Source organism: Ochotona curzoniae, unplaced genomic scaffold (assembly GCF_017591425.1).
Source record: "Ochotona curzoniae isolate NIBS_2020 unplaced genomic scaffold, NIBS_Ocur_1.0 contig_883, whole genome shotgun sequence".
Lineage (NCBI taxonomy): Eukaryota > Metazoa > Chordata > Mammalia > Lagomorpha > Ochotonidae > Ochotona > Ochotona curzoniae.
In genome coordinates this window covers 11,800,755-11,872,843 of record NW_024466599.1, presented here as the reverse complement: position 1 = coordinate 11,872,843, position 72,089 = coordinate 11,800,755, and positions in this window count along the sequence as shown.

The following is a 72,089-nucleotide window of genomic DNA, read 5'->3' as shown; positions in this document are numbered from 1 at the left end:
AAAAGAAACTGAATCACCACTTAATCAATTATCAAAATTAGAATCTATAAACCTTGTGGACCTATGAATTTGATATTCTAAGAACACAGTATCCTTTTTATAGGATTCCTATTGATGATACACAACAACAACAGAATGAGGTAACATCAGACAAACCTTGACTAAAGAATACATTATATAAATCAGTTATTCGGCAGTCTTCAGTCAATCACAATGGGAGACTTAGCAAAGCTGAGAAACTATCACAGACCAAAGAGAACAAAAGGGACATGGCAATAACACTTAAATGTAATATGTGACCCTATAAAAGGAACTAAGAATATAAAAAGCACAATTGGGACAAATGGCAAAATGAAACACGCAGTACTGAGTAAATAAAATTTTGAATCAGTGGTACATTTTGTTAATTTCTGAAACATATGGCGATTACAAAAGACAATATAAATTTTTTTCTGAGAAAGCGCATCTGGAAGTCTTAAAGGGGGAAAGCAGCATGATTTATGACAAGGCTTCAAAAAGGTTCATGGAGAATGGTATTAGAGGAGAGTGGACACTTTCCATGAACTTTCTAGAGTTAATATATAAACCATCCTCATATGAATAAAAAATGACATAATACACATGCATGTGTGGACACACAAACCATGCATATAAAAAACAGCTGCTGGCCTGGGTATTTTCTGTGTAGTGGTCAGAACATTGACTGGAAGGCCTGTGTCTCCTATCAGACGGCCTAGAGACCGCTGTCATGGGGGATGGCAGGATGGAGTGCCTGGTCCCCAGCTCTGACCTGGTCCAATCCTGTCAGTGATAGGCATTTGGGCGAATGAACCAGATATGTGAGAACTCTCTGTTTATCTATCTGTTTATATATAATCTTCTAGAACTCAAACCGCAAAAGGAATTCTATGCCTGAAAAATCACTAGGGCTTATCTTAATGGATATATTGTTATGCAGAATTTTTGTTAATGAAGAAAAAGAAGGGAATGTTGCTATTACTTTTCAGGCCCTATTTAGAGAAGAACCACAAAAAAAAATTGTGAGATTAAAAAGTACAACCAGTGATCAAAATTAGCATCAGCAAATCTAATAAAATATCTCCAATATCATAAACATCAAATCCTAATTTTACGGATTTCTACATGGTTCAATTCCATATATTAATTCACAAAACAGAGCTCTTCCATCTATACTATCTCTGCATTAATAATGCTATCAAAAATAACAGTTATGACACCATGTCTCCTGAAGGGACCACTCAGCGTTTACACATCCCTCAGGAAGGGATGCTACTATGCTAGCACTAAGATAGCCCTGTGATGGAGTTATTATTATCCTTATTTTGCAAATAAGCTCCACTAAAGCATCAGTAAGCTAGTTTAAGAGCTAGGATTCAAGTCCAACACTGACACTTGAAATCCAATCTCTTAATTATTATATTCCCTTTAATGGCTTTACAAGTAACACTGAAATGATTCCATTAAAAAGTTGAGACTCCCGTCCCAAAGTTTAAGGAGTATACACTATACCACGCAGGTCATTTCATCCTAATTTTGGCATCATTCCAAACACGATGTTACCAAAAATCACATAAAATACTGAAGGAGTTTGGCAAGTCCATATATGTGAATATTTGAGATTTAGATGTCATTACCTTTCAAAACGTCCTTAATCCATCAAGTAGCAAGCAGCAGTTGGAATTTAAAAAGAAGTTGTTCCACTTTGGAATTAAATTGAACAATTTTGAAAAAAACATCCACTTACCATTTGACCTGACATCACCACTCCCATGTATTTACCCAGCAGAAGTGAAAATTTATTTTCACACAAAAATCTGGATAGGAAAGCTTATTGTAATCTTACTTATATTTGTCCCAAACTGGAGAAAACCCAATTATCCTTCATCTGGTGATTGGATAAGGAAACTGGAACATCTATCCAGTGAAATGGTATTCAGCAATAAGTAAAATGAAGCACTGATGCATGATAAATGCATCTCTAATTTACTCATGCACAGTATGTTAAAGAGACCACATTTAAAAATCCTCATGCAGTTATTCTATACACATAATGTTCCAGGAGAGGTCAAAAACATGCATATAGAACAGCGATGGCCAGGGGCTGAAGACAGACCATGCACCGTGACAGGAAGCAAGGATGAGGAAGCTTTTAGCTGACATAGGTGCTCATAATCTTCAGTGTTGTGGTTACATGTCTGCATGTTCTGATTAAAAGTCTCTGGAGAGGAGATAGCATTGTGGCATAGTGGGTTAAGGTGCGTGGCATTTACCTCCCTGTTGGGCACTGGTTTGAGTTTTCACTGCTCAGCTTTCAATCCAGTTCCCCCTTAATGTCCCTGGGAAAGCAGCAGCAGATGACTCAGCACTTGAATCCTGCTCTCTCAGGAGAAGCGCTGATGAAGCTCTTGGCTTTCCCCTGGCTCAGCCACGGCTATTACAGCCATTTGGAGGTTGACTCAGAAGGATTGAAGATCTCTCTCTCTCTCTCTCTCCCTCTTTCTCTCTAACTCTGTCTTTAAAATAAATAATACACCCTTTAAAAATCTCAAGGCTTCACTCAGAAAATGTGGATATCTTACATTTTACACTCTAAATTATACTCCACTCCAATGAATCTGATATAAAATTCCAAACACATTTGTGCCTTGTAGGGTTTTTGTTATCCCATAGCCTGGTATTATTTCTCATAATCCAGAATGGATAAAAATGCACTAAATGGTAAGGTACACACTTGCATCATGTCTTACAACAGCTGGCCTGCTCTGCTCTCTTCTCTCAGAATCACTTCTGCATCTCCACCTATCTGGAGCTCCCCTTCTTTTCTCCAACTCCTCTCCATATTTCAAGGCCCCGCTGAGCTCTGCTTCCCTGGCCACTTCCACAAAGTATTGAAGCTCCAGCTGTTTCCTGTTCTTACTACATGCCAGTGTTTTTGTGTTTTTTTTTTCTTGTTGTTGTTTTTTTTTAGCTCTTGCTCTGCACTGTAGCTATAATATGGTAGACTCTGACAGTAACCACCCATGTCATCTTGTCCTGGACAGAGGGTAGTGTTTATTTCTTAGACACTATTGCAATTAAGTAGATCCATGCTGTGATTTCCAAGGGGACTGCAAAAATGGATTTGCTTCTTCTAGATCAAAACTAAAATAAGTCAGCATAAAATATCAATAGCAGTAAGTATGAAATCCCGGTCAAGATTGGAGATAGTTCTATAGAGTCTTATGGCTCTTTTTCTTTGAACTTTGTGTGGAAACAAATGAAATTGTATTTTAAGAAACTGTTGAGACTTGGAGGTTGCTAACTCAGCATCACCTGGTTTTCTTGATGAATATCCAGGTATAGCATGGAAACAAAGACGGTAGGTTAAATCACATGGAAACTAATTAGAGAAAAGGTCGAGTCACTATGCCTGCAAATCCAGAATCAGTGATGCTTGCAAGATGCTGAGAAATTCTCCACAAAGGCCCACTGGGATAAAGTTACAGCACAGTATGTACTTCCTTGATTGGCAGATCAAGAGAGATTCATGGTAATAGCTCTGAGGTCATCTTTCCCAACTCTCATTTTGAATATGGGACAACCAGGACTTTGAGAGAAGCCATTGGTCAATTTGTGTTGATTACAAAGATGAGGAGAGAGGGAAGCTCCTGTTATTTCCATTGTGACCCCAAAGCATATGCCTATTGACAATGACAACTGAGATAATTCTCACTTTAGCTTTCTCTTTTCCTGGAATTATGGAATCATTCATCAAAACAATAGTGCTCAAAATAAGATTCTATGATTGTTTTCACTTCCCTTCAAGTACATTAGATGTGTTTGAGCCCATTCCTTGGTCCCTGAGTTGATGGGACCATCCCTTCCATCGACTGCTTGACTAAAAACCGAGTCATGCTAGACTTGCCCTCAAGAAGGAAAACAGAATCACAGTGAGTGTCTCAATGACTGCTTTTGCTGTTTTATTTTACATTGGGTTGTGGTTTAGGTATGTATGTAAGGAAGCATAAATATGAGTTCAAATGAGCCAACTCCATCAGGTGAAGTTCAAAAACGAGGCTTAGAACCCACTGATGTTGATTCCACAGAACATTCCAACGCTCTCCTCTTTTGCACCATGGACTTAATGTAATCTGACTTGATTAATTCACAGAATTGTTGAGAAGTGCAAAAGACATTTAATCAGAATCAACATCATTTAGAATTAGTCCATCCAAAGGAAAAATAAACACAGGTTTGTTTATTTTGTACTAATAAGCCCATTTATGCCAACAAAGACATTTTCCTTTTAAGATTTTTTAATTAGAAAGACAGATATACAGAGTGGAGAAGAGATAGAGAAAGATCTTCCGTCCCGTCTGCTGATTCACTACCCAAGTAGCCACGATGGCCAGAGCTGAGCCAATTGGAAGCCAGGAGTTTGGAGCTTCTTCTGGGTCTCCCACATGGGAGTAGGGTCCCAGGCTTTGGCCTGTCCTTGACTGTTTTTACAGGTCACAAGCAGGGAGCTGGATGGGAATTGGGGCCACCGGGATAGGAAGCGGGGACATGATCAGCACCCATATGGGATCCCCAAAATGCAAGGCTGGGACTTTAGCCACTATGCTACTGTACCGCATCTGTAGACATTCTCGTTAGAGCAAAGTATACATTCTGTCAGACCTTTGCATTATCAATTGCTCCTGTTAAAGAAAACAAACAAATAAAAAAATGTTTCCAATGCATCTGTCCATCCATGCAGGAGAACTGCTCTGAAGTCAGGTCACTTTCTGCTTTCCACTCTTGCTGCAGGCTCTGGGGTTGTCACTTCTCCTTCAGGTATGGCTGTACTAACTCTTCTTCTTGTCTCCCCGCCTGGTGGGTTTTCTTCAAGCAATACTGGAAGCCAGACAGGATTGGTATGGTTGTGGGTAGAACAGTGGAGCTCTGCTGGGCCGCATGGAGGTGAGGAGAGACATGAAAGAAACGACCGAGTGGTGGGCCGAAGGATGTTGATAGCACGGTGGGGAGAAGACTGGCCTGGACAGGGTTCGCAGTGTCTCCACCCTCCCAACACTGCTGGACTAACTCCTGTGCCACTTGGTCGAAGCTTTCGTTAGGCTCACCCTTCACTCAGCACATCCCTTTCTTGAAGCTTTTCAACTTGCAGTGGCTTGCTTGCTCCAGGATTCTGCCAGCACTGCGTACCTCAGTAGCTACTTTTCCAGCATTCCGGAGCCCCCAATTAAGTTGCCGTTAAGGCTCTCATGGCATAAATTAGGAACAGAAAGAAACAGTTTTTACTTATGTCTCTGAAAAGCAATCAGCAGAGGCTGCTCTGGCGAAGGCTCTTGGACTGCCCAGTCCATCAGTCAGCTGCATGTTTTCTAGCCCGTGAATTTGTAGCCACTGGTGGGCACTCTGTTGCTTGTTTGAAGTGGCTCTGTTCCCACCCTGATGGCAGCATCCTTGCCGTATTTCAGGCGAACTCAGAGTACTAGTGGAAGATGGCTGATACTAGCTTGCTAACAAGGAGGCTCACTGCTTTCTCTCCAGATTTACTGTTCTCAAGGTCTGAGGGGCATCCAGCTTTGTTCCTGGTGACTCATGGATTGGATTGGTGTTACTCTTTGAAACTTATTATGGTCTGATGTAAAGCAAATAGAGAAGTCACTCCCTGGGACAACCCATCTGTTTGTTTTGAGGGAAACACTAACCTTATCTATCCCCTTCTATGCATGAAAAGAAACCCAACATGCCCCATTCTGACACTGCCCATAAGTCACAGAGATGTGACATCAGAAAGCGCAGTGGGGGTGGGGCCGGGGCAGCACAGCAGCAGTTCCTCCTCCTGCTGCTGCTGCTGCGCATGAACTCTGAGCTCTGGGCTGCACAGGATTCCACAGCTCCATTTTCCTTCCTTGGCCCTGGGCCCCTTCTTTCCGGCACTATGTTTCAAAAACATCACAAGCCACGCAGGTGGTTTTTGTTGCACCACAGCTCGTATTCTTGACAGATCCTACATCTGCACATTAATACTCCTTGATGCCTCCAGCCTGAAACTTTCCCAGACACACTGGCCTAAGAGCTTCAGAAGCAACATGTGAGGGGGACCGACTACACAGGAATTCCTTACCGGGGCTGAGGGTGAGGGTCATGAAGTTTTAAACAAGAGAAACTTCATGGTCGCTTGGCTCTGAACTTGAAGGCATTTGACTACATTTGGAGAAAAGGACTCTCCCTGAAGAGCAATGAGACCTTTAGGCAGGCCCTGGGGCAATTCCAAGTTAGTATGAGCATGAGCTATCACCATTGCTACAGTTGCAATTGCACAATTACTGTTTATTGAACGAATAAATGAGTAAGAGCAATAGTTAATATTTATTAGGTCTTTCCTGTTTGCAAGGTCTTGGTTCAGATCCAACAATAGCTTTAATGCTCAAAGTCACCACACAAGGTATACACTAATTTACCCTACAGATAAGAAAACCAACTAACCAAATAAAAATTATCTGACCAAGGCTATACAGTTGGCTTCAAGACAAAGTTGGGAACTTAACTTAGATAATGGGCTCCCAAGTCCAGACTAGTTAATTCTAATTTAATCATGCTGCTATTAAGAAAGAGGGAGGGCCGTTAGTTGAAATGAGACTAAGGGCCTTGAAAATAAATTATTCAGCAACTGATTTCTGCATTGAAGTCTGTATTCCAAGGAGCCATTGGTATACTTGACTTGTTAGTAGAAACACTGTTTTTATGTTACCAGCATGCAAAGAAAATGAATGTTGTGGCATTGTCTGGGCTAAGTGAAAAAGGAACTTTCCAGATTTAACAAGAAATAAAAGGTAGAGGTAACAGAATCATCTCCCAAGAAGCCTGGACAAAAAGAGAACGGCATCATCCCTAAGGATACCAAAACAGATGAGCAGAGTGACTCGTGATAAATCAGGAGATAGCGGCCAATAAAAAGAAACCTTGCTGAGGAAGTCTGGAAGTGTCTATTTCCTCCCCTTTTCTGAAATTATATGCATCATGAATAACATAGATACATCTACAGTGACTTCAATATGCTGTTTCTTTAAATCTGGAATTCTTATTTTGGGGGTTTCTCCAAAAAGAACCATTGGTTATAAAAGTTGTCCCAACAGAGACAAGGGGAAAAGTTCAGAAAATATAGGAGGTCAGTACATTGAGCTGTCCCCTGGGCCTGACACCAAGCCAGAGAGAAATTAGCACAAGCAAGAGGAGCCCATTCAACTTCCTGCTGGAGAAAAAGTGACAAGGCATCTTATCTTAAGGACTCCAGCACATGAGGGCCTGGAGGGTTGCATGAATAACCGTGATTCACAGAGGACCCAGGAGGTTCCATGCAAACCCATGATGTGCACATGACCTAGAGATGGTAGAGAACCACACTGTAACTGACCACAGCCCTCCCCTAAGATCCATCTCTAGCCCGGAGGAAGGCCTCTTCTACTCTCCCCATGTGATTAAATTATGAGCAAAATCTGATTCTCAAACAAGGAAAAAGGGTGGTTTAAGAAACATTCTCAGGCCCGGCGCGGTGGCGCAAGTGGTTAAGGTCCTCGCCTTGCACGCCCGGGATCCCACATGAGCGCTGGGTTCTAATCCCAGCAGCCTCGCTTCCCATCCAGCTCCCTGCCTGTGGCCCGGGAAAGCAGTCAAGAAGGGCCCAAAGCTTTGGGACCCTGCACCCGCGTGGGAGACCCAGAAGAGGCTCCTGGCTTTGGATCGGCATAGCATCGGCCGTTGCACTCACTTGGGGAGTGAGTCATCGGACAGAAGATCTTCCTCTCTGTCTCTCCTCTCTGTATATCTGCCTTTCCATAAAAATAAAAATAAATCTTAAAAAAAAAAAAGAAACATTCTCAAAACACACCCAGTCAATCCATTTCACTTGATGGTGCAATTTTGACTGTCTTCTGTATTGTTAGAAGGTTGAAAATAGAAAACCAAAAGGTGGCTAGGTTCTTGGGTGTATCACACTGAGACATCAGTGAAACTAAACTTGGTTTCTTTAGAAGTAATTTGTAGGTTTCCTAGTATAAAAATCATTCACTTATCACAAGCTGCTTAGCAGCTAAATCCAAGATCTCTGTTGATTTCACAGTTTAACAGACCAATTAGTTCTAATTACAGTATGAGTATTAACTGACTACCTTGCCATTCAAAAAGAAGTTACATACAAGGAAGGAGGTATGAATCTTTCAAGGAAGCTGTGGCAAAGCAAATTTAAGTTTCACAGTTACACTCGAGATGAGAGCAGAGTGAAAAGAACATTACTGACTTAAACTGGTCCCGTGATGGTCTTGGACCAGCAGCATAAAGTACCACAGGGTGATAAGGAATGGGTAGAAGGCATCAAAGTGTTCTTAGTAGAAGCTGAGTTTTTCACCAGCTCTGTTTCTTCCACCATGGTCTCAGTTCAGATGGACTGCTATAACGTCATACCTTCTACTAGATAAACTGTAAACAACAGAAGTGACTTCTCCTAGTCCTCAAGCAAGGCCAGGCCAAGGTCAAGACTACTCGGTTTGAGAGCTGACTAGGACCAGCTTCTCTGCCATATTTGGGATAAAGGGTGGGGTGAATACCTTTTTATTATATACAGGAAGCAATCCCAGAAGTTCCACCTAATTTCTTCCCAAAGGCCCCACACCCTGATCATTTCCTTGGGGATTGGAGTTTCAACCCATGGTGTGAGTGTGTGTGTGTGTGTGTGTGTGTGTGAGAGAGAGAGAGAGAGAGAGAGAGAGAGAGAGAGAGAGAGAGAGAGAGCGCATGTGCCTGTGTTGGGTTTAGGTTAAGACATTCACACCACACCTAAGATACACTTGAAAGAAAAGAAGGAAAATAAATATTTATAATTTCCACAACAGAAAGAGTATCCTTGGCTTCAGCTAACTGAAGAATCTAGTATGAAAACTGTACAGGGTCAGGGGACAGAACAAAATGGACAGGGCCTGTGTCCCCGATGAGTGGTCCAAAAAGTGATTTCTGCACAAAGTTGGAATCGTCTTTGAAGAAGGTTGAGTGAAATAAACTCACTGCCAAGAACAGAGGAGCAAAGACACTTTCCAGTTGCTACATTGGCACTAACAGAGGGGGAAAGCTCTCCCCAGAGACAGTGCAAGCAGCACCGACCCTTCACAGGTTTCTCATCCAAATTTATGCCACCTGTGAGGTCTGAAAAATCTCAAACGGACAATTTAATTTAAAGTGGTCCCAGGTCAGTGGTGCCCCCAGGAAACTGGCAGAAGCAAACACAAATCACTTCTTGAGGAATACTAATTCAACCCAGACCGCAAGGATTTCCCACAGATAAAGTTCTAAGGAAAATGAGCAGCTCACTGGAAAAAAAAAAAAAAAGAAATATAGAAACAGGGCACCTTGAACGAAATACAGGACAATCTGTTTCCTAAACATATCAAATATCATCACTATGCAAGAATATACAACAACTTCATTTACTTTCATTAAAGAAATACAGGAGAAATGTGAAAATACGGGCAAAGAATTCACGGTATTTTAATATGTAAGGATATTCTAAAAAATATTACATATTCTGTTTGAAGGTAGTGTGACAGAGAAGGAGAGAGAGAGTGAAAGAAAGAGTGAGAAAGACATTGACATCTGGCTTTCTCTCCAAGTGCTGGAAACAGACAGGGATGGTCCAGAAACTCCATCCTAATCTCCAACGAGGACAGCTGCGGTCTGAGTGTTCAGGCCATCGTGTGCTGCCTCACAGGTACATTAGCAGAAAGCTGAATAAGAAGGACAGTTGCCAAGAATCCAACTGGCACTCTGATAATGGATGCTGAGTGTTCCATGCAGTGGCTCAAGTTGATGTGGCACAGAGCGCACGTCAAAATGTAAGAATATTTTTAAACCAGGAAATTAAAAAAGAAAGGAATTTTGATTAAGTTTAAAAAAAGATCTGAATACATCAGATTAAAAGAGTCCCAGAATACAGAGTAAAGAAACTATTAAGAAACGCAGCCCATTTTGTTGGTTGCCTCTTCCCTTTGCAGACTATCTCCTTTGTCCCACAGAAGCTTCTTAGTGTGATGTAGTCCTATTCATTTATTTCGGCTTTGACTGTGCTTTTTGTGAATTTTCTAAGAAGTCTTTAAAAAATGATTTATTTTTTCATTGGAAAGGCAGATACACAGAAAGAAGGAGTAACACAGAGAATGATCCTCTATCTGCTGGTTCGCTACCCACATGGCCACAACAACTGGAGCTAAGCTGATCCGAAGCCAGACTGGGAGCTTCTTCTGGGTCTCCCACATGGATGCAGGGTCCCAAGACCTTTGGTCATACCCTACTGCCTTCCCAGGCCACAAGCAAGGACCTGGAAGAGAAGTGGAGCAGCTGGGACTTGAATCAGCTCCTATATAGGATCTCAGAAGTGCAAAGCAAGGATTTAGCTACTAGGCTACCACGCCGGGCCTCTAAGAAGTCTTTGCCAATGCCTATACCTTGCAGAGTGCTTTCTGCTTTCCTCTAATACTTTGATGGTTTCTGGTTGCAGATTTAGGCCCTAGATCATTACAAAACTGGGGCACGTCTACTCTATAATACAGCTCAGCCATTTAACAAAATGGTCCCAACTAGAGACCATTATGCTCAGTGAAATAAGCCAATGCCAAATCAGAAACATCATACGTTCTCCCTGATATAAGGCAACCTTCATGTAAAACATAAGATCAATAGATATACATGTGAACATATATGTATCTATAGATTTGTATCTATCTAGGGGAACTCTATACAATTAATAATTATGTATAATCATTAATATATGTATAATTCTCAATAATTACAAGTAGTTATTGTAGATAATGTGTAATTAATATTAATTGGGTGTGATTTATGCATGATTAATATTAATTATGATTGTATATTTATATATTAAGTGCTAGATATAATCATATGTAATTAATATGCTCATAATATCATTTATAACTACACATAGCATAATGAGGTGTGAAGATACATTGTATTATGCATCTCTACTCCTAAAAAAGATGAAAATGCTAACTATGTCTTCACAATACAATACTGGACTCTATCCTTGTCTATAGCTATAATGTCAGGATACGCTTAAATGGCAGAATGATGACTTGTGACTTTTATTGAGGGATTATACTACGGTAATAATAGAGGGGAAATCAGTGAGAGTAGGGAATGGGGAGGGTGGAAGGAAATCCCTGAACATCTGAAACTGTATCATGGAAAAAAAAAAACAGCCCAAAAGATAAGCACCGTGGTGTAGGGAGTAAAGCTACTGCCTGCAAGGCCAGTGACCCCTACGGGTGACAATTCCAGTCTGCTTCTCCACTTCTGATTCAGCTCTGCTATGGTGCCTGGGTTTGTGGTGGAGACCTTCACAAACCGTATGAGACACAGAAGATGCTTCTGCTGCTTAGCTTTGGACCGGCCCATATCTGGTCATTGCAGTCATTTGGAGATCAAGCCAGCAGATGGAAGATTTTGTGTGTGTGTGTGTGTGTGTGTGTGTGTGTGTGTGTGTGTGTGTGTGTGTGTGTGTGTAAACTCTTGCAAAGAAATCCTTTTACAAATGCAACCAAAAAGATAGAAATCTGGAAGAAAAACAAAGAACCACAACATAATGTAGGGAAGCCATCACTTATTAATTGCAGTCACACAAGGAGATAACACGATGAAGAGCCCACACCAGGATTTCATGACAGTATATTTGAGAAATTTCCAGTCTCCCTAAAAGACATCGGTCCTGTGATCCAAGAAACTCAGTTTGTTCCAACAAGAAAAAAAATGAGAAATAATTTTATAGAAAGACACATATTTGATAACAAAAGGACACCAAAGGAAAACAGTTTGGAAAGCAAGTAGACAGAAAGAACAGATTCTCTGCATAACACTTGGATGACTCATTTCACTCCAGCACCTGCGGGGACCTAGCGACTGCAATGCCCTGAAATGTTGTGCCTAATAAACTTAATTCTCAATTTTAATTTGAGAATAAAGTGAACACATCCTTTCTGCATAATTAAACATGGAATTGACAACTGATATGACAACACAGAAGGGAATTCTAAAGATAAATAGATACAAGAAGTAATGCGGAGTCCTTCTCTACAAGAGATGGCATAAACTTCGACTGCATGGTTAATTTGTCTTCTTTAAGGCAGCAAATTTTACTAAAAAGAATTTCATTTGTTTTTTCCACACATATAATCTTACAATTTAAATTTCTTGCTACAATATTGAAATAATCAAAATAAAGTCTAGCTTTTAGAATCAGCTACTAAACAAAATCATGTTCCTGCAGAATCCTTATCGTATTCCCTGACTGTTCATCCATGGTCCCAAGCACTACATATGGATTGTCTGATTCAGTTCTCACAGCACTCCAGCAGAGGTACCATTATAACACCTGACTATAGAGGAGGAATTAAAAGGTTAGAAGGAGAAAGCATCTTTCACAAGGTTACACAACTAAAAAGCAGACATAAGATGATGTGGAGTTTCAGCCCTAGGAGCCTACTGTTGATTGGGCTCCCTCTCACCAATGGAGAAAAATGATCAATAAGACTCAGAAAGTGTCAGGGGGAAGAGGGTTGGAAGTGCATTAAATGTGCTAAACTTCTCATCTTTTAGGAATGAAAATAAATAGGTATTTTCACAATTGGTCATTTTATAAGTGGAAAGATGTCATTTAGCATTATTCTGATGGCAACCAGAGATAGGGAAAACAAACTTTTAAATAAGCTCTGACCTCTAGGGCAGTGCTGGGGAAGTGACAGAAAAAAATGGAGAATGACTTTTTTTTTTAGATTCTTCTCATTTGTTCCTATAATTTATGTGCATTATAAATAGACAGCTATATATGAAAAACCAAGTTACAGAATATTAGGTTGGGGGTTTCCTATACTGAGAGCACATGTTCCTGACTGTTTCTGGCAGCATGGCATGAAATAATAGGCTTCCTCTGGGAAAAGCAGTGGTATGGGCTAGTGCCACCTGACAGTGTAGGACGTTCCACACATCTTCCTAATTTTAGTTCAGTGTTTAAAAAGCCACATGCCTTGAGAAATAACCCATATTGAACCACACCTAATTTCTCCATTACAAGGGTCTTATTTTGGCCCTGAAACGATCACTGCTTTTGTCCTTATTTCTGATTTTTCCTGAATTCGGATAGAAAAGGGTAAGATTTTCACAAGGTTCCCCCAGGCATACCATAATGGATTTTACAAGAAAAATAATTAAGCATAAAGTTGAAGCAGAGGAACAATTACTTAACCTGTGAAAAACATTGTAGGGTACTCAGAGCCACTTGATACCTTTCTGGGATCCAAACACAGCATGTTTTAGGTAGGATAGATACAAATTTTGAATCTGAAACCTGGACGAGCTTATATTTCTCTTTGAGTCATCCAGGATGACTTGACTCAAACGGGATTGGGTAGAATGCTGATTTTTCATCTGCTATCAAGCAAAGTTGAACTTGCACGGTGAAGGTCACAGGATTACGGAGCCCAATCCTGTTCCAGGGAGAGCACTTACAGACATGACAGTGCCCCTGAGCTGTCTGCTGGCTTTGCAGGACTCTGTGACAGCTTCAACCTTTCTGTTAGGGAAGCAAATCTTTTTCATTCGCATTGACTATGTCCCAGGAGAAAACATAAAAGAAACTACCTTAGAATCCCTTCAGTCCCAAAGCCAAAAGAATTTGGAGCTCCTGCTGTTTTTCTTGAACATGTGTGCCTATTTCCACATTTCTCATTCTTGAGCCAAGGTGCTGAGAAATGGGAAAGCTGGGGAAGCCAGCTCCGTGCAATCTGGCATAACCACTAAGAGCCTCCTCGAAGGATGTACTTTTTTTCAGCAGCTGTTTCTGCTTCGCTCTAATTTGTTCAGGATTTGGTTGGGACCCTGGAGTTCACCTGGTGCAAAATATTTGTTAATTTTTGTTTTAGCTGAGAAAATACCTTTTTCCCCTCCCCAAATGAGAACAATTTGCTCTGGGATTGAAGATGGATTTGCATTATAGCTGCAGTGGAGATCTGTTCAATTGCTTCATAGCCACATACCCAATACCCACTAATTCCTTTTAACAAGAAAATGGTAAACAGGTGGAGCTGAAATCATAGATAAATAAAGAGTCCTCTCCAATCCATTCAGCTGAGTCTTTGTAAAAGGAATTCTACCCAGCTAGCAGTGCAAATGCTTAAACATTGGAATGATATACTTTTTTTTTTTAATCCAGCTATAGGAATGGCAGACATGATAACATGCTTATGCAATCCATTCATTTTGCTAATTGGCAAAATGTATATTTTCATCTGCATTTAAAAATAATTGTTCATTTTATGCAAAACTTTTCCAGCTTTCTTGAATCATATTGACAAATCAATTTAAAATGTACAAGGTCAGGTTTTGATATAAGTATACATTGTGAAATGATCCCTTTTACAAAGTGTAAAGTGTAAAATACACTATAAACGTTTATCACTGTTTTACATTAGATTTCTAAAACATGTCTCTCATAACTAAAATTATACCCCCTCAGCACCTAGTAACCGGCATTATATTTCCATTGTTTCTATGAATTCAACTTTTATTTTTCAAATTCCACACATGCCTTTGTAGAATATTCACAAATACAGTTACCTTTCACATAAGGTAATGGTCTACGGGTTTATCTATATTGATGAAGATGACAGAATTTCCTTCTTTTATGAAGGCTGACTTACATTCCTCAGATATGTACTGACACACTTCTTTACCAATTCATATGTCATAAGACACATCTGTTGATTTCATATCTTGGTTACCATGACTATTGCGGCAACGATATTACAGTGCAAATATCTCTTTGAAGCAGTTATTTTGTTTTCATTGTGGAAATGAGATTTCTAGCAGTTTTAGATATTTAAGGAACTTCCAAAATGTTTCTCAGAATGTATTCCAACTTAGATTTCCACCTGCCGTGCCCTCTATAGACATACCAATAAGTGTTACTTTTTTTTAACCCTTTCCTTTGATAAACCAAACAATTTATTAGCTTTCATCTTACAAAAAATCTTCTAAAATTGTTAACAGCACTTTCAGGCTTGTATATTTTAAGTAACATTTTTTTTTCCCAGTGAGACAGGTGCCTTTTGTAAGTCAGCAATTAGTCATGGATATGAGGCCCACTTCTCCAAAGCACACGGGTTTTCCACCATGGAAAGCATGTCATTTTCTACCCAGAGAAGTAGGCCGTTAGTAGGCCATTTTTTGAGAAGCTGTTTGCCAATCCTTAAAATTATGCAGTGATGTTTCCTCGTGTAAACACAAGGCTAAACTTCCCACATAGTCTGCCTGTCACTGCAATCAGTGTCAGGTGTGTCTCTGTAAATATCTTATGTTTTCAGATTGGGTCATATCCATGGATAAACTCAAATATGTGCAAGCACACACAAAGTCATGATAGCTTCTTTCTTTCATATGAAGTTCTCAGCCATAGGATTTATATTTTGCTATTTTCACTTGTTTGCAATCTTTGTACTATGGTTTTTGAATGATTTTTGAACAAAATTCATCTCAAAAATTAATTTATTTTGATTCCATTTGAAAGGCAGGCAGAAAAAAGAGCAAGGGAGAGAGAGAGAGATTTTCCACCCACTGCTTCACTCTCCACTTCTGCATCATAATGAAGCTGGAGCTTGGAACTCAATCCCAGTCTCATATGTGGGTGGTTAAGATCCAATTCTTGTACTCTTTGCCTGCCAGTGCATGTAAAAGTGGGGAAACTGAAACTGGAAGTTGACTGGTACTCCAGCCCAGCCATCCCAACGTAAGACAAAGGAGTCCCAGGTGACATTTTCACACAGTATCAAGTAACTACATGTGAGTAAAATCAAAACAACTGTAATTAAAGTTTAGTTATGAAATGAATATGCCCTTCTGACACAGGTCACTGCCCAAGTAAGATGAAGCACTTCGTTGCCTTCCTTGTTTGCTTCCAGTATTTTACTTCCTGCAGATCTCGAGAACGCTACTTCCAAATGCTTCCCCATAGTACTTACAATAAGAAAGAGACTTTGTGATAATGGCATGCAGTTAGACTTTCAAAATATGATAAAATGATGCAATTTCTGGGGTCTGATTCAAAAATCACCTTGGGAGAAGGAGACTTGAATAGTGTTAGAGTAAAATAATATTGCTTACTGATCAGCAAATACCAAAATTGGGGGTTAAATACAGATTCTGCATACTTTTATACAATCACATATATTTGAAGTTTCCTATTATTTAAAATATCTTATCAAAGTTATACAGGTGACTGATAGGTGTTTGACACAGCAATTAAGATGCTGTTGGGTGGAATGCCTGAGTTAGAGTGCTACACATTTCTGAATCCAAATCCCTGCTAATTAAACCCTGGGAGGTAGCAGGCGATGGCTGAAGTACCTAGGTCCCTAGGGGACTGTATTAGGACCCTGCCCTCAAATCTCAACCCAAAGTTGTACGATATTGAACTTCTCTTTATTCTCCATGGCAAAACTTGGATCTTTCTTATCCAATGACATTTCAGTCTAATATTCTCTGTTTTTAGAGAACATTGGTAACAATTTGCCACTTGAACGATCCTGTCCTGTTGCACCTTTTATCTTTGGCTTTAAACCTCCTAGATTGACCACTTACATCCCCAATTCTATCCTGTGATCTCATTCTGACATAGAAGGGCTCGTTGGCAAGTACCGAGACTCACAGGAAACACTTTAGAGTATAAAATGCTTTTCTTGGGTGTTAACAGTTCTAAATGGCTGCCATGGTGTTGGTTGTGTTTACCTTCAATCTCACAAAAGATGTCCACCACAGTTGATCTTATCCCTAATGTGTCCTAACCGTGCAATGCCATCATCCTTGCTGAACTTCATCACAGCAATTATGACTATCTCAACCTTAATTTTCCTATTCTGCCCTCTTTTCTTTCTTCAAACACAGGTATTAGTCACAAACAATGTGTGACGTTAAAATTAAAAAAAGAAAAGAAAAATAGGAGTTGATGTTGAAGCCAAAGCAGGTATTTCTTCTGCCTTGTCCCTACAGAGAGTGCGGGGCAGCCTGCATCTCTCAAACTGCCCCCAGCTGGTCCCATGCTTTCCATTTCCTTCTGTTGTTTCCATGCTGGCATCCACCTCACTGTACGAAACTTATGAGAACTGGTTCCTTCATGCGCTTCCTTTACGTGTGACTGCCTCCACATACATACTCACACTTAACTCAATTTAGCTAAGTATTTTTTTTTAAAGTTCCTTTCCCATCTCACTCCTTTTCTATACAACCAGTCAATATTCACACAATCACACAATCCCCCTCAACCTATGTACTCACATAGCTCTAAGATTTCATCAGGACAAAGTATCTATGAAATTATTACTTCTGTATTTTTCAGAACCAACTTTGTAAAAGTTGTGCTATTCATGTAAAACGATCTAAGTATACAGTTTACTGGTATTTAGTTTATGTATATGTGCAAACAGAACCATGATCCTTCTTCTCAACGTGCTCTTGATTTTGATAAACTGAAACTCCCCACCCATTACAGCACAGCTCCCTGTGTCTCCCCCTCCAATCTCTGATTACTACTATTCTGGTTTCTGTCTGAGTATTTCATCATTCTAGACATCTCACGTAAGTTGAAGCATAATGTGTGTTTGCCTCTTTGTGACTGGCTTTTTTCATTTAGTATAATGTCTTCAAGGTTCATCCACCTTGTGACATTTGTCAGAATTTCCTTCTGTGTTATGTCTAAGAAATATTCCATTGCGTGTATACCCTACATTTGTTTCCCTCGTATACTTTGAGGGACACGCGGGAGGCTTTTAATCTTTTTCTATTACAAATAATGCTGCTATAAACAAAAGCAAAAAAAAAAACATATCTAACTCCACACTTTCAATATTTTTGGATATATATCAGGAAGTTGCATTTCTAATTTGTGTAATTCTATTTTTATGATTTTTTAAAAGTAACTGCCCTGCCATTTTTCAAAGTGGTTGCACTATTCTTTCCCCCAGAATATCCAATTGTGCCTAGCCCTGATTGGGACTTGGTCAACATTCTTTAAATATTTAATAAATCAGACCATGAGTCATTTAAATTAAGCTTGAAATGTAGTTATATGTTCTCTTAATTATCCAGTTAGACTTCAAGGTTAAAAACCTTCACGGGTAGGTCACAACTTGGCGTAAGGTGTAAGAGCCAGGTTAAAATATCTGTGTCTCCTCTCAGAGTATCTGTGTTCGATTAGTATGTGCATCAGGTGTCAGATATCTGAAATAGACATTTGGAGGTAGCAAGTGATTTTCCAAGTAGTTGAGTGTCTGCCACCTGGATAGAGGTCCTGGCTCCAAGGGATCCTGGGAGTGAACAGCAAATGAGAGATATCTCTTCCAAAATTCCATGTTTAGAATATTTTTAAGTGCTACAGTACTCTAGTTTTAATCTGTAATGACTTTAAAAACTGTATATGAAGTAAATAATCATTTTTTCATTCAGTTATTGATTATAGATATTGCCTATATGCCCAGGAAAATAGAGGGTTTTTTCCTTTACTTTTCACTTATTAAATGCTCTATTTGGTAAAACACTTTCCTATGCAAATTTAAAATGCATTATTCCAAGAAGAAATAAAGACAGAGAGGGAGGAAGAGAATATAATTATGTTCTTAGAATTGTATCTAAAGGGTTTGGTGCAGTGGTGTAGAGACTAACCTACCTGCAGTGCCAGCAAGCCATTTGGGCACCTTTGTGTCACAGCTACTTTATTTCTGATCTAGCTCATGGCTAATGGCCTGGAAATGTAGTTGAGAATGGCCCAAGGTCTTGGGCTTCTGCACCCACATGGGATTTCTAACAGAAGCTCCTGACTTCTGGCTCCAGGCCTGTCCAGCTCTTAGTTGAGGCAATTTATTTCAGGAGTGAAACAGCAAATGGAAGATATTTAAAGAATTGTATCTATAAACTATGTTGAATCTGATTAAAAAATATATTTTTAAGGAAAGAAACATTGGTCTTAGTGACTTGTTTACATGTTATAATCCATCAGTTCACATATTATTTCTACCAATTATAAGATTATAATAGATTAGAAGGTAAAATAGAGATGTCTCATTTCCCTAAATTCATCAGACCTATCAATACTCAGTGAAGCATCTATTTTAACCAAATGCCCAGTTAATGAACGCTGGCTCTAGAAGACATGAAACAGCTACCTCATCTTGGCAAGAAACTGAGCCTGGCTTACACAGCCCAGAATATGACCTAACACTGCAATTCACACCTGCAGAGATCGTCAACTTGTTATTTGTCAATTATTGTAAAACGCTGGAGCAAAGTCCAAATAAATTAAGTGATATTTGCTTAGTTCAGGAGTTTTATTATTAAAAATAACATTCACATTACCAAGTAATCACATGAGGAAATTCTTAAACTCATTACATTAGTTTAAAAAAATCAGGAAGCACTATTTCCCATACAATATGATGTCACCTGTATAAGATAAATAAAAAATTAAATTAAACATTAAATATGCAAAATAAACTACAAGATATCAATTGGCAATTTATTTTGGTTAAATTTCTTTTGCTGAGAATATATTGCTTTTATAATCATGGAAAATGAATATTTGAGATAAATGGTATAAGCAAGAGTCATAAAAACTATGACATAGAAACTGAGTCCATGTAAACTACTCATCACAAACTTTCATTGGCTAATCAGAAGGAGTAGCAGCACATTCCTAAAGAAATTACAGAAAGTCACTGAATTTCCTGTGCAACCTGGGTCTACAGACAGCCACTGGGAGGGAGCCATAAGGTTGGGGCAGGTTCACTGATAATTAGAGAACAGACTAGTCTTATCTGCTCCAACTGGCGCTATGACATTAGTGTTTTTACAACTCTGCTCACTAGCCAGGCTCCCACCATGATCTGACATGCTCCCCATTTCAGACTTCTAATTCATACCCAAACAGCAGACAAAAAGAACTAACTTGTGAGTCTGGGGGAACAGTTGCTTTTATTGTGTCAAAGAATGAACCTAGAATAACGGAGATCAGGGGATAGAATCAAAGGGGTCAGGATTCATCCAAGCAACTACTCATAGAAAAGTTTGTTTTTCCAATGCCAGGCAGTCACATCGGAGATGGGAAGAACAAGGGAACTCATCTCTGGGGAGAGCGAGAGACACTCTCCTTAGGAGCTACAAACTAACAGAGAATACCACAGGCAAAGCACTTGCTCTCAGCAGACTTGCATACATATACGTCGGCCCTGTATAAACTGTAAATATACTGGTATATATACTTTAAGGTAGGTTTTGGGAAAAGAAATTAAGAATTTTATGACTACAATTTAATTGTATTCAGACAGTGGTTATGCTTAAATAAGATTAGATGATTTGATAGAGGAGGGAAACCACATTTTTTTTTTTATGGAATGATTGCAGAAGTTTTTAAACTAGTCTAATATTCCTTTGGTTATGGCTGGAGAAGCCAAAGTTCAGGACTGAACTATTCAGGACTGAACATTTGAAATGTTTTTCTGGGCAGGCAATCTGTTTGAGACTTCACACAGTCATTAGAGCAAACATCAGACTCTCCATACCACACCCTCAGAGCTGGCAAAGACTGCAAGTCAGACCCAGCAGGATCTGACCTCTGAGGATGCGGCTGCTCAGAACTTCTGTTATCAAAAACGCCTGTCAAGCCAGATTCATTTGCTAAATCATTCAACATGGTCATATTGAATTTATGGTCCTATTTAGAAGAAATTATTTCATCCAAGAAGCAAGGACAAATGAAAATAGTTGTGTGTGTGTGTGTGTGTGTGTGTGTGTGTGTGTGTGTGTGTGTGTGTTTCACCATCAGGTCCTGAATTCATAGTTCATGCACATACGCTGATAGACCCATGGCTATTTCCATAACTAACAGAAGAACAGCCAGTGCCCTGAGATACCCAGTAAGAAAAGAACTTCTCAACATGCTAAGGCAAATAGCCTAGGGAGAGGAGAACAGAAGGAATTTAAGAAAAATTATGGGTACAGGCGTGAGTAAAGAGAAAGAAGAGAATGGTGAGTCCCAAAATATTAAGTAAGCCAATTCCTTTGTGGTAGGCATTTTTCCTGAACGATTGGATATCATCTTGGCAAGCACTGTCAGAAGCCAAGGAAGGCAGGTGATCAGCCAAGAGTATGCTTGACTCCACCATGACAAGAAAGGTGCAGGGTGTCTCAGATTTCCTGCCTACTTACCCTAATGAAACACCCTCAGCCTCTCTTTTTCGGTGTCCTCAATGAGTAAAAGCATGCAGAAAGGTGGTTCTAGGGCCTTATTTATCATTTCAGTGATTATGTGCCATTATTTTGAAGATGAGTAGGTTAAAAGATAAATTTAATTGCTTAAAGTTAAGAGGCTGGAATTCAAATGTTTAATACGTTGTGACTGTAAACGCATATAGTAGGTAATACATGATGCCAGCTAGAAATGTAAGATGGTGAGCACAGTTCTGCTCATACTGTGCACTGAGAGCAGGTAGGAGCGCATTTGGAACTCAGCAGAGCAGAGGCCCTAGGACTCACGGCAAGGATATCTCAGAGCAACCAGTTGGAACGAGAGCTGAAACAAGATGACAGCTGGTTCTCCATGAGCTTGGCAACAATGAATTTTTCTCCCAGGATCTTAGTTTCCTCATCTAAAAACTGAATGAACTTGCACTTCATCTCTAAGGAGGATCACACAGGACACTAGAAGTATCCTCCACATGACAGGCAGTGTCCATGATGAATGGATCTTGACATTCTACATCTGGTTCTATATCCTCCTAATCTAGTGGCCGTGGTAGCTCCTTCCTTGCCATTTGCTACTGAGAAATTCAAACAGTACCACTTTCACTCTAAGTGAAGTGCAGTAAATGCATGGAATGTGCAGGAAGGAGAAGCAGGAAAAACTGGCAGGTCAAAAGCAAAGTAAAGCTGACTCACCCGCCCCCTCAAGAGAACATCCAACTGCTCCCGTGGCATCCCAGGCCTCCCCAAGCTCTCCTGTGGACTTCATGACCCAGTAATAACAAGTGACTTGCCATCCCTCCAGCACCATACCTTCTCTCAGCTCTCTGATCTCCTTCACTTGTAAGTGGATTACTGAGGTCACATCTTCATTGTTTCAAAAATCAAGGCATAAATGTTACTATTAGAAAAATTCTCTGCTCCCTCCTCAGGACACATCTGTAACTTACACCATTACACAATTCTTTAGCATGTTCCTCTGAACAGTTGCTAAGTATTTTAAAAGGCAAGAACCATGTTTTTTCAGTCATGCTATCTCAGTGTCTGGTATAGAGTCTATGCTGAGTTTAACTCCTATTAAGCTGAAACAGTAAGAAGTCACAGTGCCTTACACTCAGAAGGTGAAGGCCATCTAGGTTGATGCTAAGAAAATATCATTTTGTATATAACTTTATTATTGGCAAAATAGCTCCATAGAATCTAACATATCTTACATTCACTTTATAATTAAAACCAAAGGCTCTCAATGATTTTATTAGCTATATTTTCTGCAGCTACAGCATGCTTACCATGTAAAAAGCAGGCCTCAAGGACCAGGTACAAAAAGATGATTTTACTCATTATGACACTATCCTGACCAAAGAAACGAGCTTGCTTTTCCAGAACACTCACTACTGGGTGTTGTTTCCACATTTTCCTCACCAAAGAATCAACCTTGCTTTCTCTTCCAGGAAACTCATGATTGGGTGTTGTTTGGGGAAAGACAGGTTTCTCTGACTGACCCTACTTGGCTGAACGATGCTTCACCCTCCCAGTGGGTATTATGGGCTGAAATGAGTAGCAAATCGCGTTTTCGAGGAACCTAGGATCAAAGACGAAGACAAGGCAGGGCTTTATGTTAGTTTCTGTTAGTTAGCTCCCCAGACTTGAATCTCATGCCATCTAAAATAAAATTATCCCATCTCAAAACCCAAAGGCACATGACCCAACTTCTGTAAGTGTTCAAGTAGAGAAAACAAGCTAAGGTGAAAATTCACCACCCCATAATCTTTATTAATTGAAATAGAAAAAAAAATAACAAAATTTTGAAAAGCTCCCTCTTTCCTCAATCACGTTAACACCAATTCTGATTTATTTCAATCTTAACTAAAACTTATAAAATAAAATGCAGAACTCAGTACTAACAAAAGACTAATATATTAGTGATATGATTTACCCTTATGTTAATCACTGATATGATAAGAAGAGTAGGCAATATTACCAAAGGAATACAAATCTCATATTGACATTACATATTATTAAGATGCAATAGGACAAAAACAAATAGAAAATAATAGAAAGGAAATAAGGGAATAGACCTAGATTTTTGGCTGTCTTCCTTTCTTACTACCACAATCTAAATTACCATTCCCACCCACACCACCACATTCGTCAGTAAAGATTTGCTAGATTCCTTTATGGGGGAAAAAAAGTATGTTTGCGAATTTTGAATACATTTGTAGTGAGGTGGAGGGGCCTCTGGAAATGGTGAGAACTTCATTGCATGTCATGTTGCAGTGAGCACTTAATGTTTTTTTGTCAAAATACTTTTACTAATATAATTATGATGTTAATGCACTCCACAGGTTCAGTTCCAATAAAACAATCATACCTTCCTCATTCCTCTGCTTTCACCAGCACTCTTCCCTACCTCCCCTCTTTCCATCAGTTTTTGCAAAGATATATATTTAATCCACTCTCTATTCACAAGTTTATTTCACCACTATTGGCAATATTCAACAAGTAAAAGCAGAAAGATCAAGCTTGCATAGGAACATAAACATGGGCGACAAATGACAACCACTCCAAAGTGACAATTTCATCCCAGTACTTTTTTTTCCTTGTATTCTATATTAGCTGCCAAATATCCAAGAAAATGTATGATAGTTATCTTCTTGAGACTGGCTTAATATTACTTTAGTATATTTTCTTTGAAATTTAATTTTCTGGCTCACAAAATCTCTCCTCCTTTACCCTCCTATGCCCCATACTCTCTCTGTTCTCTATCTCTCTCTCTCTCTCGTTATATTCATGTGAAATAAAAGTTCAGCACTCCAACACAATAAAAGCACAAGACAGCAAAAGTACAAACATTTCACTTAGGAGCAGGTCAAAAAAATACAAGAATTGGGTAAGAAAGAAATGACCACAAGAGAATTTTTAAAGTTATGAAGATTTTTAAGAATTTTCACAGAATATGTATTATGAAAATGATTGCAAGCTTTTTTTTTCATTTTCTTTGCACTTAGCTAAACTTATCTTTACATTAGCCTTTTGAAATGTCCTCTTTGCTAAGTATTTACATGTTAATAAAGTTTCTAAATAAAAATGGTCTTTGGGACGGATGGTTAGCCCAGAAGTTAACACACCTGTTAAAGAACTCACATCTCACATTGGATTGCCTGGGTTCAATACATTGCTCTGGATCCTAAGCCCAAGTAGGTGCTCATGCAGAACCTGAGAGACAGTCAAAATGACAAAAGTCACCAGGTTCCTCCTACTCACACGAGAGACCTGCAATACACTACTGGTCCCAATTCTGGCCGCGCCAGAGTCATTTTGGAAGTTGGGAAGTATACCTGAGGGTGGAAGTTGCTTTTTTTTTCTCTCTCTCTCTCTCTCCTTTCCTACCTCTAAATAAAGTTCTTTGATATAAAGCGGGGGCAGAAATTGTGACACGGTGAGTTAAGCTGCTACTTGGGATGTTTGTCTGTCTTATCAGACCACCAGTTCATGCACAAGCAGCTCTGATTCCATCCAACTCCTTGCTTATGCATTCTGACAGGCGGCAGATAATGCCTGAAGTCCTTGGGCCCATGCAACACAGATGGGGAGACCAGAATCTTGTTCTAACATCCTAGCTTCAGCCTAATTCAGTGATGCTGTTGCTGACAGTTGGGTAGTGAACCAGCAGATGGAAGTCTTCTGCCTCTCTTCCTCTCATTATTCTCTTGCACTATCTTTCACATTTTTTTAAAAAGTGGCATTTAAAACTGAAGTCTTTTTAAGTCTTTTAAAATCAAAACCAACAGAAGTCATCTCAATACAAAATTTAAAAACAAAAATTATATTTATTGTGGTTCTACGACCTGATGATCATCTTTCACAAGAAATTCAATGCAAACATAACAAATACTCATAAGTTAAAGATAAAAAAATGAAAAACTAATGCTTAAATATTTCAAAACAAGATTGGTAATATCAATACAAGATATAGTAGATTTCAGAGTTATATTACTTGATACGAGAGGGACATTTCCAGGGATCAACCTACTGAGAAAACAATGCTTTCAACTATACATGCATAAAACAGCAGAGCTCCACAAAACGTTGAAGTAGAATTACACACCAGTTCAGTGTGTGGATGGTATTCAAGTTGTTGTCCAACTTGAGGTATATATATTATCCCGTATTATCCCGTATTATCCAGGTGGATATTATATAATCAGATGGGCCTGTAAATTGTATCAAGAAACTGGAGATGTGGGACAACAGAATAAAAGGCAGGAGCACCAAGTTTTGTGGTACAACCAGTTAAGTCTCTGTTTAACTGCATCCCACACTGGTGCCAGTTTATATCCAGGTTATCCTGCTAATCACACAGCTCACTGCTAATGCATCCAAGGTACTAGACAGTAACACATGAGCATGTAAAGTTCTAGGTCCCTACTATCCATTTAGGAGACCAAGTTGGGATTTGGGCTTTGACCTGACCAAGCCCTTGATGATGTAGCCACTTGAGGAGACCACAGAATGGATGAGTTCTGCCTTTCTTTCACTCTCCTCCCCTTCTGTGCCAATCTTTCATTGGTGTAGAAAAAAGGTAATAAGTAATGACTTTTTTAAAAAAGAAGAAAATTCAAGAGAAATTCAAGACATTAAACTAATTTGACCTAATGGTTACCAGTTTTAAAGTAGAACAAAGAGGGCCAGTAGCCCAAGCACAGATTGGCTTGCAGGAGCTGGCAATGGCCCTCACTTAAGAGCCAGCATGCAAAGGGGAGCCCAAGAATTACAGATAAAATTGTTCTTGCAACAACTAAGAGTAACAGCAAGGAAAAGCATGTGACTCTAGAATACCAAAAAAGATCACAGCATTCTGCCACTTTGATATTAAGTCAGAATTATCTGAAACTTCTGAACTGTAAACCTATCATAAAACAATAATATTGTATTAAGCTACCACATTTGTGACAATTTAGAAAAAATAACATACATGTGATAAAAACTGACAGAACTAAGCCAAATGAAGAAAGATACAAATCAATAGTCACAATTGAGACTTCAATGCTCTATTCCAGCAGCTGATAGAACCAACAAAAAATTGGCCAAGGTGTCAACCGACCACATATACCCCACCTGACAACATCTATGGACGTTTTGTTCTCAAGCATGTATAGAACACTTATCAGGATAGATCATACCTTTTATCATAATTAAATTTATAAATTTATAAGAATTGGAATCATATAACGACTCTTTCCAGAATGTAATTAAACAAAACTAGAGAACAGTAACATAAAGATAACAGGAAAAGCGTCAAACAATTAGAATTTTTAAAATATACTTCTAAATAACTCATGGGTCAAACAGAAAATGTGAAATGAATTGAAAATAGAAATAATTGAATGAAACATATAAAGTTCATGAAAATGCTGACATAGAAAATTACGGCTCAAAATGCTTACATTAGAAATGAGAAAGGCCAGGACAATGGCTCTGTTGATGATGATCCTAAGCCTGAAAGTGCCTGCTTCCCATAAGGGTGCCGGTTTCTACCCAGCTGCCCCACTTCCCATGCATCTCCCTGCGTGCCCTGGGGAAGCACTGGAAGATAACCCAAAGCCTTAGGACCCCGCACCCAAATGGGAGACCTGGGCAAGGCTCTTGGTTCCTGGCTTCAGATGGATTTATTGATGCAAAGTTGCAGCCATTTGGGGAATGAGCCAGTGGATGGAAGATCTTTTTCTCCGCCTCGCCTTCTTTCTGTAAGTCTAACTTCCCAATAAAAAAATAAATCATAAAAAAGAGTAAAAGGTCCAAAATAGTGATTCTATTTCCTATTTCAAAAAATTATAAAGAGATGAACAAAGCAAACTAAGTAAAAAAAGAATAGAAATAACAGTAAAAGTCATAAGTCAGTAAAGGTAAAATAATAGGACATTTAAAAAAAAAAAACTATGCTTTAGAGGCCAGTGCCATGGCATAACAAGCTAATCTTCTGCCTACAATGTTATCATCCCATACAGGTGCAAGTTTGTGTCCTGGTTGTTCTGTTTCTGTTCTAGCTCCCGGCTTACAGCCCAAGAAAATAGTGAAGGATAGCTCAAGTCCTTGAGCTTCTGCCCCAATATGGAGAACAACAAGAAGCTCCTGGCTTTGGAATTGTGTCATGGAATAATAAAAGAAAATTTTTAAAAGGAAATTTATTCTAAAAAAAAGAATAAAGAAAGTCACGGAAATGTCACAAGAGTTGACCAACAAAATAGTCTTTAGCAAAGGAGAGATGATGGCTAACACAATGTGATTCCAGAAACCTAGAGCTCACAATGACTTGGTCTTCCTGTGGGGTCCTTGAAATGATTTCCATCTCTCTCTCTGGGTATTCCTTTTGGATGATTTTTCTTGGAAAGAATTCACATTGATCTTTGCTTTATTTCATTGCTTCTCTAAGAAGCCAAAATTAAAAATTGACCTTGGGCTCAGGCAACTTATAATGTGTCACATATGGAGGTTGAGAGATAAAGTACTGTCTGTGGTTGTGAGGAAGGGCGATCCTGCCAAGCAGTGTTTTCAATAACACTGATGATAGAAAAACAGTAACTTTTTTCTGGTAGTCAAGTGCTTTTTCTTAACCAAACGCTCCCATGCATGTTGTAGCATTAGAGTCTCAGGAAAATGCTCTGAGGCTAGGCAAGCAAAGGATAACTTACTTGATTTTTCTCAAATGGAAAGAGTGAAGTTCTAAAACCCAAGTGTTACATCGAAATTGACAAGGAAATAGTGTAGATAATACTGAGCTTTATGCCTCATTTGCAATATTAAAGAAAATTTTGAAGATAAAACAATTCCTTCACATGACAGCCAGAATTCAAAAGAAATTCACCTGAATTATTGAATTTTTAAGATTACATCAATATATATTTGTATTGTATATAACCATACATACAGTATCTTATCGCATGCTTCACATTTATTGTAGAACAATAATCTAAATTGTGGTCTGTTTTTAATAATTAGATTGTTAGCCTATAAGGTAAGGTATTTTCATTTATTTTACCACTGTTTTTCTGGACATCACCTTATTTTCTTTGGTTGTTTGCTTACTTGGGGTAAATTCTAAGGTCTCTGAAACTTTACAAAACTTCACAGTAAGCCATTTAAAAAAGGGTTTAATGATCCAGCAAAGCACGAGCATATAATTTTCGTCAAGTAGAAGATGAAAACATGCATTGAGAAATACACAGCATCTAGATTTTAAGTGTGGACTTCTTATCATTTTAAGAACATTATAAATTATCATTTTTAAGTTGGCTAAGTACAGTCATGGCTGCTCATTTTGAAAATGTTCACGGCATTTTAACCTTTTCAATAATTAGTCAATTCTACTTCCACTTAAACAATATTTTTTTCACTCATCTACTGAGGAATGAGCATTCTCATAATCTGAATCAGGTATTTTCTAATAAAAATAACATTTTTGTCACAACATTTTTCAAAATTTTAAAATTTACTTTTCACTTTTTACTCTCTTTACTCTTCTGTAGCTTTAAATCATTCGTCCTACCTGCTACATGTTTCACTCAGATCTAACTTTAGTATCCTATAATTATTTTGATTAAAAATATACTAAATTAGCTTTAAAAAAAAGATTTATTTATTTGAAGAAAAAAATAAGTGACAGGAAGAAAGGATGTTCTTTCATTCTCTGGTTTACTTTCCAAATGCACAAAATACCTCAGGCTGAGCCAGGTTGAAAGCCAGGAGCTGGGAACCTAAACTAGTTCTCTTGAGGCATCTCCTGGTGCCTCCCAGGGGGACCATTAGCAGGAAGCTGGAATCAGGAGCAGAATTGTGACTCAAATCCTGGCATCCATATATTGCAAGCAGACATCCCAAGGGACATCTTAATGACTTTGCCAACATCTACTGCCTTATTGTTAGTTCCTGATTTTTCAAATTTAGGGATCATATCTGAACAGAATGGAAAATTTTACCAACTATTTCCTTATCCCCTAATCCTATACACATGGAGCCATTCACAGCCTTTGCTCAATTATGTACATACATGTACATATTTGCTTATGTTCATACATAGTTCAGGTGAATCGATTGATAAACAAATGTCATTTACAAGTGAGACAGCAGCAAACTATAATTTTCCTATCTGACATAAATTCTGCTTTCCTTGGATCCAATAGATGTTTTGCTTGTTTTGGTTTTCTTTGTTGCCTGTGTTATGACTAACTTACCCCAAAGCTTTTCCCTAGTGCTCAGACACATCCAGCTTCCTATCAATTTCAACTTGGAAAATCTTCCTTCCAGAAGATCTGACTTGCTCCACTCTGGACTCTTTAGGCAAGTTGCCCATTTTTCATCCTACCATTCCTTGTTACTGTTTCTTTTAATTAGAGTAGACAATAATCATTCAGTGATGGAACCCAGCATAGAAACATACTCTGGCCATGTAATAATCCAAAATGGTGGCCTTTGTTAGTGAGTGATGCTTCTCTGTGTGTTAATTTACGGATTTAACTTTTTACATTTTGTCGTTAATACCTTCTATTCAATTGCAATCAGTTGCTTAAGGGAATCTAAATGAGGTACGATCAGTTCTAAAAAGCAGTAGCCTGGAAGTAACACATTTTTTTTTTCTAACCATGGGTTTCAAAACAGAAGTCACACTTAAATGCCTTGGAGTTTATGGAATTAAATAACAGTAAAAAGCATTAATGTGGTATCAGTTTCTCTTTGGGTCACTTGAAATCTGTCTAAAATAATCTTCCAGGATCTTAAGGAAGTTATAAGCCAGGGTCCCAGTGTTCTAAAAGCCAACGTGAAAGAGTATGGTACAGGAGCACTGACATTCAATATGTGAATTGATGCAACCTTCCAGTCTACAGAGAGATTCCCACTCCTTCAAGATGGACTGATATCCAGTCCAGAAACACACAGCTTTACCTTTAATGAACAAACTCACATTTTTCTGTTGGGGTAAGGGTCAAGAATTTTTCCAGATATACAGAGATCAGGGAATCTGATGATTTCCCTGAGAATTAAAGCAGCACTTAATCCAACTTCCTGTTTAAAACAAGCCCCTTTAATACACTCCATTTCTCTACTGCAGAAGTATTTGGTATTGCCAATTTCTAGGCCCTACAAGAAATATGTGGCATGGACTGGTAGCTGTTCAACTTTCTCCTCTGTTGAACTAGAGTTCAGTTCTCTGAGATTGGTTAAATGTTTCAGGAGCTACCTATTGCATTTCATATTCCAAAATTTTCTGCTCTTTCTGAGATTACTCTGTAATTTGGAGAGTTTTATTCTTCAGGAAATTCTTTGGTGCCTTTTGGTGATGTTTTATGAGGTATTTAGTCCTTGAGCATCAATGTAGAAAACTCTAATTTTTAAAAAAGATTTATTTTATTTTTATTACAAAGTCAGATATACAAAGAATGGGAGAAGCAGAGAGGAAGATCTTCTATCCACTGATTCACTCCCCAAGTGACAGCAATGGCCGGAGCCAAGCCCTTCCGAAGCCAGGAGCCAGAAACTTTCTCCAGGTCTCCCACACGGATGCAGAATCCCAAGGCTTTGGGCCATCCTTGACTGCTTTTCCCAGGCCGCAAGCAGGGAGCTAGTTGAGAAGCAGGAGTTTCTGGGGTTAGAACCGGTACCCACATGAGATTCCGGCATGTTCAAGGCAAAGACTTCAGCTGCTAGGCTACCGCAACAGCCCGAAAACTTTAACTTTTCATTGTCCAAACTGCCACCCTATCAAAGCACTATTATGCATCACATGAGTATTACTTATTTTACCAGTTTGAGTATTTCTTGACATATAAATTGTTAACTCTGTTTCTGCAATTCTTAGTGTAACCAAATACTCAATTTTTATACTATATGATAGAGTATAATAGTTTTCCTGTTTAGAATATACTTAGCATATTCAATAGTTACTCACTACAAACTACTGGTCTCTCCTATTGCTTCATCTATTCAGGTAACCCATGAGAAAAGAACTCTACAACAACTCATCATGCAAGTAATGTGCCAGGAATAACACATGTAACTTTTTTCCCCATTTAAAAGATAGACATGTTCTTAAAATTGGTTCCAAATCCCATTAATCACTCCTGTTCCAGGACAAGCCAGCCAAACATATTTCTATTCCAGGCCTAAAGATTAGAAGTCTCCTGGGCTGCCATTTCATGGAACATGACCCTTCCATTTTGCCTAAATCTTTTCCCACAAGAAGCATACACAGAGACCCATGACCACATATGCACCTCCCTAAATCAAGTGCAGCTCATTGAGATTTCTCCCCTTTAAAACTCACTAGCATTTTCCTTTTCCGAATATAAGGATAGTTTGTCAGAAATGAACTTCGAACATATCAGCAACATTTCCTTAGCATATTACAGATTTTATGATAATAAAATGTGTATATTCCTAAATATCTTTGCCTTATCAAGCTTTGATTACTGCCAAAATGTGTCCTCTATCTAGATCCTCACTTACTGTAATGTTCTGTTATGAAGCATAAGTGTAAGTGTACCAAGGACAAGTGACACTTGCTAAAAAAAAACAATATGTTTTTGTTTCCATTTAGAATTGCTTGGGAAAAATATTTATTGTATTCCGATTATTGTTTGATGATGTTGGGAAAAATAGATAGATAAACAGATAGGTAGATATAGATATGGTTCAGAGATATATCACAAAATACTCTCTGAAACCTATCTATAACTATGTTCATTTAGTTGAGTGGTGGCTAGTCTTTTCCAGTGGATCCTAGGTACTTTACGATATGTAGTTATTAGGGTAACCAAGATGTGTGATCAGGACAGACCATGCACAGAGGAATAACCCATGTGTTTCCTGAGGCAAGGCTTTGAGAAAGAAGATAATAACTTTTTGGAAGAATAAGAAGAAATAGTTCCTTATTTTTGAGATGTGTGAGTGTACACAAGGCCCTCCTCAGGATGACAGTCATTTCTGAAAAGAAGCCTGTGTCAGTGTTAAACTGGTCTGCTTCTTAGTCTAGGTCTTATTCATCATTGAGGCCGATTGTGTGATTTTTGGCTTATTAGTCTGGTCGCTCCAAGACATTAAAACAATGGTGTGAACTTATTGGAACATTCTTTTCCTAATCTCACTGGAAAAGCATAACGTTTTTAATGGCCTATTTATGATTCTCAAAAATTTGATTTAGGGTGGGAAATATTGGACTAAGCTACTTTTTTGCAGTCTAAAGCACATACCAAAAAAAAAAAAAAAAGATCGTTTTTAAAAATTAGGAGTGTAGGATCCAAAAATAAAATGGAATCCAAATGTTTTCTAAGAGACTAAGCAGAGTCAAGACTCTTAGCCCACCCCACCCACTCTTACTATCACTCCCACCAAACAGAGATCTCAAAGCAGAGTGTGCAAAGGTCGAGAGGCTAAGACTCATGAAAATGGGTGATATTTGTAATAACAAAACTAAGGCAGTTAAAATGAAAATCAAGGGGACACATATGAGTGGCCAGATCTCCCCATGACAAACAAAAGCTGATTCGGTTGACTTTGAAGGCAGTCATCAGAGAATGAGTAACACCAGTCTTTCCATTTCAAGGTCTCTGAATTCTTTCCTGGCCTTCACTTCAGACACATCCAAAAACAATGCACATATCAATTATCCTCTGAGCACCTGGGCCAAATCTACACAGTATCCCATTTTAGAAAATGGGCTTATCCACGTCTTTTATCTGCCTTTTTTTTCCCTGCTAAGACATGTTTGTAGAATTACAAATGATCATGAGAACCACTTGCATATATTTGTCTACTATTTATTACCCAAAGACAAGGAAGATTTCTTCATTAAAGAATAAGGTAGCGAGGACTACCTTATCCTGGTCATTGTCCCCAGCTCCTACAACAAAACCTGCACAGGTATTTTTGCTATTGTCTCAGTTGATACTGCCCTTTGATGAAACTAAATATTAAGACTCCGAACCAGCTAATTTTGTGTAGAACAAATTTGAATGTTGTGCTAAACTTCCCAGTATAAAAAAAAATATACCAACACACAATATTTATCTCTTCAGGAAAGACTGGGGGTAACAGGAGCGGGAAATGAGGAAAGAGAAGGGTGCATATGAGTCAATTGTTGGAAAAGTCTGAATAAATAATAATCAAACTAATGGCAACTAGAAGGAAACACCCTCGTGATTTTGGACTAGTAAAGTCTTAGAACAAGCATAAATAGATTCCAGTTTTAGGATTTGAAGACTAACCTTCCAAACTAAATTAAACAAAACACATGCAGAGATCTGAAGAAAGTTTTCATTTTCTCAGTCATAGAATAGTAATAAGAATTAATGAATGCAAAGCAGATAGAGGTGACTTTAACAAAGAGGATATGAATCGCCATTTGATAGGACTGCTTACCTGGGATATCTAATGATAGAATCCCCAAACTGAACTTCCGAGTTTTCTCCATCAGCTTATGTGGTTTAGAAGAAATGACAAACTTCAGATCAGTCTCTGGCATACTGGTTACTGGTAGAAGACTCAGGCAACTCATTTAATTTCTTAGTGTCTTAGATTTATTATATATAAGCTTAACTGCTGTGTAAAATTGAGATGGCCCATAAGAAGGCATTATATGGATTTAAACAATACAGTACATATTTACAACACAAGAAATTAAAATACCACTCGTGCATACACCAATGATGAGAATACAATATGCTCTCTACTTATCTTCTAAAGACAAATTTATAAGAAGGATAATACAATTTCCATAACATTCAGCCATGTGTCATTTATAAGAAAGTACTCAAGAATCAGAGGAAAGAATTAAATGAAATAGGTCGCCATACTCCTCACAGAGGCTGTCTTGAAAACTCTTGTCATGGCCGGCAACTCCAAATCATTAAAACTAACATGGTTGCTGACTGCAACAATAACCTTCATTATAATTACTATGGCTGATATCCCCACTTCTGCCATACACCTGACATCGTGGTAATTTACAAGATTTCCTACAAGGGCTGGAAAGTGGGCAGCAGCAAAATTTCTGGAAATTCCTGCTTCTTGCTGGAGTACACCACTATCTATTCCTCTAGATCATATTTTAACAATATTAACTCTTAATCCATGGGCATAGGATTCAACTATTTTTGTTCAGTTTTTGTTTGTTTCTTCAGTACTTTGTAGTTTTTCTTACAAAGATCATTTCTTGCCTTTGATAAATCTTCCCTAATGATTTTTTAACCTATTGTAAATGAGATAACTTTCTTGATTTGCTTCTTGGCAGTTTAATTACTGCTATCATAAAAAGGCTAAGGACTTTTGTATATGGGGCTTATATCAAGTTATTGTACTGAGGCCATTTATTAATTTCACCATCTTGTGTTGTGTGTGTGTGTACTGATAGTTTAGCCTTCTTATCTCCCATTTAGACATCCTCTCTTTCCCCTGGCCAACTGTTGCAGATAAGCCTCCCAATATAATATTGAACAAATGGAGGGAAGATAGAGCTGGTGATACTAGAGACCATGATTTTATCTGTTTAACTATTCAGTCGGATGTGTTCTGCAGGTTTTCCACATATTGTCCTTACTACATTGGGGCCCATTTCTTCTCACTCTAAATGTTGAGGGCTTTTAATCACTAAGGAATGCTGAGTTTTACTGAATGCTCTTACTGTATGTATTGGGTATGGCTTTAATATTCCATTCTGTTGATATGATTTTCTTATGTTGAGTTATCTGTGTGTACCTGAGATAAATCTCATGTGATCATGATGTGAAACATTTTTTAAAGATTTATTTATTTTTATATATTATACTATATTATGTTATACTATATTATATTATAATATTTATATTATACAGAGAAAAGGAGAGACAGAGAGGAAGATCTTCCATCTGATGGTTCACTCCCCAAGCGGCCACATGGCTGGAGCTGAGCCAATCCGAAGCCAGGAGCCAGGAGCTTCTTCCAGGTCTCTCACATGGCTGCAGGGTTCCAAGGCTTTGGGCAATCCTCAACTGCTTTCCCAGGACAAAAGCATAGAGCTAGATGGGAAGAGGAGCTGTTAGGATTAGAACCTGCACCCATATGAGATTCCAGCATGTTCAGGGCTAGGATGTTAGCTGCTAGGCTATCACGCTAGGCCAAATGTGAAACTTTTCAAAAATATACTGTTGGATTCAGTTTGCTAGAATTTTGGTAAGCATTCTTGCATCTACTTTCATCTGGGATATTAGCATATGTTTTTATGTTGTTGTTGTTGCTGTTGTTGTAACTTTCATCTGGGATATTAGCATATGTTTTTATGTTGTTGTTCTGGTTGTAGTATCAGGGTGATATTAACCTCACAGAATGAGGTTTCCCATAGGACTTGTATCTTTGAGACCATAGGTCTTTAATATTTTAGTTGATATTTCCTCTGTATAAAGTAAAAGTCCATCTCCATATATTTCCATATAAATATCCAGTTTTTTTCTACACTGCTTATTGAAGAGAATTTCATTATCGTGTTCTTTTATTGGCAATGTTAAAGATTAGCTGATTATGTATATTTGAATCATTTTGTGTTCCTCTCTTCCATCCAATTTGGTTGTATGCTTGCTGTTTTTGCTTGTTACAAAAGATGTGTTCAAGCAAAAAGGTGAAACATACAAAATGGTAGGTTCACAGAATGAGTGTGGAACCTGCCATCTCCATGCATACTATCCTTTCTTGTAAAACAACTTAGAAGTCCCCTGAGGCACACAGGGTATGAGATCTTGACTACTTGGAGGCTTCATCACATTGACTTAACTGATAAAGACTTTCCCCAGTCTTTTCTTTTCTTGGAGGAAGTAAGGTTGAGTGGGAGTTCAAAACTTCTTATCATGCTCAATCCTCCTAGGGAATAATCTTCATCTGGAAGCCCAAAGGGTCATCTCATTAAAGCAAAATAAAACAAAAGTTCCTTTCACCTAGAAAACTCCCTGAGATTTAGATTCAAATGTCACTAACAGAGGAATAACATTTAAATACAATTTTTACATACGTCACAATATAAAACTGGCCTCTAAAACAGGGCAATAAAAACCCTGGTGTTTTATAGATGTTTTGAAAACAGAGTGATAAGAGCAAAGTGTATATCAAGTCTTTTTCAAGGAGTGTTGGAATTTATGTGAAATTTCTCCCATTTTTTAATCCAGTAATTCAAACCTATAACACTGTGTGGGCTGATACTATGACAGCCAAACTAAACACTTTGAGGCCAGGTCCGATCAGCAGGCTTCCAGTTGGCTACTCCTGAATAACAACCCAGAATGAGAACTTGGGGGACAAACAAACCAACAGGCAAGCCCTAAGATTCTCTCGATCTAAAATTTCCAGCAGGATTCCAGAATGTCACATTGCAAAGCAAGAAAATAGAAAAGAAAACCTTCCATACTTTGTGGGGGAGATCTTTAGTACCACTCAGTATTGACCTTCTGGAAGATCCATGAGAATTAACAGAATTAACCCATAAGAATTAACCCATCCTAATAATGGGTTACACTGAACTTTGTAGGCAGAAAGTTAGACATGCTCTCCTGGTGTCAAAGGTAGATGCCAACGTGAAGACACATCTCAAGCACGCTCTATGAGCTTGTGGAAATGGCAGTGGCCATTATATGGACTCTGGAAACCCAGCTCAGCTCACTGTTACCTTTTGAGGCATTTCATGAATGAGTCAGGCTTACTGTTGAGATGGGAGGTTTGTTTGGTTTGGTTTTATCTATTTGTTTTGTTTGAGGTCTATGAGTACAGATGCACCTTCACATTTTCCCTAGTTAGCAGGTCCATATCATCCCCAAAGGGAGTGCACACTAGCACAGAATTGGTTCCACATATCTGCCTTTACAGAAAACTGAGAGATCCTTCCTATCTTTAAAGAGCTCACAATGGAATTGTAACTCCTTTTACCTCTCAGTTTCCCTTTTAGTAAACGGGAGGGATGATTAGCAGTTCTGAAGTCTCCTAATTCATACATGTAATTTCTCAGGATCTTATTACCAGGTTGACAGTGGCCTCTGCCTTCATTTCCTCAGGTGAAGCATGAAGCAAGAAACATGAGCTGGCCCTGAGGGATGCTGGGAACAGAGTGACCTGGTTCCTGGGTCTGGGCCGTGGAGTGGCCGTATTCAGCAAGAAGGGCAGTACTACACCTCAGCAGTTGTTAGCTGCCATGCTACAGCCCCACAGACTTGGAATCATTTCAGGAACCATCTCTCCTCACATGTTTTGGTCTTGAGAGATTATGTCATGTCACTGACAAATTATTACTGTCAAGCTTGCTATTTGCTATTGCTATTTGTGTTGCAGTCTCATTGTCATCTTTGAGGAGTAATTTGTCAATGCTGAAAGGCCACCAGTACCTGACTTGGTGACAGCAGAAAATTTAAATGAATTAATAGATATTAATTTAAACTGTTACAATGGGAAGACAAAATATTGAGCTAGAAAATCAATTGAGAAATCAACAGGGAAACATGAGAAAAATGATACCTACAATCATATTTTTAAATTTCTTTATAGTAAATGCTTTCCTGTTTTGTTTTTGTATTTATTTAAGTGTCTGAAAAGGATTTTGTGAACCTTTTAAAAAATATAGATGCATTTAAATACTCATTTATTTTAAAGGCTGAGTGACTGAGAGAAAGGAGGAGACAGAAAAGAAGAAACATTCTTATTCATTGGTTCACTAACCCAATGTCAGCAACAACCAAGTCTAAGCCAGGGTACCATCCCAGTTTCCTACATGGATGGTAAGGGTTCAAATACTTGGGTCATCATCTGTTAACTTCTCAGGGGTGTAAGCAGGAAGCTGCATTGGAAACAGAGTTGCTTCCCAATTCTGGTCTGTAACAGTATTGCCTCTGGTCATTGCTGGTATTTGGGTAGTAAATTAGGAGATAGAAACACTTTGTCAATCTCTCTCTCTCTCTCTCTCTCTCTCACACACACACACACACACATCAAGAAACAATGGATCATGCTTGTTGGTTTACATTTCCTTGATAAATACTGCCTCATATTTCCTTAGTCTCTGAAATTCATATTCAAGAAGGTTATGAACAGACTACTTTAGACCAGAAAGAAATGAATCTTTGTATAATTCTATAAACAAAACACAGGCCAAATACTTTCCAATGAAAGATGCTAATTGTGCAAAGAATAATTCTGATAATAAAGCATATGGGAAATATGAGAAGTCAAGTAATGTGTTGTTTCACATATTTTATTCTGATTTAGTTTCTATTTATTGACATATAATTGGCAAGATATAAATCCACCCTGACAATGCATAATCCAGCGTTTTGAGTGTATTCACAAAGTTGTATAACCCTCTTCATGACCTAATCATAGAACTTGTCCATCAGTCCAGAGAGAAACTTCAGACCCTACGTTTCTCTCTGCCACTGGTCCCTTAACTAGCTTCCTTCTAATGCTATCAATGTCCGTAGTTTGGACCTTTCATATAAAATACTTCATCAGTATTGATCTTTTGTGCCTATTCACTAGCATAATACTTTTAGGTTTCACCAGTGTGATGGCACATATTTGTCTTTCATTTCTTGTGTCTGTGGTTGGACCACATTCCATTAGATGGTTATACTATATTTTACTTATGTATTCATCTCTTGATGGACAGGTAGATGGCTTCTGCTTTTGGCTGAGAATAATTCTTCAATGAACTCTCTTATATAAGCTCTTGTGTGGACAAGCAATTCACCTGATGCATTCCTAGGAATAGAACTGCCTTGTGATATGGAAACTATGTTTAACATTTAAATGAACTATCAAACTGTTTTCCAAATGGCTATATGATCTTAACCTATCAAAACTACAAAAAGGTTTCAATTTCTCCATAGCCTTTTCAACAACTGCACCTCACAATTTCCTTATTTAATTTTCACAGTTATATTTAACACTTGAATAATAAATAAGATCAAATATATTATATAAAACACTATATTAGGAGAAAACAATTCAAACATATTAAATAGTCTGCCCAAATATCACAGCAAAATTATGCGGATTGGAGCCAAGATTCGTAATAGAAATAAAATCTGACTTTCGGCATTTGTACTGTCATACAAAAATTTAACCTGGGGCCAACAGTATAGCATACTGAGTTTAGCCACTACTGAACATCCATTCAGCATTTCACAAGGGTACCTGTTTGAGACCCAGTCATTTCATTTCCAGTCTAACTCCCTACTAATGCATCTGGAAAAGCAGCAAAAGTGGTCTCAGTGTTTGGCCCTGGATACCCAAATGGGAAACGCAAAAGAAGATCTGAGCTCCTGGCTTTAGCCTGGCCCCGCTGTGGTTGTTGTAGCCATCAGGGAAGTAAACCAGTGGTTGAAAGCATGCTTGCTCACTCTCTCTGCACACCCTGCTCTCTCTTCCCTTGCCTCCGCTTTTTCTCTGTATATCTGCCTTTACAATATTTTAAAACAAAAAACTTTAATCTGCATGGTATGCTATGTGAGTGCTCACTCCAGCCTGAGTGAGCTGGAGGAGATAGGTACTTGTCCTAGACTGCCTGACTTAAAATTTCACCAAGGAAGAGACTAGACGTGGTTGTGTCCTTTGAGTTATCTGCAACGTAAAATAGTGTGATCTCCCTACAGGTGCTGTGCGTTGATGTGTTGCTGGAGTCGTGTTCTTCAGTGGGGAGATGTTGAATGGCAGCTTGATGTTGAAGAGTGGAGCCGAGTGGGGGGTACCTGGAGCAGGAGGTATAAAGTTGTTTGCTCAGCACCCACATAGTTCCCACAAGAGAAGGACCTTACAAAAAGAACAAACCTGTTTCTTGCATATACCTAGCTATTTCACCATGTGTTTCTTCCCTTTCACATATGGTCCTACCACAATGTCATCCACCATGTGTGGATGTAGGCAGAAGACAAAAGCAGAGCGCAAGTTAGGACTATGTTCTTGAATCTCCAAAACTTTCAGCTTAATGAATTACTTTTCTTTATAAAGAACTGAACCTCGATCACTTTATTACATCAACAGAAAGCGCACTAATACGTCAGCATGATTGCTAACCATTTTCTCTTTGTATTACAATTTCTTAAGAGGTCAAAAGAACATCTTAAAGTGATTCCTGCCAAGTAGGAACACCACAGAATAATGGAAGAAATTTTTTCATAAATATATTTTAGGTGCTTCATGCTAAGCCAAGTGCTTAATATATTTTGTTTCAATTAATCTCAACAACCTCATGAGCAGACGCCAACATCCTTCTCAATTATATATCCCTAACCCCGAGTGGAAAATATTCCAGTAACTTTTTCAAGATCATATATAACAGAACCAGAATTTGGTATTAGTCTCCACTTATCACCATTACTACTATCCCCAAATTTCTTCATAATTATAGTGATATTATAAAGCTATGTCAGTATATTAACCAAAAAAAGGACTAGCCCAGAAACATATTAGTAATACTTATAGGAATTGTGATTGCTTATTCTTTTCTTTTAAAATTATCTTTGTAATTGTTTTAAAATTCATACACCCACAAAAGACATATCCTCTGAGTTAACTGTTCCATTCCTGGGGATAAATTCTGGAGCTGTGGGCACATATGCCCCAGGACTTGCGCGCGCGCGCGCACACACACACACACACACACACACACACACACACACACACACACTTTATGATCCTTCCGTATCCCTTTGCTTACAGTCTTATCCTGACCCAAGATTTTAATTCAGGGTGTTTAGCGGATGTATTTTGCCTAATCATTAAGCAGCTTGATTTGCCCATTGATCTGATCATTTTGTATTCCTAATATTGGTCCTCTAGACTTACTTCTGCTTCCTTCTCTTCTTTTGCTTATGACGATGCCATATATATGAAATGCTCTCCATTGTGGATAAAGATCTGACCTTTTACCTTTGTGTACATTAAAATGTACACACAATATCTTAGACTTTTTTAATAAAGATGATTGTGAAACACCTTCAATGCACATTGATTGAGCACTTGCCCTGATCTGGGAAAGCAGAACCTTGACATGAACAAGTCAGATGCAGTGAGTTTACCATTTACACGTGGGCATCAAGGGACAACAAAGGTCTATGATTCACGCAGCATTGTTAGAGCCTCCAAAACTACACTTCACATGAAGAATCTGAAAAAGCAGCTTGTCTCAGGTCAAGCAAACTAGGATCATATGCCTCACTGGTGTACAAAACTGACAGTTCCAGTATCAAAGGCATGAGTGTAGGAAGCAGCCCAAGCTGCTGTGGTCAGCTCTTTTATCTCAGAATATTGCTTTCCCAGGGAACAGTAGAATGACAATTGACTAACCCTCCACCTCTAAACTTGGCTTCCATATGAGCATCAGTTCCTGTCCTAGCTGCTCTATTTTCCATCCACCTCCCTGCCTGTGGTCTGGGAAAGCAGTGGAGGATGGTTCAAGTCTTTGGGACATCGAGCCCCGTGTGGGAGATGTGGAAGGAGCCCTTGGCTTCGTATCAGCTCATCTCTAGCCACAGTGATGATCTGGCGAATGAAACAGCAGATGGAAGATTGTTCTCTCTGTCTCTTCTTCTCTCTGCAAATCTGTCTGTCCAATGAAAATAAATAAATCTTTCCAAAAGAATATTACATTCCCAGAACTTTTTACAGTTACTTTTAAGTGCACAAGTAACAAATGGAAGAGGGGGACAGATCAGCCCAGTATCATTCAGAAAGCCATCTTGCACTTATGTCCACAGCATTTGACATTGGGGAGTAATATTTCTTCTTGGGAAACTAATCCATCACTGTATGCTCCATGGTACTCATGATATGCTGCAAGGCAGAGCAGAACAAGAAACAGAATCCATGAATTCTAGAAAATTTGTGTGATGAAGATAATGTTTCAGACTATTATTGTGAATAGAATAAATACACACAGTATTTAGGCACTCTGGCTAGAAGATGATAAATTCTTAGAAAAGGTTATTGCTGTAACTGCCACTACTGTGAAAACACCCAACGTAATACCGAGCATTCTAAACACATTCATAAAATGTCTATCTCCCTTCCCATGCATTCCTATCAATGACAGCTCCCTCCACACAGCCAGATACCAGGATGCCTCCTACCCTCATTTGTAAGGATTTCATTTTAAAGAGATCTAAAATCCATGAGCTGTTCTATCCTCAAGTCAGCCCTAAAATTTACCCCAGTGATTAATAAGAACCATGCCAAACCCAGGTGCTTTCACAGCAATCTAGTGGCTCTGTTTTCCAGCAGAGAAGAAAGACCCCTCCCATCAGCTCTACCCAGAATCCCAGTCCAGCCCTGCCACTATTTGCTTCAAAGCATTTACTTGATTCACAACATGCACTAAAGACCCAAATAGATCCCTTGGGCACAAAGACAGTGATTGTCCCCGGCATTCTTCCCTCTGAATCCAGCTGCTCTTTAGACTCCACAAACCCTAGAATGCCAAAACATTGCTCCTGAGACATCACACCTGCTTCAGGGCATGTCACACCCCACACCAGCCAGGCTGCAGCCCTGGGCCTCGTTTCATGACTCTACGGTGCCCAGATGAACTCTTGCTGCTTGACTAGCTTTTATGGATGTAGCCAAGTCCATTTGGTCTTGTTTTAATAACATCCCAATAAAAGAACTGGGAAATTAGATGCTGGGAATGACATTTAAATCCTCCATTTCCCTTTGCTGCAATAATAGCCTTCTTGATAATAAAGTAGATAAATTTTATTAAATTATATGAAGTTTTTCCATTTAAAAGCAATTAAAAATGCTTTCAGTTCAGAATTACCAAACTATTCACTTCAGATTCGAGGCTGACATTTTTATTGGTAATCTGAGTTATAACATGCTCAACTCTGTGCCCATTCATTGGCCCCTGATACTTCTGCCAACTTTTTATGGTTTTATGTGAAAGTACAGTATTTAAGCCTCCTCTAAATTCATGAGCTGCCCCTGCTTCTGAAAAAGGCCCTCTCAGTGTCTCAACAACGCACAACCAAGGCTGATGTTTATTTAAAAACATCTGCTCCATCCTTTGTGGTATAACATACCAAAGTAGCCTGACATTTTAAATACTTTTGCTTTACACTTTGTGTCAAACAACGAGAGAACGTAACTACTTCTGTGATGAAAAACTGTTCAGGGCAATTACAAGATGATACAGTAAGTGGACTAAATGGTACCCAAAGTAATCAAAAGAACACACAGGGATTATCCTGAATGCTGCAAAGCCCACTTTACAGAGATTCCCAGCTCCCCGAATGCCTTCTTGATTATGTTTTGTATCTTCGTGCTTCCTAATTGATAATGAAAATAGTACACTGTTACTAAAGTTTTTAGATAAAATGGACAATTCTATTTTATTTTGTATTTCAGTTTTGACAAATCAGGACGACCAAAAAGAACACTATCTCTACGTCCTTGCTGGCTTTTTCCACTAAGCAACTGAGAGTGGTCAAGAGTTCTGCTGCACTGACCACTAATTCACTTGAAAGCATTTTCCCGACCTTTCTTAGCAGAGTGTATGTTCAGTGTAGAAGTGAATCAATAATTTAAAGATACGTGATTTTATTTCTTTATTTTAGTGCTTAAGTGCATAGCCACCCGAAGAAACAGTTCAACCTACTATAACAATAGGATGGCAGCTTCTAGAAAAACTGGCTCCTGAAAATTTTCTATCAGTGATTACAGCTCACTAACAGCACGCCAACATACCATAGATACACATAAAAACATGTTTTCTAGGACTTCAGTTTAGCCACTACTGACAACAAATTCCAAATACCTTTATTCCACAAAAAAACAAGATGATCTGAAAAAATGGAGAAAAGTCAAAGGTAGCTATGTTTTCCAAGCAGCCAGTTGACAGTCACATCACACTCCATGTTAATCAGGGAGACAGTTTCTCACTGTTGTTGAGCATCTATTCCGCAGTCACAGCACCAAAGCTACTAGGAAGCCATAGAGGCACGGTGTTGCCGCGGTCAATCTCACAGGGTGGCGGCAGATCTGCTATCCCAGGGGCTAGCAACCATTGATTACTACTACCACATCTTCCAATTATGTCCAAATAAATTTGCTAAAAGCAGCCTGAAGTACGGGTTCTTAGAAGGGGAAATGTTATTTGCGACCTTTTTGTATTGTGGCTGACTTCAGGCAGTAAATCTCCTGCTCTGACCATACCAGCCTACCTTGTGAGCACACAGGCCTCTGACTGCCCTCTTTATTAGCTTTGTAAATGCAGTGATGTGTGAGCCTCTGTCACGGGGCTGACTCTGTTACAGAGTGTAAAAGAAACTCCCACCTACGCAAGGGCCATCAGGTGCCCTAATGCCAAAATGCATTTGTTTTATGGCCATTCTAAAGGAGTGCTTTGTGCAAAGGCACAATTATAAATCTCCATCTACTGCTGCTCTCCACTGGTTCTTTTCACTCATTATACAACGTGGCAAGGTGTTTCCCATCACCACCCAAAAACAAAACAGAAAGGAAACCAAGACATCCTACTGACCTACATCCCACTCCAGATACCACCATATGTCTGGGTTTCTTTCTGTAAGTAAAATCCTTAAAAAGAAATAGTCTTCATCCTAGTCTCCATTTCCTTTCTCCTATCTGACTTCAATCAGTCCAATCAGGTGCTGTTCCCACAATCAAGCAAACAATAATCAATAAACTTCTTGCAGACAATTTCTCTTTTAAATCTTTAAAAAAATTATTGAATTTATTGAAAGGAAGAACGAAATGGAGGAGAGAGGGAAGGAGGCCTCAAGGGAGGCAGGGAGTGAGGGAATGAAATAGAGACCAACCATTGGTCCATTTCCAAATACATGCAAAAGTAGAAATCGGCCAAATTAAAGTGAGGAGGTATGAACTCATCCTTGCTTTCCTATGGAGTTGGAAGGGATTCACGCAAACTTAAGTGAGCACCTGCTTCCTTCAAGGGTGTACATTAGCAGGAAGCTAGGGTGCAAAGCAGAGCCAGGATTAATGCAGGTGTCTCAAGCAGTGACAACCATTTATGCCAAACACCAGCCACTTCCGCTTTCCTTTGTTTATACCTCCTTAGATTCTCCAACCTCTAAACACAGGAACATCTGAAGCTCAGTTTTAACACCTCACCTCATAACTATCTGCTTTCTCTCTCTCTCTCATATATATACGTATATATGTGTGTGCATATATATATACATACATATATATGTATATATATAAAGTGATCTCATCCAGACCTAAACGCTTGATGACAAGGCTTACGTTGTTAACTCCTAAGTTCAGAGTACATACAGCGTGATCGGCCAAAGGTTTCCTCCACACTCACACGGACACCCAGTAGCAATAACAGACATAGTCTGTCTCCACTTTCTAGTCTGTCTTTCAAGGACTCAAACTGACTCCTGCTTCAAACTGTCATGATCCTGATATGCATTTGATGAAAATGTACCCATGGCCTCCTAAAGTACCCAGCTACTTACTCCTCCAAGCCTTCCATGAAGTGGACACCAATTATTTTATTCAACTTCCTCTTTCCAACAGCTCCACTCTGCTCTGACACACTGTTCTTTTGTAAATTCAACTATCATTTTTAACTTATACTCTCCTCCTGCGATGCTAATCTCCTGAAACATGCCCAGATTAAGATTTTACTTCTTCCTAGTTACGTCAAGTGACAGCCTCATCTGACCTTCCTATCTAAGAAAGAATCCCCGTATCTCTTTGCCCTGTATTTTATTTGTCTAAACTTCAAAATGTTTACTGTACTACCTGGTCCACCATTTATATAACCTGTTTGTATGTGTGTTATCAATTTTCCCTTGTCTATATGCATGCTTAATGAGGGAGAAAATTTACCATGCACTGCTCCACCTCATTGTCTAAAACAGCATGATGCATTTAGTAGTAAATCACTGAGTCAAAAAATTTAATATTAGCTGTACAAAGGGCAACTGATACCAAGACAAATTGAATTTATAACACATTCCTTCCCCAGTAAAATATGGAATCAGCAGGCACTAAAGAAGCAGTAAGTTTCAGGTCATTTATGGTAACCCTTATTTTGATGTTAAAAATATGGTAAATTTTTGTGACTTTTATTTACTTATTTTCAATTGTCTACAAAGATAAAAAAGGCAGAAAAAGAGAAAGATCTTCTATGCATGGATTCACTCTCCAAATGTCTTCATGAAGCAGGGCTTGGAGAGACTAAATCAAGAACTCCAGAGTTCTACCCAGGTCTCCCACATGGGTAGCAAGACCTCAAGAACTTGAGCCATCACTCTGTTGCCTCCCAAAACGCACATTACTGGAAGCTGAACACAAGTTCAGAAGCTAGTATTACATAATGTGATACAGGTATCCCAAATGACTTACACTACTGTGCCAAATGCCCGCCCCTAACACTAAAACACTTACCTAAATATAATGGAATATAATGTAGAAAATCTATTATAGAAAAATCTGTTTTGTTTCAGATAACATGTATTGTTCAGACTCCCTCTTGAATGTCACTATATGTCCCTTCCACCTGCAAACCTGTGAGAGACTCCACGCATGCCAGTTTAAGTTTTAGGAAAGCAGGGCCAATAGGACATGCTCATCTTTGTGAAAGTGCTCAGCTTTCAATACTTCCTCACAAGGAACACATAAACACACCTAATTCCTACCAGGCTTCTCTACATATTCATGAGAATTTTCTCCTACATTGATGTTGTATTCCTGCTCCGAATGTTATGGAAGGGGGCTATGCAACCAATGCCTTCTGTGAACCGTGGTTTTGAAACCCTCACATAAAGAGAACCAAGATGTGGTCACATCAAGGACAGATTTCACAAGCAGGACAATACAGTCAAGGTCTGCAAAAATCATGAAACTACTTTCTCAACATGCACTCTTCTTTTAACGTCCTGAAGCTTTGGCTTTATATAATCATGAATTGTAATCATGAATTCAGAAACTCTTCACATTGTGACTTGCAGTAATATTCTTAACTCATTTAAGATATTTTTATCTATATAATAAAATAAAATTCATGTGAGTCATACCAAGTTTTTAAAATATGATACATGTCACCCTGTATTATTTCCCTCATTGCCACCATCCCTCCTCCTTCCTTTTGAATTTATTTTTTAATATTAGGATTCTTTGTTTCCTTTATAATCACAAACTTAACACTTTACTAAATAAATAATTTGACAAGTAGTGAGAAAAATCACTGTTCCTCAAAAACAAAGTCCACAAAGAATCATCTAATCTCAAATTCTTACCGATACACACTACATTTTTTTTCATATCCTGTATATTAGTGACCACAAATCAAGGAAAACCTTACACTTGTGTTTGGCGGACTGGTTGTCACTCCTATCACTTCCTTTCTTCACAAAACTAGGTATTCCCCCATTCCTGTAAACCACAAGGTTATGATAAGAATGAAACAACATTAGCATTATTTCATTTAAGCTGTAGAATAGTTTATAAAAAACTAAAGATATAGTTTGATATTTTTAGATTTACATATTTATTTGAAAAGCAGAGTGACAGTGTAAGTTAGAGAAAAATAGGGAGGGATGGAGGGAGGGAGGAAGATTGTTTTCCACTTGCTGTCCCCTTCTTACATGCCCAACAGTAGGGCTGGACCAGGCTGAAGACAAGAATCATCAAGTCCACCTTGTCTGCCATGTGGGTTGCAGAGACTCAGGCACTTACATATTCATGTGCTTCCTTTAACCACGTGCAGTAACAAAAAGTTGGAACCAAACTGAAGACAGAACCCACTGCTGGGACTCTGTAAGTGGCACAGAGATGAGAATCCAGTGTTTCAGCCTGCAGTATATCAATGTGCCACAACGTTTGCCCCCTTACTTTGGTTTTTAAACAAATGACATTCAAACTAATTCTAAAAATTGTTACACCTAAGAAAAAATGGATTTAAATGGTGTGAATTTTAGAAAAAAATCAGACTCCTTTTTTTTTTTTAAAGATTTTTTTATTACAGAGAGGAGGAGAGACAGAGAGGAAGATCTTCCGTCCAATGATTCACTCCCCAAGTGAGTGCAACGGCTGGAGCTAAGCCAATCCAAAGCCACGAGCCAGGAGCTTCTTCTGGGTCTCTCACACGGGTACAGGGTCCCAAAGCCTTGGGCCATCCTCAACTGCTTTCCCAGGCCACAAGCAGGGAGCTGGATGAGAAGCGGGGCTGGTGGGATTAGAACCAGCACCCATATGGGATCCCGGCACGTTCAAGGCGAGGACTTTAGCCGCTAGGCCATGCCGCTGAACCCTGGGTTCCTTTTTATAGTAGTGGTGATGCATATCAAGCAAAAGCTCACTTTCAGCTTTTTTCCTGCTTAGGAAAATGGTCACACATACAAAAAAAATCATGTATCAGGTGGATTTTTGAGATGTGCCTAAATCAACAAGGAGGCATCTATTTTTAAAAATGACAGGTATGAGTTCTTACAATCTATATGCGTTGTGCAAAGAGGTGTCTGTAAGTATTTGATAATGGAAAAGCATAAAGTGTCTATCCTCCATAAAGAAATCCAGATGATATAAAGGGTTTTTACATCCTGCTATTTCACATCAAAGATTTTATATCAGGTTTTATGAAATGCCTCTTGGCTCGGTTGATTCAAAAGAAAAAATCATGTTCCTAGTTGTAGATTGTACAGCTTGCTATGATCTATTTAAAGACAAAATGCCTCAGAAGGAAAACAATATGTGATGTCTAAAAACATTATCAGAACAAAACAGTTGTTCTTTATTATAATTCTATCTGAACATGATAAGACCACTTTAAGTGAACACTAGCAGATCACTTACATAAGTGTGTGAGGGACTTCAATGACACTGTTAAATTGCATTAACAATGCTTAATATCCACACTTGATTGAATAAACATATATGCTTCCAGGCCTTGCAGAGGATACGAACTGGATTAATAAGTGTATCAAACATAATCTGACCTCAACATGCTGAGAAAGAAAATTAGCTCAAATATCAACCATCGGTCTCTGCCCCTAAATTCAAGATGCTACACTCATGGGGAATTTTGCAGGTGTGTGGAAGGAACTGGCCTGGTATAGCTACACTTTTATAAACTTGAGCAAACCATTTTCTTAAATGCTTGGTTTCTCCTAACAGAGGGCCAGAGATGTCTCCATTTCAATTACTTCTTTTATTTTCCTGAATGGATAGGTGTCAGATAGGATAACTATCATAATCTACTAAAAATGCCCTTACTTTTTTAAGTTGGTCCAACCAGCAGAAAGCACTATTTTAAAAATTATGCACTAATAAATCGAATATTGATAATTTACAAGAAGAATTACCTTTGCAATCCTTTATTTTTGCATGTAAGATTTCACTATTAACTAGATACTAAAATGATTTATGCACCTTGGTAACAAGCCAGGCAGAAATATTTAAATTCTGCTCTTGGAAGTTAAGAATTCTCTAATCATTCATAAGCTCTTACAATAAAACATCTATCATGGACCATTAATCCGTTAGGACTTACTTTCCATCTCATTCTTTCACTAGCACCTTGCTTTGAACATAGTCAAGTTTGGCTGAAATCTTTCCTTTTATCATTCATCATTGCTACAGCATGGGATGCACCAAAGCTGAATTCCAAAAACTCTGCACTCTGCTTGAACTTGGCACACAAGAAATCAACCAGTGATTCCAGGACTCGGAGTCATCCAAGTGCAAACACTGAAGCTGCACTTTGATCCTGGGATACTACAACACTGGGAATACAAGAGTGGTGAATAATACCTCAGCACATTATTTTTCAGAGGTTTAAAGGTGGACTTTAAATTCACAAGGTTCCATTCAGGTGGCTTTTAATTCACAGCTAACAGAATCACCCTTGAACCCCTTCTCTTCATCTTCAACTCTTACTGCCACTTCTCCACCTTGTACTTTACTATTAAGTCCTGCTAGCCTTATCTGTACAGACATACCACAGTGGGACCAGCAGTGTGACACTGAGTGAAGTTACACCTTGTGACACCAGCATTCCATATCAGAGAGTTATTTCCACTCCTAATTGTTTCACTGCTGAATCCAGTTTCTGCTAATATACCTGAGGAATGATGACCCAAGTACTTGGACCCTGCACTCAAATAGGAGACCAGGGTGGTGACTGTGGCTGCTGGTTTTGACTTGGGTCAGATCTGGATCTTGTGTCCACTTAGAGAGTAGACAAGTCACAGGATACCACATGTTATAGTGCTTCTTTAAAACATTCCAATTTAGCAGATATCCTTTATTTTTTTTTCACTTTCTTTTAAAATTTTAAGTTATTTTAAATTTTTATTTATTTGGGAGCGAGAGGGAGAGTGTGTGCTTGCAGCTGCAAGCAAAATGACCAAAAACAGAATGCACATAACAGTCAAAGGTTGAAGGTAAGAGAGAGAGGAGGGGCTCTTTTGAAGTCTTCCATATAGTGGCAGAACCCAACGACCTGAGGTCAACTATTTGACTCATCACAAGCTACATCCTCTGCTCTGTATGAGCAGCAGTGAAAGTCAAGAGTTTAATACAGGTAAGCAACAGGTGACCTGACCTGTCTTCACTGCTAGGCCAAACACTCATTTTTTTTTTTTAATTTTTATTTTTGATGATTTTTAAGTTGTTGAATGGGGTGATAATGGTCAAGGGCTACAGAAAGGTAGGTGAGATCACCATTTGTACATTCTCTTTTCCTTCCTGTATCTGGGGGAAAGAGTGAGATAAGGTGAGATGCCACACCCACCTCCCAACCATCTCAGAGGCCCCAATGTGGGGCACGCTGGGAGGGTTCTGCACAAGAGGTTCTGATAGTTCAACAGTTCTGAGTTACTGCCAATCTCACTACTCCAAGCATGATGAAATCTCTCTAGAATCCACTGATTGACATAGTCCACCTTAGAGTCTCCATTTACCCAGATATTCACTGCTAACACTTGGCTGGGTTAGTTGATCAATTTGTTCTGTCTTCCGTCCTCTGTTAAACACCTACCAGTTTTGAAAGCTATTTAACTGACAAATTATAGTTTTCTCAGTAGTGAAGTCAAGAGATAGGAAGACAGATTTCACCGCTTACTTCTGGGTGAACAGAGCTCCCCCATAACAGATCCATTCATTCATGTCACATTCGGCTAATCATTTCCATTGGTAATATCAAATGCAGTCAGAGTTAAGTTATTATTTGTAACACCAACTGATGCTTGGTTTCAACACTTCTCTATGAGACAACACTGAAAAACATATTTTAATTTTACCAGATTGTTACATATCAGCCAACTAAATTTCTGGCAGTAAATTTCCAGCTTTCTCAAAATTAATGAAGATTATCCAAACAGAATGAGAGCAGTGACCCAGTATCAACCAGGACATAATGACAGATAGGCAAACAGACAGACACCAGACTCTTCATTCTCCTCCCATACACAACTCATTGCCACTCAAACATGGTAAATTGGTCAGCAAAATTCTGGTGTGTCCCAAAAGAAGTCAATAGTCTTCCCAAAAGGAGTAATAGCATGAAAAAGAAGGGAAGATTTGTAATTGACAAGCACCACACTGCACTGTCAATTGCTAATGGCTATGTCAATATAGAAACACAGGAGTCAACAGATGGGAGCATCACCATGGTGCTCTGTAGTCTAGGGGCCAAAACGGACCTAGAAAGAAAAAAAAAGAATTTCATCCAGAAATATGCACAATTAACCTCAAAGACACTGAAACTAGAAAGGAAAATGATGTGTACCATACAGATTAATTCATTGAATTAGTTTGAAAAAATAAAGAGAATGTATTTCATCTGTGTCCCACAACTGTTTATCTTTAAAACAGATGAGAATCCAGCATTGTATCTCTTATTGCCTGATTAATTATTAAATTATGAATGTTTACTGGCCACACTTAAGATGTTATTTTAAGATGTTATTTTCATGATCTCCTTTCATTCTCCCAGTAGCACTATATGACATGTATATTAACTCCATATTACAGCTAAGAAAACAATCTCAGAAATGAAAGTCAATTTTACTGCTCAGCTGCTTATGGTTATGCTGGAAAGAAAATCCCATCTTCTCTGGTCACTGGTTCTACATATCGAAGACCACAGTACATGAATTAAGTAAGTCAGTTACTCAAAGAGCACATTTGTCATTAAGAAAAAAATGGCAGAATGAAGCCAGTACTTATCAGTAATCTTGAATGTAAGTGGCCTAAATTCTCCAATTAAAAGATACAGTCTAATTATATGGAATAAATAAGACACATCTATTTTCTGACTACAAAAAGCATACCTCACCAACAAATACACGCACAGAGTAGCCTTCATATCAGACAAGATTTAACATGAAAAATTTTCAAACAAAGTGAGTCATTATGTAATTATTAAGGGATCATTTCAACACGAAGATATGACTGTAGTAAATGCATATATACCCATTGCTAGGGCATCTGGTTACGTAAAACAAATGAAATACATCTCAAGCAAAAAAGCCTAAATAGAACCATAATAAAGACAGACATTCAATCAGCAATAAGAATCCTACCACTAAAGAAAGGCCAAGGGCCAGATAACCTCACCGCAAAAGTGTACAACACTTCTGAAAAACTATCAATTCTTTTCAACCTATTCAAAACAACTGATGTGGATGGAATTCTTCCAAACTCGTTTGATAAGGCCAGCATCACCCTAACTCCAAAACCAGAAATCGATAAAACAAAGAAACAGAATGGATAGACTAATATCCGTGACGACATAAATGCTAAAAGTAGTTAACAAAATACTAGATAATTGAATCCAACAGCACACCAAAAATATTATTTCCCCAAATCAAGTTTGGTTTATTCCTAGTATGCAGGTTTGTTTCAAAATATGCAAGCTAAAGTTATATGCTAACAAACTAAAATACAAACCCACATGCTTCTCTAAGTAAAAACAGAGAAAATATTAGATTAAAAAAAGACTATATCCTTTCATGACAAAGAAAAAAAAAACTAAGCAAAGTGAGTATAGCAGAAACATGACTCACCCAATCTTGGTACTATATAGTGAACTGTCAGCCAGCATCATATTCAAGGAGGAAAATTTGTAAACTTTTCTACTAACATTTAGAATCAGACCAGGAAGCCAACTCTCACCATTGTTATTTAGCACAGTTCTGGAAGTTTTAGCCATAACCAATAAACAAGAAAAAGAAGTCAAAGGGAAACAAATGGAAAAAGAAGAAGGAATCCCTGTCTACAGATAATGTAATCCTGTACATACAGAAACCAAAAGGTTTCACTAAGAAATTATTAGAATTCATGAGGGAGTTTGGCAAAGTTTTAGGATATAAAATCAACATAAATGATATCTACAATGGACATCACAAAGCATTAAGGACAGGAAAGGATGTAAAAAATAGAAAAAAATCCTCCATTTTCATGAATTGGAAGAATTGATATCACAAAACTACCCAACTAACCAAAGCAGTTTTTAGATTCAATACAATCCCCCACCAAGGTAGCAAAGAGGTTGCACTCAGTTCTAGAAAAATGATCCTAAACTTTATATGAAATCACCAGAGACCCTGAATAGCTAAACCAATTATAAAAGTGAAAATAAAGCTGGGGGAATCACAATACCACATTTTAAGTTGTACTCCAAAAAGCCTGGTACTGGAACAAGGGTAGACATGTGGACCAAGTGGATAGATAGGAGATCCCAGAAATTAATCCATGCAACTACAATCAACCAACCTTTGACAAACAAATGAAAATCATGTCCTGGAGATGTACAATCTCGTCAACAGTGTTGAAAAAGTTGGATTTGTACACACAGAACTATGAAACAAGACCCTTACTCAAGATCTATATAAGAATCAACTCACAGTGGATCAGGGATCTAAATCCAGAAACTGAGGAGTCAAATTACCAGAGGGAAACACTGGGGAAAATCTGTAAAACATAGGCCCAGCCAAACACCACAGAAACATAAGGAATAAAAGAAGAAAAACGAGATTACATCAAACTAAAAAGCATTTGTACTGCAAAGGAAATACTCCAAAAGTTAAGAGGCCTCTACACAGGCAAAGCATGTTAGACTAGGGGATAAGGTCCTCGCCTTGAATGCATCGGGATCCCATGTGAGAGCCAGTTCTAATCCTGGCAGCCCCACTTCCCATCCAGCTCCCTGCTTGTGGCCTGGGGAAGCAGTCAAGGATGGCCCAAGCCTTGGGACCCTGCACTTGTGTGGGAGACCTGGAGCAGGCTCTGGGCTCCTGGCTTTGGATTGGGGCAGTTCCAGCCATTGTGGCCACTTGGGAAGTGAATCAACGAACAGAACATCTTCCTCCCTGTCTCTCCTCATTTCTGTATATGTAACTTAAAAAAAAAAGAGGCTCTTATAGAATATGAGAAAATATTTGCAAATTACATATATGATAAAGGATTAAAATATATGTGATATTAAGAGCTTATGAAATTCAGTAACAAAATAAGCCATCCAATTAAGAAATGGCCTAAATTGTATCAACAGGCATTTTTCAAATGATGAAACACAAATGCCCAACAATGCATGAAAAGATGCTCAGAATCACTAGTCATCAAGAAAATGCAAATAAAAGCCACTCTGAGATTTCACCTCACCCCTGATGACATTTATCTTCTGAAAATATAAGAACAACAAACACTGGTGAGGATGTGAGAAAAAGACAAATACATGGCTGATAGGAATGCAAACTAGTACAATAATTATGGAGAATTTAAGAAACCTTAAAATAGATCTACTATATGACCCAGTTATTCCACTCCAAGGAGTTTACCCAAAATAAATGAAATTAGCATATGAAAAAAAATACCTGGAACCTCATTTTTATAGCATCTCAACTCACAACACCTAAGATATGGAATCAGTGTAGATATCCATCAACAGATGAATGGATAAAGAAAGTATGGTATATGTGCATAATGGAATGATACTTAGCAGTTGAAAAAAGAAAGGAAACCCTGTCATTTACAATAAAATGAATGCAACTTGAGACCATTATGGTTAGTAAAACAAGCCAGTCTCAAAATGACAAATATATAATGTCCCTAGTTTGTGGTAGCTTATACAGAATGCACAACAATGTAATGTATATGAAATTAGATTTAGAGATTTTATTATTGTTTATAGCCCTTTCTACTTACTACTTTTTGGATTCTTCACTTAATGGAGGGTTAAGATTGTGATTATAAACAAAATTAAAAATGTCTTTGCAAATATTGAAAGAAAAATAAGAAGTGGAAGAAGGTAGCAGGAGGAAGACATGAAGGCTTGGGAAGTATCATTATGCTCTTAAATTGCACATATGAAATACATGAAATTTGTTCTCCTTTTATAAATTAAAAAAAAAAAATTTTAACTTCAAAAGCTAACAAAACATCTCCCTCTCTAGTGGCCATGAGTCATCCTAAAATACTGAAAAGAGTGGGCCTCGATGAGCTTTTCCATTCTAGCTGTAACTGTTGGCCACACCATTGATTATACAGTTTTCTACAGGCCTGTGTCAAAGGACATACACAGCATTTCTGTATATTTTCCAGATGCTGTAAGAGAGATTCTTGTCAAACGCAATACAGCATGCTCAAATAAGCATCTTATGCCTTTTGACAGGGTCTTCACAGGCATATGGGTTATGTCACTTGTGTTATCTACAGCTCTTCTTTCCAACAAATCCTGATAATATAAAGCAGAAAATAAAACAATTAAAGCAGAACTATTTTTCAATGGCCTCTCATCAACAGTAGGTCACCCCTTGCTAATGTGGCTAGACTGTACTATCTCATCCTCAAATCTCAACTTGTCTGTGTAAGCGTTCAGATGCCCTCACTTTTCTTCATTGGTCATTTAATGGTATCAAGAGCAGATACATCCAGATGTCTCCATTCCCTGACAATTTGCAGACATTTGTTTCTTCTGGTTTCCAAAGGAAAGCAGCCATTCAGTGTGCTGGATCCTCAGCCAAAAGTCTCTGCATATCCCATTTTCTGCACTTCCATACCGACCCAGCACACAGACTCATGCAAACACATATACCACCCATTATCTCTGGTGCAGCTGGTCATATCTCACCTCTCCCTCTGTTGGAGGGATGGAGTTGGTAGTTCTTCTAGCCTCTGCTTTGCTACTATCACTTTGTTCTGTTTGTTTTGCCTACCCTTCCCTCCAGTAGGCAAAGTTTTAAAATAATGCATTGTAAGGATTAAATAAGAAATGCATAAATTCAAGGACAGCTAGCTAAAGATTCCACAGCTCAGGAGAATTTCTAGGCATTTCAATCATCAGCAAATATTTTTGCAGCACAACTAGGTTAAAAAGCAGTTTAAGTAACAACAACACAGACAGGATTCACAAAAGAAAAGGAAGCATGCTATTCCTACTCAGCAGAGAAGAAAATGCTTACTCCTGACAGCTTCAAAGTTTGTAACCCACAGGGACAAAGGGAAGAATGCCAGAGGGAGGACTGGGTGCCATAGTTTTATTCTTCTTAAGCCTATTATTTCCCAAATCCATGCTTACTTTTACAAGCATTCCTCTTTTTCTATAAACATGGAAAACATAGCTGTTAAATTGCAGTTCTTTGTCAACATTCTAAATGCCAGTAGAAACAACTATGTGGATCTGTTATCTTTCTAAAATCCAGCATACAATCAGTAGGATCTAACACATCACAAATGGATTTGAACTTGTTAGGGTCCAGTGTTTCTGTTATATTTATCAGTTCCTGATAGGCAATGAAACAATATGCTTTTCATGAGTTTGCTTCATTCTCATAAAAACTAACCCAAGTGGTGCCTGGTTGTTTTGTTTTTTGTTTTTTGGGTTTTTTTTTTTTTTTTTTTTTTTTGCTGATGTTGTTGGAAAATAGAACCAAGTTGTTCAGTAAATGAAAATTTCATTTGGCTTTCCATGCTTGAGAGCATTAATTCATGAGGAAATGGTCTTCACTGTTTGATTTTAATAGATGAATTTAAATTACAGTTAGAGGAAAACAAGGCCCTAACGGCTTCAGTGCTGTCATGATCTGAAGCCTTCTGCAAAGTCCACATTGCCTTGCATACTAGCAGCACAAGGTAGACAGAAAGTACGCCCCAACACATGATTTGTAATCTCTCAAGGTGAGAGTCTGAGAGTTAAAATATTGGACTTCACTATTTTACAGTGAGAGGTTTCAACACCCTGAAATACCATTTCAACTAGCTTGAGAAATTTCCTTTTGAATCTGGACATTCAAATTGTGTAAATCCCCATGGAGAGATTATCCCGTCAGGATATCAGGACCTCCAGACAAGGGAAGATGCTTTGTACAATTTTCTACGGAACAATGAACCAGTGAAACACTACAGAGGAATGACTCAGCAGATGGAAGATCTCTCCCTCGCCCCTACTCCTGTCACTTTGCTTTTCAAATAAAATGAATCCTAAAAATAAACAGCATTTTCTTTCTTTCTTTTTTCTTTCTTTCTTTCTTCCTTCCTTCCTTTCTTTCTTTCTCTCTTTCTTTCTTTCTTTCTTTCCTCTTTCTCTTTTTCTTTCTTTCCTCTTCCTTTCTTCCTTTCACTTATTTTAAAGGCAGAGAGACCAAGACACAGACAGACATACACAGATCTTTCACTCACTGGTTCAATTACCAAATGCCCAAAACAGCCCACATTGACTCATGGTGAAAGTCTTAGCTCAGAACTCAGTCTAGATTTCCCATATGGTGTCATGGACACAATTACTTGAGCTTCTACTTGCTGACTGTATTGGTGTGCAATAACAAAAAACTGGAACCAGAAACAGCAGGGAGTTCAGCTCACACACCACAATGTATGATACAAACATCCCAAGTAGAGTCTTCATCACTGCATAAGGTGCACACCCTGTTAGATTCTTAAATGTCCTGTATTTTGCCTCACAAACTACTCAAGCTCTGCATTTTACTTGCCAAACTGAAAGATGTTCTCACCTGTAGATGTGCCACTGCCCAAGATCCCAACCTGCTCCCTTTTCTCCCATCCCACCTGTTCTTACAAAGTTTCATGTGTAGACTACCTGAAGATTACCTGCTACTTTTCAAGACTCAGATACATCACCTTATACTTACTCTCTGTCCCACTGTTCTCAAACTGTGACTGCTGGAAAGCAATGCTGAAAATAGGAGTTAACCACACACTTGTCTCTCAGATAAGACTACAAGTGAGCTACAAGTGGCAATATGGTGCCTACATTAATATCTCCAGCCACCAGGCATAGGTCTCCATAGCCCCAAAAGAGGACGCCTCCATTGCAAGCCTTGGGGGGTTTCACATTGTTAACCAGTGTGATCATGCCCTTTTCCATTTATGAAGCCATATAATATGAGAGTGTTGGTATCCTTCTCACTCCTGTTTTCTCTTCTTAAAACATAAAAGATCCGCATATTTGGATCTCTATTAATAGAAAGGGGGGGCAGAGCTCTTTCATGGGTTTTTGTTGATCTCGCCGCTGGATGAGATGTGAAGGGAAAGGTGATAATAGTCTCAGCTGATGAATTTGTTTATAGCCCCTTGTCCCTAGAAAAAGACCACCTGCATTCTGCCTCTATCAACAGCACAAGGCCTGAGCCTCGTCAGGAGACACAGGAACCAGCGCTGCAAAGCTTTATCCTATATCCTATTATCGAGGTTCTGGTCAGGCAAAGCAGTGTGCTGAAACCTTTATTTGACTTGTTCAGACATCCTAGAATAAGAGCTGTGGTGAAAACCTTCAAAACACACACACTGTGCATAGCATCTAAAGCCTCGAATAATCCTTCCTTCCCTCTGAAATTAAAAGTATGTAAATCCCTGTTGGCGGTGGTGGACTTGCGCAGGAAGTGTAAGGGATCCTCTGCCCAGCCACACGGGGCCTCACTGCAGAGGTTGGCCATGTTGTTTGACATGAGGGTTAGTTTTCAGATAGTGAAACTTCAGTTGCCAGGTGCCAGAGGCAATTTATCAGATGCTCATAAAAGAAGATCAAAAGCCTGTCAGTCTCGCGGTACATCTGGGTTCTAGGAAGGAGCACTCAGAGCCCTCCATCCTTTAAACAGCTCTCACTTAAAGAGCTGGATGTTTATAATAACAAGAAAAGGAGAAAGGGGTCAGGTCAAAATCTGCCAAATAGCAGGTGTTGTTATAAGTTTTTGGTTCTTTCTCTCTCTTTCTCTCTCTCTCTCTTTTTTTCTTTTCTCACGCAATGATCTGGAGGAGTGGCTGCAGTGGATCCCCATCCATTCTCATTTTTTAAAATATATGTCAGCAGAAAATGTGACTGGAAAACTAGAAAATGCAAGTTTGGGGCCATTTAAAAAATCACAAGTTTTGCTATGAAAAAAAAAATTTTAAATATATTGTGTGAACTGCAAAAGTGATTTTGAGATTTAAAATGCGCTTGTAATATTTTCAAGTGACAATAACTGAAAAATAATAAGATACTTGCCTGTGTGTAACACACTTTTCTCCTTTACCCTCTTGAAGAATAACATTGCCTGGTGTTAGAAAACATACACATGACAGAAGCACCTGGTCTCACATCTGGCGCCTCCAGACCCTGGCTGGGTTCTTACCACTGGCTCTTCCATCAGCAGAGCTGGGGGACACAACTTCAAACAGAGTGTCCGGCACCTCAGAGAAATGATTACTTTCAGTCACTCTCACAGAGTTGAAGTAATGGCAATTGAAAGCCAAAGTAGAGGTGGTTATTTCATTAAGAAATCTTTATTTTGTCATTATTCAATTTTTGTTAAGCAAACAGTATAATTTTATGATAGGCTCAGTGTACAGTTTACAATTATAGTGCTCTTTTAGCAGTTACAGTGCACACCCGTAAACCTAAAGCAGTTTCTAAGATTAAGGTTGTATTTTATCTTCTCCCTTGTCTCCCATTTCTCATCTTACCCTTTATTCCTCCTTTTCTTCCCTTCCTTATTCTCCACTCAGTTCACTTTCCTTCTCTCATGTGTTCCTCCTTTCCTTCGTTCCTTCCTTCCTTTTCTTCCTTTCTTTCCTTCTTCCTCGTTCTCATTTTTTTCTTTCTCCTTTCCTTTCCCTTTTCTTTCCTCTCTTCCTTCTATCTTCCTTTCCTTCACCTTTTCTCTCTTCCTCTATGTACTTTTTACTCTCTCTCTGGATGATTCAAACTTTACTGATAAGTTTTACTTTTGTTGCCATTTTGAGAACCAATTTAATGTTTTGCCTATTTAATGTTTTGAATTATCCTGACTATGTCTTCAATGTACAGCTATTTATTTACTTGTTTGAAATAAACCATGCTTTCCTGTTCATCCTTAGGCTTCCATTTTGAATTGCCGCATATGTGGAGGAAAGAATCTGGAATAAACTTTGGAATTTCATACATGAATAGAAGAGACCAGCCAGAGTTAGCAGTACTCATAGAAATAGTGTGGTTTCAGTGCCATGTCTCAACCTTGAAAATCTATCAGTAGACAACATTTCATGTGTGTTTACAAGATGAGAAAACAGTAGGTATGCGGCAACCTTAAACATTCATCAGTAGGTTCCAATTTAGTGGATAACAAAATATTACTTTCCAAGTGTACTAGACGCAAGAGAAAATAAATCGACGATAGCTTGTCAGACATTATCATCTGCTGGCTCAGCAACTCACACATGGGATCGTTAACTCATGTATTTTGGGAGGAAGAAAACTTGGAGATTCTTAGGAAAGATGTTTTTCTTAGCCCACAGTCCTTCCCAAATGTCACAATTCTTTGGCAACCTTTTAGAAACTGTATATCTTAGGGGCTCTGCGAACTACTCCCCCAAAGTTCACACTAGTGGGGAAATGGCAGCCGAAGGCATGACAGTGCTGGGTCCAAACTCAAGAGACTCTCAACAAGTGGGTCAGAAGGGCATTGTGTTGGCACCAGGGTTTGTCATACAGCCCAAAGATCCCTTACCAGCAGGGCTGCAATGCAGGGGTGCAGCTCTTAGATGTCAGGACAGCCCGTACCACAGCCAGGTCACTAAGACCAGAACAAACCATCTTTTTCTGATTCCTTGTTCCAGGACCTAACAGAAACATGATTAGTAGCCACTCTGAAAAAGATTCATTTACAAATTCCTGGAAATACAGAGTAATTTAAGTGATCTTAGCAGTTGCTCTCCATGAAAACAGATAAAATCAAAGTTTCTATGTAAATCAGGATTATTTTAGGAACACAAACTATTTTCTGAAATTTAAAAACTAAAGATAATTTTGGTAATCCAAGGTTTTCAGAACATTTCCAAATCCCCTCTCTTGATCTCTAGAAGCAAATGGTCCATGGAGAAATCACGGTGAACTGACCAAGTCACTTACTCATACTTTGTGTGTGCATAGACCATGATTACTCGGGGACAAGAGCTTTACTGCTTCATGTTTAGATCGCTTCCTGTAGATTGCTAGGAGAGGAATAATGTTCTCAGGAAACAAACATTAAGTCCTACCTGCAACTACCTCAGCTTTGAAGATTACTCAAATTAATATGGATGAAATTAGATAGGGGTGTGCCCTAAATCCAATGACTGGCACTGTTTTATAATCATGTAAGATACATGGCAGTATGTATCTCTATTTCTGAATAAAAAATGGACTCCCAATGAAACTGCTAAACACATCTTGACAATAGGATGCCGGACTTTTTACCATTGTCTATACCTATACTACATCAAAGTAGAAGAATGATGGACTTATGACTGCTGTTGAAGGAGAAACAGTGGAAGGAGGGAGGGAATGAAGCGTAGAGAGGAAATCCCTGAGCCTAAGGAACTGTATCATGAAAAATATTTTTAAAGAAAAATTGCAAGAGAGAAATAGCATATTTCCTTAGCCCAGGTTCTTCGTTTTATTGCTAAAGTATCAGAAGGAAATACTCTGCAGAGAGAGTCAATGCAACTTCAGAATATTTAAGCAACTCTATAATGTTGATACAGAGTTCAGCTCCTCATCCTTTTAGACGTCAGCAAAGATGTTCTTTGTTCCTGCACAGTTAGCACTGTTCCTATATCTCCCCATATCTGGGGAGAATTGGGAAAATGTAAAGAAACACTGAATTGGAGATCCTCAGGCCCATCCTGCTCAGAGAGAGTTAGATATAGGCCAGGCACAGATATAACAGGATAAATTCTGGAAGGCCAACACTAAATAATTATCTCCCCTTGGCCAACAGTCCTTCCCTTGCTTTTTGTGCTCAGACACATGGATATCTGTATTTCAGAGTCGTGTCTGTGGCTGCCATAAGACAGTAACCCAGCTGCTGATAAGAAGAATCACATCAGTGCAAAGCCAACCAAGTCTCCAATACAACTTTACCGCCTCCCAGAGGAGATGCTCTTGGCCCATCTGATAGCTTCAAAGTTACCTAACTGGGGCCGCCTTTTCCCTGGATATTCTTCCTTTGCAGCAGCTATGTTAGAACGAGATGGAGGTCAGGATGGTTCACAGCATTGATATGCCATGGTACATTCTTCCATCTCAGCAATAGACTTGGTCTCTCTCCATAGGAAGAAACAAGAAAATGCACATGCCAGTATTAAAGAAGTTACTGATGCAAAATTTTGGCAGTACATGAAGACCTCATGTCCTCTCTCCCATACAGCAAATAGTATTTCAAGATTAGAGAATAAATCAATAAGTACACAGAAATTAAGTAAAATTATGTCATAATGCATAAGGAATCAATCATTAGACCCAAATAGTTTTCGGTTTGCTTACTTGCTGTGCAACTATTAATTTCTCTAAACATTAGACTCTTCATTTCTAAAACAGGCATACTATCCCTCCCTAAGATTTATTCTGAGCATCAATGAAAATAATACACATAAAAATGTTCATCAATGTAACTAAAACTCAAAATATGTATTTATTCTTCCCATACATTGGAAATTAAATCCAGCAAATGTCCTTCAGTTTATATTGGTTTATATCTATTTGAAAGAGGAGAGACACATGGAGAAAGGTTTTCCATCTCTGATTAGCTTCCCAAATGCCTGCCACAGCTGGGGCTGGACTAGGGTGATGCCATCAGCTGCGAGCTCACTCCAGCTCTCCTACGCGGTGTCAGGAACCCCTCCAAGTGAGCCACCACCTGCTCCCAGGATGAACATTACCAAGAAGCTGGAATCAGGAGCAGACTTTGAACTCAAACTTAGACACTTGAATAAGAGAGGTAAGCATCAAAAGTCCTCTCAAAATAATCCTATAGAGAAAACATTCAGTTATGTGTGGCAGAACTGGAGCATGTGAAAGCAATCTGTTGGCCCCAAGAATGGACTTAACACAAAGCATTTTGTCTCAAGACCCACTAAAACTGAAACTTTTTAACTTTAAAAAATGTTTTTAAGTGACCCAAAATACTGGTACCTGTGTATGAGGGAAAATTGATGATCTTGGGAAACACGATCTTTCTGTTGCTGTTTTTTTCTAAATCAGACATTTCCAGTGTAAAAATCTGCCAAGTAACTTATCCACCACTAAATAAAAATTTAAAACTTTGTCAAGTTCAAAAATTAAAATCTCAAAGACAAATACTTAATTTAATACATCTTATAAAATCTCCACCAAAAAGCATATTTGGATTATTCTGAAGAATATCAAAATTAGAAAAATTTCCTTAAGTAAATCTTCTATCACATCACAGCTAGGAAAAAAAATAGCACATTCAAACAAATGAACTCCACTTTGTTCCAATTTTGTGTTATATTATGTATGATATCAAAATATAAAAGGACACCACATTAATAGCAATGTCTAGGATTAAGAGCATTTAAATAATGCGGTAATCAATAAGTCTATTATAAATTTTGTTAAGGTCCTTGTTTGGGTTTAGTGCCAGGAAAGATCCTCTTTCCCAGAGTGTTGGTTTAACTTCAGTAAATGTGCTAAAACTGATAGCATCTGCTCTTAAGATATAAGTTAGCACTATGTCTGCGGAATTGATAAGCAAATTATTTTCCCTAAAACAAAGCTAAAGGGTGTTGTGGGCTAAAGAGTTGATTAGCGCTCATTGAGCTGGGCAGGAACAGGAACTGGGTTTGTGGCTAAAAACACCTAGATTAATTGGACTCATCTGTATCCAATATCCTGCTAAATGAGGATGTGGGGCAAGAGTATATAAGGAGAAGTGAAGGGGAAATAAAGGGAGACTTCGCAGAGACTTTCACCATCACTGGTCTCCTGTTGGTGCTTCATCCCCAGACCCTCTCCCTGTCCACGTTACTGGCTCAGCTAGTTGGAGCAAAAGAAAAGGGCACACTTTATTCTTTATGTTTTTAGATGTAGATGTAAAGTACTTGGGATTAATTGTCAACCATTTGAGAGATTTCATTGCTTTTAAATTTTTTTTTTTTTATTATTAACAAAGCCAAGTTATCTTAAAACTAAGATGTGGTCTCAATCCAAAGTGTAAAAGCTGTGTTTAATTCACACAACCATTTCCAGGTCTCCAGATATAAGCCAGCAACATCACGAAAACTGAGAAAACTGATTGTTAAATAATTTCATCAGTCTCTGTGATGTTGCTTTGATGTTACAAGAAGAGAACACAATATTTTTTTCCTCAATTTAATTTCACTTTGGTATTTTCATTCTTAACATGCAATATTCAGTAAGTCAAGTAATCCAGGGCTAATACATCCACATGGAAATATGCTGGGAATATTTAGACCTGGGAATATCTAGCTTAATGATTTGCAACATTGTTTGCTATAGTATATCAAACTGCATGTCCCAAGACATGAGCAAAAAGCTTATATGAAAGGGTAAACTTAACAGAACTCAGTGAAAGGGTAGTTAAACCTTATGAATATGTAATAGATCAAATTGCAGTATCCAAAGGGAAAATGCCATCTCTTTACACTGCTAGCCAGGGAATGACACTTGTGACTTGCACTTCTCAAGTGTAGAAACAATAGCTTAATAAATATGAGTGCATTTTAAGCAGAGCATAGCCAGGAGGCTTACAAAACACCGAAGAATCCTTGAAAACACTCTGACCATTTAATGATGAAATCTTTCCTTATTCTCTTTTGCTTCTCTTATTGTTGCTATAGCGGTCTACTCTATCAGGAGTAGATTTTTCTCTCTACTAAAATCTGTAAATAAACTATTCATTGTCTACTCTGTTCCAGGTATGTGCTGCTAAATCACATGTGGGAGGGTATGCAAAATTTCCTTGAAAAATGAAATTAAATGATAAGTTCCTGCAAAAGAAGTTTCAGAATCTCTACCTATAAGACCTCTTACAAAATTCATTGAAAATGCATATTATAAAAAAAAAACTATTTTTGGAATTCAAAATATTTTGCCCTGAAATAGACATTTTTAATTCCATTTTCTGTGAACTTCCTGAAGTATCACAACACCTCTGTCTTTAAGCAACTAACTCCATTTGGTCAGGAAAACAGACAAGCACCTTGCATTTGAAGTCATGCTTCATGTAATAGCCTATAGTATCACTGCCCAGAGGAAAGGACAGAATTAGAACCTCTTCCCCTCTTGGCTTCGGCCTGTTTCAATTAGCTGAAAAATTTGCTGTAACACTTAGCTCCTTCTCCATTTTTTCCTAAGCATAACAGAATAATTTAGGCCGCACTCCATAAAAGGTTGCACAAGGTCTGATGCACTCCTGAGAAAAGCAAAGCCTAAAAGGCAATATATAGCCACCCTACAGGCGTTCATTGGCTCATGTTTTTATTCTTACAATGCATCATTTAAGAGCTACTGTGGTTTTCTGAAGTTCCATTTGTGGGGCACTAAACATGTGGGCATTCCTTTTATATTACATTATGCTACGTTACATTACTGTTTTCCAAAGTTTTTACTTTCTTCTGAAATCAAAAGGGATCAAAACTTCAGGGTAAAGTGTTCATAGTATTCTTGCTCTTTTAATAGTCTGTTAACCTTAAGATGGAATACAATAATACAACGATTATATTAAAAAAAAAAAACAGCCAACCATCCACAGTGAAATTTACTTGAAATACATGACTGATCAGAAATTCCTAATAAAGCTATTTGACTTAACACCTATAGGGTATTACTTACAAAAGTTGAATAAACTTAGCAATTCAATTAGCTACTTGTTTACAAGAAACATCTGACATTTTAGTAGGATTACAGACCTATGAGAAATATGCATGACAAAGAATTTTGGGGCAAGTTTGCCATTTCAAATCTCATTTAAATAATATTAGTTAAAAGTAGGTTTATTTAGAAAGTCAAAATGAATTTAAAACTTTAGTCTCTCTCCTATTCTTCATGTTTTAAACAGCCCAGGGACCATGTTACGGTGAAAAAGGTTAAGCATGTGGTTATCAATTCAAGTCAAAGCTGCTCCACTTCAGATACCGTTTCTTGCTGTTGTCCTTAGAACATTGCCCTGAGTCCCTGCCACCCACATGGGAGAACCAGAGAATGTCCTGGCTCTTGGCTTCAGTCTGGGCCAGCACTGGTCACTGTGACCATCCCACAAACCACATTAACTCTGACTTACAAAATAAATAGGTAAACCTTTAAAAACATTTTAATCCCCAAGTGTCCTTGTCAAATGACATAAACTAGAGCCAAAACAAACACTGAGATCAAGCAGAGCTAAACCATTTTATAAGTGATAAAAGTGGAGTTCAAGTAGATTAAGTAACTGCTCCAATATCACAAAACTAGGTCTTAAGCAAGAGCAAAAGCCTAGGTTAACGACTACAAATGCAATTACCTTAACGGTTACCAGCCACAGTTACTGATTTATACAACTATCATAGTACCTCCAGTGCTCCTACTTGAGGAATAGGTATCAGAATATGTAGAGTGCAGTCTCCATTAATCTACTGCCACTTCCCAGAGTAAAGTATAGCCCCTGGAATCCATTTAGGAGGCACTACATCTAGATATCACATGGGAAGCTTCTGAATCCTCTGATATGAAGAAGTGTAAGTCTTGTTCAAGGGTGTCTCCTATGAAACAAGGATGAAATGAAAAGCCAGGAACCCTTCCAAACTTGATTTGCTGCCTGCCCTTTTTATACATAGAGGATCCTTATCTTGCACTGTAAATGTTTCCAGTTTCCCTAAAACATATGCATACAATAGAGAAGCTCATACAAGGAATGGAGATACTGAACAAAGCAGGAGATAAGATATAAACCAGCATTGCCGTCATCAAGTGGTAGCACATGACATGTTCTAGAATGGCATTAAGAGCATTCTATGTCATTAGCACAAGGTCTCAATTTAGAATGTGAGTTGTAAGCCTGTCTGTCTGGAAACAAATTGGACAGATAACGATCTTACCTTCCTGTTGCCCATTGCCCACAATGCATCCTTCATTCCAGTCACTCAGGCTGAGCTTCATTCTTACAGACTGAGCTTGGATATGAGGGCAATTTGAAAAGGAGTCAGAGATGAAAGTAAAGAATGTGTTTATTTTGACCCAGAGGGACTTTGAAATCCATGCAAAACATCATTAATATACGCATGCTGTCTATATTATAACTGTATATTCTCATCCTCATGGCTTTGTTTATGGCATACTTTGAAAGAATGCCTGCAACCTTTCACATCCATTTACCAAAACACATATTTCCTATGGAATCTTTTTTATATATGCCTTCCTCTATCGCCCTTCTCAATTAAAAAAAATCTAATATAATGTCCAGGTTTTTGTCTTATGGTACTTCTTTTATGCTTCTCTGTCACATTTCAGTTGTTCTGGTTTTTTCTTTGTTTGTTTGTTTGTTTGCAGTACTAATTCCCATAGACCTGTTTGGGATAGAGCTGAATCTGATCTATCTTGCTATGCTCTCAGCGTCTGGCACAGTGCTTGGCACATGGTCCCAAGACACATTTGGTGAGTTGACTTCATTCAACATGCACAGTAGAAATACAGAAGCCCTACTGTTATTAATTGCTGATGATAATCTCAAAATTTCTGGTACAGTAGCAATTCTATTTCATTCTCCTGGTCTCCTTGTCCCATTCTTCTTCATCTTCTTCTTATTATTTGTAATCTTATTCTGATCCTAATCAAGAGCTTAGAAAAATATGGCCTATAAAACCTGTCAACATACGTGGATTAAATCTACAAGTCTTGGCTCTATTTGGTACAACAAGAGATAACATCTCTCCTCTTAAATCAAGCAAGATTCTCAGCAGTGGAGAAAATCTCTGGCTATTCTTCTTTCTGTCATGGCATATATAAATTACCCTTGATTATTCAAACATAAAATAAAGTAACCTTAAAGAATGCAGGAAGCTGTAAATTACCCTGGAAATGTTTTAATCTCTCACTATCAGTTCTTCCTTGGAACATAATAATAGTGTATCCCATTTAAAGAGACTTACGGGTTTCAGCTCCAGCTGAATACCTGGTTGCAAATTTGTGCCTGGGATGGGAAAAAAGTGGTTTATGCTGTTTCCTGCAATGCTTTAAGAATTTCTTTCTTTCCTCAGTTAATTGTGAGACTCTATGATTTCATGTGATTCTGATTAGAGGAATGTTAAGAAAAAAAATCACAAAATATTATTGTGTAAAATGCAAACAACTCTGCTAGCACAGCTGCTCAGACATCTGGATGGCACCATCACACAAACTCTTCCTCTGAGCGTCTCCCTAGGAACATGGCCCACACTGAATGAAGTCTTTGTGATAGATGCTGACAGTAGACACAATTCTCCACAGTAAAATCTCTAGGCTGCCAAACACTACCATAACCCGAGAGGTCTTGCAGGAGTATTCTGTGGGGAAGCACCTTTTGCAGAGGTCCAGAAAATTCACTTATCCATAAACAAAGTAAAACATTCAAGTGTTTTACTTCTACTGTGAACCATTCACTATATCTACATGGATGCGAACATTTACGCACATATGTATTTACTTGCATGCACACAACAATCAGCCTACATATAGTGTTACTAACCCAGAATGAAAACTTTACTGTAAAATTAATAATCACATTTCTAGTTAATTTTATGAAGTGTGTATGAAATATTTTAGTGTCCTATGAAGTACCTGGTTTATATTGTTATAACAGAAAAACAAGTAAGACTGATTACACAATCATAAGTTTTGAAGTATTATAAACACAATACATACCTACAAACTCAATAGAAGTGAACCCTGAATGTTTTGGGAGAGATCGAGTCCACTTTGGACTAGATTTGAGAACTGAATCTAGAAACTTGCACACAGCCTGTGCTAACTAAATATCTGCAAGCTACACAGACAAATGAATACAAGAGAAGGTAGACTAGTACGTGAGAAGAATGGCACAAGTTAAATAGGCTTTATATTATGACTGAAACATATTTTGGCTGTAGAATTTGGTCAGGATATAAGAGCGGATATGGATTATAATTTGGTTGACTAAAATTTCCTAATCCCAGTTTTCTGACATGATACAACAACAGTCATGACCTTAAGATATGATGGTTTGAGCCAAGTATGAAATCACATGAAAGCTTCTCATAACAAAATTATGCACACATATTGAGTTCAGCTACTTCGCCAAGCCTTTCCATGAATTAAGCTTTGATCCCCAAGACATCTTTCCTGTAGGCAAAGGTACCATTTTATTATAGATTTACATACCTAAGTGTCTCCTGTACCTGCTGACTTTAATAGTTTATGTTAGTGGGTGTAGCCACTGAGAGGCTCACTTCTGGACAAAACAAAATAGGTAGATCAGCTCTTGAAGCAAGTCAGAATGTGTGTGAAAGAGCTTTGGAAATATGTGAAGGCATTCCCAGTGGACACTGTTGTTGAGTGGTTCTATAGCCAGTTCAGAGAAATTAAAACAGTCATTAAACATTTTTTTCCTGATTCTGAAGCCTAATGTGATAATCAGGTTTCACTTACAGTGTGTTATAAGCATGGAAGGACACTAAAGTGGTGGTGGTGAGAAGCCCAACTAATATGAAATCACTCTTTCCTACAGTCCTGGGAATGAGAAAGAAAAGGAAACACAAGAACTTAATGACTGTGCCAGAAATTCCATTTTGGAAGGAGGATACTGTTTTTCAAAGTAGCCAATGCCTCCCACTTCTCTCTGTTTTGATATACAGCCCATTACCAACTTCTTTACAATAATTTCTCATACTATGAAACAAACCTAAGGATATAATCCCAGCAAATTCTGGGGGTGGGCCCCATCTCCCATGTAAAGTAAAGCAAAGTAAATAAAGGACATTTCATTTTTATGTCAGTATGAGCAAAAATGTCATCTAAAGGAGCCTAAAGGGAAAAGCTAGAGAAGTTAAACATTATAAATGAACATTCCTTCATCATCAGTGTCTTTACGGGAGAAGGAAAGAATTTGGGGCCAGATAAGGAGCCCAAGGCAGAGATACGATAGCATTTTACAGCTTGAGGTCACCAGGAGAAAGCCAAGGGGAGGCCAATATGAAGGAGTAGGGCAAATGCCAGGCCAAGAAGTATGGAGGAAATGTGTGGGGTTAGTCCTTGGAGGCTTCAGGGTGAGAACAGGGAGAGAGAAAAAGGGAGGGAGTCCGGGAAGGTGTTGGTTGCTGCTTGAGGATATCAGATTTCTTTCCATGCACAATGACAGACTCTAAATCAAGACAGAAGGAGAAATAGTAGGATCCCCAAAGGGAGACTGCTACCAAGAGTCAGGCAAGAAAGGTGGTATGTCAGATTGTTCCACCCTTGGAATGAAATGCATCTGCAAACTCAGGAGACACAAAGTTAAAATAAAAAAGGGAATTGCAAAGTTGCATATTGATTGAAGAGTAGAAAAATGCAAGTTTGGAGATTTGAGAATGGGGTAGCGTTGAGGGGAGGATGACACTAAGGTTATGAAATCAAAATTGAAGAGTTGTGCCATTTGTTCAGAAGTTAGTGAGAACCCCAGAACAGACCCTGTAACAGAGTTGGCTGTGATGATCCAGTCCTGGATCTACCAATCTCTGTGAATGCAAGAGGAATTCAGAAAATTCAAGGGGAAAGCATAATGAGGCTACAAACTGGACCAGGGGACTCCATCAGTTTCACATTTTTCACTAAACATTCAGGGTGTTGGAAAACTTTCAAGTCTGTTTTTCTCATCTAATTCAAGAGAGCTGAGTTTCAGCATAACAATGTTGTTATTCGACTGAGAATAAGCTTTTTCTCCTCCCTTTGTCCAGCTCTCAGGATTCGGCAAGTCTCTCAAGCACTTTGAGCCACAGTTCTAGGATACATTTATTAATCATAATCAAGCTTCTGTGCATTTAAAAATGCATACTCTCCAAGGAATACAAATGAGGGTCCCTATTTCATTCCCACATCATCTGCCACAATCACAAATCCTTAAGGCAGAAGAATGAGTAGTAAGAATTTCAGACAGGAACTCCTTGTCTAGATATACATATATATTTTTTGTAAACACCCATCCCAGAATTTGGCTTACGGCAGGTTTCCTGAAAACCGCAGTAATGATAATTTTCAATGTGTTTATTTTTATTTTATTTGTTAATCAGGATACACACACACACACACACACACACATAGAGTGAGGGGATATCATCAGTTCTCTGGTCCTTTCCCCAGAGACATTAAATAGACAGTGCTTGACCAAGCCGAAGCCAGAAGCCGAAATCTCCATCAGGTCTCACACACGCATGGCAGGGACCCAAGCAGTGGAGGCGTGACTTGCTGCATCTCAATATATACATTAGCAGGAAGCTGAAATTGAGACTTGAAC